At 36.5% G+C, this 71,984-nt stretch overlaps 3 protein-coding genes across 4 annotated transcripts; all 3 read right to left on the bottom strand.

Annotated features, from left to right (window-relative positions):
* Positions 1 to 11,770: 11,770 nt before the first annotated feature.
* Positions 11,771 to 12,363, bottom strand: LOC148927590 (uncharacterized). Its single transcript, XM_089070088.1, has 2 exons — positions 12,271 to 12,363; positions 11,771 to 12,154 (listed from the first exon to the last, which is right to left on the bottom strand). The coding sequence occupies exons 1-2, from the start codon at positions 12,361 to 12,363 to the stop codon at positions 11,771 to 11,773; spliced, it is 477 nt and encodes a 158-aa protein (XP_088926214.1).
* A 15,287-nt stretch (positions 12,364 to 27,650) lies between these two features.
* On the bottom strand, positions 27,651 to 32,154 carry LOC125195857 (ubiquitin domain-containing protein DSK2b-like). Of its 2 annotated transcripts, XM_048094114.2 has the most exons (8): positions 31,810 to 32,152; positions 30,456 to 31,217; positions 29,855 to 30,060; positions 29,663 to 29,776; positions 28,635 to 28,681; positions 28,368 to 28,396; positions 28,161 to 28,250; positions 27,651 to 28,076 (listed from the first exon to the last, which is right to left on the bottom strand). In XM_048094114.2, exons 1-8 carry the CDS (start codon positions 32,033 to 32,035, stop codon positions 27,928 to 27,930), a joined length of 1,623 nt encoding a protein of 540 aa, XP_047950071.1. In that variant the 5' UTR covers positions 32,036 to 32,152; the 3' UTR covers positions 27,651 to 27,927. The 2 variants fall into 2 exon arrangements, 1 of the variants encoding a protein (XP_047950071.1); XR_007171792.2 differs by lacking the exon at positions 28,635 to 28,681 and having other exon boundaries at positions 28,028 to 28,076; positions 31,810 to 32,154.
* Positions 32,155 to 60,028: 27,874 nt separating this feature from the next.
* Positions 60,029 to 62,482, bottom strand: LYM2 (lysm domain GPI-anchored protein 2 precursor). Its single transcript, XM_048089539.2, has 4 exons — positions 61,679 to 62,482; positions 60,603 to 60,723; positions 60,355 to 60,530; positions 60,029 to 60,286 (listed from the first exon to the last, which is right to left on the bottom strand). Exons 1-4 carry the CDS (start codon positions 62,349 to 62,351, stop codon positions 60,087 to 60,089), a joined length of 1,170 nt encoding a protein of 389 aa, XP_047945496.2. The 5' UTR covers positions 62,352 to 62,482; the 3' UTR covers positions 60,029 to 60,086.
* Between the last annotated feature and the right edge of the window lie 9,502 nt (positions 62,483 to 71,984).

The following is a 71,984-nucleotide window of genomic DNA, read 5'->3' as shown; positions in this document are numbered from 1 at the left end:
GATATAAGAACAATCTTTCTTAATAACACAACTGTCATTAAAAGAAATCGAATATCCATCAAAAACCAATTTAGAACCTGAAATTAAATTTCTTCTAAAAGAAGGTATCAACAAAACATTCTTCATAATAAAAAATTTATCACTACTAAAACGCAAATAAACGTCTCCCACTGCAACGGCCGCCACTTTAGTAGCGTCGCCCAGCTGGACTTCGATCTCTCCATCATATAGTCGTCTTGTCACCTGCATTAAGTCAGGATCAAAACAAATATGATCAGTAGCTCCAGTGTCAATAACCCAAGTATGAGAAGAAGTCGAAGCCAAACATGACTCAACAACTAGAGCTTGGTGCATACCTGTAGCCTTGCTCCTTTTAGGGCAATCTGGCTTCCAATGCCCCTTCTCTCCACACTTGAAACACTTTCCGGTTTGCTTCTTTCCCGACCTCCTCTTTTTCTTTCCCTTAGCATCTTTACCTGGTTTGTCACTTTCTTCTTTCCTGCGCCAGGCCTAGGGCCAGAGGAACGATGTGACGAACTAACCATCGCAGTCTTAGCTTGGTTCATGAGATCTTCCGCCGACTGAAGTTCAGTCAACAACTCAGCCAAGGTGTAATTCCTTTTGTTCATCTCAAAGTTGAGCTTGAACTGCTGGAAGCTAGGGGGCAGACTCTGAAGGATAATAGTAACTTGGGACTCGGCATCAATGACGCCTCCCAAAACCTCAATTTGATTGAGATGGCTCATCATCTCGAGGACATGATCCCTCACAGACGAGCCTTCCTTCATAGTCTTGCACATGATACTTCGAAAGGCTTGAGACTTAGCAGTTCGATTCTGAGTACCAAAGAGATTCGTGAGATTTTCCATAATCTCGGTGGCAGTTGCCATGGCGGCATGCTGATGTCTAAGCACTGTTGACATGGAGGCCAATATATAACACTTAGCCATCTCATTCGCCTTGTGCCATCGTCTATGGGCATCTCGCGCTGCCTGCGCGGCGTTAGCCGCCGGCACTGGGGGCTGAGGAGTAGTGAGCACAAACTTGTACTCATCAGCCGTGAGAACGATGTCCAAATTTTGTTTCCATTCTATGTAATTTTGGCCCTCGAGTTTGTTTTCTTTAAGAATTGCAGAAAGAGGATTAAGAGACATGTTGACGATTTAGGTTGCACTACAAAACAGAATATTTACTATTTGTCATAAACTTATGTGAAGAAATTGAGTAGATTAAACCATAAAACTTTTCAAATTCTCACAACTGTAAAAATTAAAATTTTGTACCCTCAAGCAGAGGTCAATACGCATTAAAATTTTAACATTTTTACTGGTCACAACAACGACGAATAGTCCAGAGACCGCAGCACGGCATGGCCGCCAAATGTTGCCTAAGCACGACCATCAGATTTAGCATTATAGAATCTCGTTTCTACAACACACTCCCATAACAATGCTCATGTGTTGATAACAAGACCAAGCTATCTCGTAAATTCTGTTTGAACTTCTGAAACTTGTAATTTCTTAGGATTATTGTCCCCACAGCATGGGTGGCGATAATATTGGAAACTACTTTCTAGTCCATACTATTTACAAATGAGAAGTCCACCTATATGAACTCGCTATTTCTTAGGATTATTGTCCCCACAACATGGGTGGCGATAATATTAGAAATCAGCTTCATAAGTTGTGGACCAATCGATGGAGACCATATACAAACTTAGTTCGTAATTATCGCTTAGATATTTAGGTTATGGTTTTTCATTAATTATCCTTAGCCTTAGTGCAGATTAAAGGCTTAATTAAATTCTGTTGGTATTTAATTGACTGGATAATTAAATCTTTTATAATCTTTTAAACATCTTATTAAAGGATAATATATTAAATACTAAAGTTTAATCCATATTCATCTCTTCTATAAGATTTATCTAAAATAATTAATTATTTATATCTTTTACGGACATGAATAAATAAACTTAAATTAATTCCTTATTAAGATTGGGAAGAGAATATATTTTATTATTTAATGAAATCCTACATATCTATCCTTATTAGGATTCTAGATATATAATATAATTTAGGAAACTATTTAATTATTCTCATCTATATCATCTAGGATATAAAATATTCATAGATATAGAAAATAATCAAAATATTCCTAAAATCTAGGGAAATCTTCCCAAAATATTTTATTTCAATTAAATAATAATATTTTAATGATTTCTATTAATTTATGAATTAAATAATCAATAAAATAATATTTCGTCGTTATCTCATCGAACGAGGTTCGCACGTACGATGAACGACAAAATCACACCGGGGTTGATCCGTCGGGACGGCGATTTCGCCGCCCAGCCACCGCCGGCAGCCCGCGCTACGCGCTGCTGCTCCCGCTTCTCCCACTGCGGCGCGAACGCGCCGCTACTCCCTCCGTTGTCGTCGCGCAGCGCGCGGCTGACGCCGCGCAGCACCGACGAATTGCCTCCAGCGCCGTTCGCCCTCACCCCAGCCTTCAACGCCGGAAGTGGCGTCGCAGCTCTTGGAATTGGTGACGATCAGCCGTGAGTCGACTAGGGTTAGGGTTAAAGCTAGGGTTAGGGTTCCGGGTCGGAAGAACCGCCGCTGCTCTCGGACGAGCGGCGGCTTCCGGCGGCCTCCCTCCGTCGATCGCCATTCTGTTCAGGGCGAGGGCCGCCGCGGTCTACCCGGCGGCGTGGACGATCCCACGCTCGTTTTTCACATCGCCGAGAGATCGCACGCCTACTCCCACTCGATCGGGGCGTTCTCTCGGGATCATCGGCACCGGCGGTCACAACGGCTGCGTGCACGAGTCCACCCTCGTCTACGCGTCGCTGGTCGATCGCCATTCGAACTCCCTTCGCTCGACAACCCTAATTGGATCGCGTGTCACGCGATTCGTCTCGGCGCAAGCGCCGACGAATCGCACGTCTCTAGCGTTCCAAAATTTGAGTTCTTTGTTTCGATAGTTCTTGAGTTCATCATGCATAAAAAAAATAACAACTTAAAACAAGAACATGCTTCGAAAACAAAAACTCATGCATACATGAATTTCGCGAAATTTAAATCCAAATAATCAGAGCCAAAGACTGGCTCTGATACCAATTGTAGGGGTTGGCAGCGGAAGCGCATTCATAAATCAATTACATAATAATCAGATCTATTTAGCGGATTATTTAGACAAATTCTATTCGCGTAATTATCTCACGTATCATGCTGTTCTTAGGTTTAGCCATTATACCTTGATGATTCTCAAAAGAATCGAAGATAGCTAGCGCCTTCTCCTCGTGAAGATCTTCAGTACAAAACCACGGATCTTCTGACTAGTTCCCGAACTGTGAACTGATATCAGGGTGGGCTGATCTCACCAGCGCACTAGGACTTAAATAGAGAAGACAGAAATCCTTTCCCTCGGAGGAGAGAAAATTTCGACTACTACTAGGAGTAGGGGCCGAAAATTTTGAGAAAATAATTAGCATCTTTTCTGTCTCCTTTATTCTCCTATTTATAATAAGTCACATATTGGGCTCAGACAGGGTTCTATGGAAGGCTTTGGATATGGGCTCCTCCAATTAGCTTTTTACTAATTAAATTAAACCCAATTTAATATAAGCTTAAAATTGGAATATTACGAGCAGCCACTACAGAAGTAATACTGCACTCCCCATCCAAATCCGAAATTACAAGTACTTCGGGTTTCCAATAAATTATATTTATTTCCCGCGCTTAAGATAAAAACATCCATTAATTAATTATTGTCTGCTATGGACTTAATTAATTAATATCTTATTTATTCAAAGACAGGACTCAGCAAGAAAATCTTATTTATTATTCATTGAGTAGTTAAACTCCAACTAGCTAGGTTCCGAATAATAAAACCTTATTTCAAGCTTCTCTTGAGGATGTTATCAAACGAGACTCACCTCGCGCACCATTCAACATAATAGCAATCCTAGCACCGTTAGATATTAATCACCACTACCCAATATACCAGGCTTATTGGGTTGCGAAAAACCCGCACCATTTGGTAAGTCAAAGTAGTGCATAATCAATACCGTATGCTCAATGCTAACGTACATTGATTGAGAAATAATTTACGAGACCTCGTCTTTCAGTAGATAGCATAAAGACTGTCTCGCTGTTAGATCCATTCAGTGCTATACCACACCAACGTCATCTTATTTCAGTAAGGCTTAGAAATAATCGGACTGACATTGCAACCTTTCACGATAGGTAGTCTAAGCCTATCTAGGTTGTGAAATTATTCTTTTTCTTTGTTTAGAACTGACCGTGCTACCTTAAAGTGGATGACGCCCACAACCGGTCTACTAAAACAAAGACTTAGACTTTGTTAAATTACTTATACATTTAAATATGCAATTAATATCCATTAAATGTAAAATATAACAACATTATGACAAAAATAATCTGTCTATTCATTTGGAAAATAAAATGAGAGTTTTAACAGTATTCAATCACTCGAAAGGTGATTTCTAGTATACAAACTCTAACACATATATGGTATAGCTGTACCTGAAGAAATAACTGCACATGCTTCGGATGTGGTTAGTACAAAGGGAGGTGCAAGTGACAAGAAAAACAGGATTAAGTCGAGCATAGAGAAAGCAATTGAAAAACAAAATAAACTTCATAGGCGTTGTGGAAAGTGTCATAAAGTGATTGATCATAATGCCAGAAGTTGTGGCAGAAAGTAGACATAATTGTTCATTTTTAACAATCAAGAGTTGTTTTTTAGTTGCTAACATATACTACAAGTTATTGACATTTTCTTATTAGTTGTTGATATTTGATTTTGCTCTCCATTGACATATATTGTATGATTTTATTTTTTAATTTTAAGATTTGCTGTTTGGGTTGTACACACTTTATACAAGCTGTTGACATTTGGTTATAAGTTGTTGACATTTCAATAAAAGTTGGACTCTGCCTTGCTTCCGTACTCCTTCATGTTTTTAAGGTGACATGTCAACAACTTAAAAATCATGTCAACTATATATACTAGTCATGTCAACAACTAATATAATTATGTCAACTATGGTGCACATCTTGTCAACGACACATACCAGTCATGTCAACTACGGTACATATCGTGTCAACTATACGTACAAGTCATGTCAATTATGTTACAAGCCATATCAACTACACGTTCTAGCCATGTCAACAACTAATATAATTATGTCAACTATGGTTCACTTCGTGTCAACGACACATACCAGTCATGTGAACTACTGTACATATCATGTCAACTACACGTACAAGTCATGTCAACTATGTTACAAGCCATATCAACTAGTATAAGTCATGTCAACTATGTTACAAACCATGTCAACTACACATAGAAAACATGTCAACAACAATTTTAAGTCATGTCAACAACACGTACTAGCCATGTTAACATCTAATATAATTATGTCAATTATGGTTCACATCGTATCAACGACACATACGAGTCATGTCAACTATTGTACATATCGTGTCAACTACACGTACAAGTCATGTCAACTATGTTACAAGCCATGTCAACTACACATAGAAAATATGTTAACAATAATTTTAAGTCATGTCAACTACACGTACTAGCCATATCAACAACTAATATAATTATGTCAACTATGGTGCATATCGTGTCAACGGCACATACGAGTCATGTCAACTATGTTTCACGCCATGTCAACTATACATACAAAACATGTTAACAATAATTTTAAGTCATGTCAACTACACGTACTAGGCATGTCAACAACTAATATAATTATGTCAATTTTAATTTTTTTTTTTAATTATAATATTTGTTTTCCAAGTTGTTTACATTTTGTTATAGGTTGTTGACATTTCAATCAAGTTGTTGACATTTCAATACAATTTGTTGAACTGATTAACATTTATTATAACTGCTAATTTCAAAAGTCAGAATGCATAATAATCATTTTAAAACTAATCCAAAAAATAAGTTAACATCAAACATTAAAATCAGTTTTTGTTCACTTCCTCTTTCTACAACCAAACAACTTCTTGTATTTGTTGTTTAGCTTAAGCAATTTGTCGATGTTTGTTTCCATCCAATCATGAGCCAGTTGTAACATTGGCGACCTCTGGTTATTGTAAATTGATGCAATCATCGTGCAACAATATTTTCCCCTGAATACTTGGACAATCTTCACACTACGCTCAGAGAAGCCGATATCCCAATCACTGCCCTTTTTCCCAACATAGGTCTCCATGTGCCTCATCAAATAGACACCGCAGTCCTTTATGTTTGTGGTTATCGCCCATTCTAAAGTCAGAAAGTTGAATGAAGACTTGTTTATATTTTCTGAAAGATCTAGCAATTTCTTCTCTATGAAGTATGCTTCGAACATATCTTTCTGCAAAATATATAAATAACTAAATTAAACTACACATACAAAGCATTTCAACACAATGTGGAGAATATGTCTATAACATAGATAAAAGCATACCATTAAGCCAATATCAATGTCATAATTCTTCAACGGATCCGTATCTTTAGGTGGCTTCATATTATCTATGATGTCAATGATGTTTTTCTTCATCCAATATACTACAAGGTAGTAATGGTTATCTGCACAAACTGGGAAGAAGACCTGTATGACATGAAAGATAAAATTATATCCATAGAACACTTGTTCATATATTCTAGCATAGATATCATTGTTAGATCTTATTACCAAATCAATTTTTCTCCAGTTGAAATCTGGTCTTCTTTCAACCTCATTATCTATATGAGAAATGAAATTTCTCTTTGCTGTCGAAGCATCCCAATTTTCCTGCCGATTTGTTACATTGAAGTTTTGCATTCAACATGTTAGGTTAGGGAGACATCTGACTCAAACAGTTTACATATAATTTAAGATCACTTACACATGGAGATGTACTCATAAAAAAGTGTGAAAGTGATGTTGTTGTCCTTTCATTTTCTCTGTTGTTCGGGTGTGAAGCTCACGCGTTAATTACACCCACATTAATTTCTATTTGGGCTTCAGTGATAAAAACAATTCCTTGGTCGCCCATGTAAAATCATCTTCATAAACGCATGTATTTCTGAAATGAAGTTATACAAACGACATATGAAAAATATTCATAAAGTATGTTTACTACATAGAAAACTAAAAATATTTTTTATATCAATGAAATAATTAAGTAATGCATACTCATCTGTTCCTTCTGTTTCTAGTATGTAGTAGTAGACAGTTCTTTCATAAGCTTCCAGGTATGTTTTTATATCTACAGCTCTTATGTCAACTGGAGAGCCTAGGAATGAGTTTGAATGCGTTTTATCATCAGACCTTTTGACTATGGCTTCTGGCAGTGGAATCTCAGAGAATGGAACAACAGTCTTCTGTCAGTGCAAATAAAATTCATGTTAGTTTCAATTAAAAATCATGTCAATTATATATACTAGTCATGTCAACAACTAGTATAATTAGGTCAAGTATGGTGCATATCATGTCAACGACACATACGAGTTATGTAAACTACGGTACGTACTATGTCTGCTACACACAGAACCATGTCAACAGCAAATATAATTCATGTCAACAACAATTATAGGACATGTCAACTACACGTACAAATCATGTCAATAACAATTATAACCAAATGTCAACAACACTTTCAAGCCATTTCAACAACAATTCAGTCATTTTATAAAAACAATATACTATTTAATCTTAGTTTCAGTTACTTTACTTTAACAATATTCTCTTCTTTCTCTTTTCTTTTCTCCTGTTGCTTTGCTTTGTTCATTTCAACATGTGCGTCATCCATTGGACCTGCAGCTGGTGGTGAGATAGAGAGGCTGATTCACTATTGTCATCACCCACTGTGTCCTCTTTAGTTCCTTCTTCTTCTTCTTCTTCAGCAACTTATTTAATTAGTAATTTATAATTAATATCAAATTAATTTGAATTAATTCTAAATAACAAAAGACAAGATTTGGCTCACCCCTTTAGGATCAGAAACTGGCGATGTAGGGGTATTTACTCTGTTTCTTTCTCCTGCCAACTGCTTTTAAATTAGTTTTACAATGTTAGTATCTAAACTATAGGAGTAATCTAATGTCAACTCAGAGAAACATATGTAAACAAAATGATGTACTTACTTTATTAACGAGATGTCCATACCTGAAAGTTGGAAACTCAATCAAATCTTCAAGTGCTTCCTTTTCCTTTTCAATAGTAACTATTGATTCAATGATTGTTTTCCAGTTATCAAAAGTATCAAACTAGTCTTCAAGGAATGTGGACAAATTAACAAACTTTTCGATCACAGATTCAATTGGACTTGTTTGGCTTCCAAGTGCAGATCTAGCCATATCACATATCAATCCGAAAGCAAATTTACTTTTGATGTGTGTGGGAGCTTCTGTAAAGTCGTAATTCATGTGATGAATGTTTTTCACTACTTTCTGTAGGAATTCTTTTGGGAGTAGATTCAGGGAAGACTCAACACCACTGCCATCAACATTAGAATTTTTTTCTTGAGGCACCTGCTCCTCCTCGTCCTCCTTCTCCTCTGCCTGTTCCTCCTCCTCCTGATCCTCTTCATTCTCCTCCTCTTGCTCCAGGTTATGGACATATCTCTTCTTGATAAGTCCCAAACCAAATTTTCCTGCAGCTATCTCTTCATTTTCTCTAGCCTGCAGATATTGACTTGTCCACCCTTTCATTAATGGAAGATCGCGAGGAACTGAACGTTTGTCTTTAATAACTCTATCCATGTAGCAGAGCTGCATATACAATCCATATCAATAACAATTTCAATCTATATCAACTATACAGACAAGTCATTTCAATAATTAATGTAATGCAAAATGTAATACATACCATAAGGAAGAGAAGTGGTCCAGCAAAGGCATTCTTCTCTGTGATCGACCAATTTTGCTTTGCAAACTTGAGCACAGATATTATATACGAACACCAATTGACATTCCTCACGTTATCCAGATCATCAAATATCACCCCAATCTTAGATTTTACCATTCCACATGTTGATTTCTCAATCAATGTTGATTCTAGTAAGACCAAGAACATCCTCTTGAACTGTCTTCCTCCTTGAAGATCTTCTAACATAACAGATTCAACAACATTATGCTTCACGCTTCCTGGTTTCGTACCACATTGTTTTGCTATCTCCCTTATGAAAGGTGCATTACTTTTACACATATCTCTGGAATGTCACCTCTTGGAAATCCGTATACAAGCTCCACATCCTCTTCAGTGATTGTAATACTCTTCCCATTATTGAGGTTTATCTTGCATTCTTTTTCATCAAAACTCTTCAACAAAGAGAATGCCAATATGTTGGGAATGCAATCAATTTTGAAATGGAGGACGCTCTCCAAACCCATCTCCTTCACAGAATTAATATGTACCTTATTCAGTCTGCTCATTGCATCAACAAAATACATCGGCTTCCTTTTCACTAGAAGCCGTATACTTAAGTTACTATTTCCTTCTGTCTCTTCTTTACCCTCTGTTTGCTTGTCGTTGCGTCTTTTGCTTCTTATCTCAGAAGCAATCAACTGTTCTGGGTCATTTCTTCGTTTGCTTCTTCTCTTAGAAAGCAATCAACTCAGAAGCAATTAACTGCTTCGGGTCATTTGTTCTTTTGGTTCTTGTCTCAGAGGCAATTAAATCTATCTTTCTCTTTTCTGGTTTAAAATCAAGCATAACAATAATGTCAACAGCCATATAATTCAGACATCCTAACAGCCATACATATAACAAGGGCAAGCAAACCCTGTTGACATAAATATGACTAGGTCAACAACTTGTCAATCAAGCATACGCTAAGTCAACATTTATGTTCAACCCAGAGACATCCTAACAGCCATACATATGACAAGGGCATCCATACACGATGTCAACAGTTATATGAAAAGGGCAAGTACACATATAATTCAGACATCCTAACAACCATACATATAACAAGGGCAAGCAAACTCTGTTGACATAAATATGACTATGTCAACAACTTTTCAATCAAGCATACACTAAGTCAACATTTATGTTCAGCCCAGACACATCCTAACAGCCATACATATGACAAGGGCAACCATACCCGATGTCAACAGTTATATGACAAAGGCAAGTACACATATAATTCAGACATCCTAACAGCCATACATATAACAAGGGCAAGCAAACCCTGTTGACATAAATATGACTATGTCAAGAACTATTCAATCAAGCATAAACTATGTCAACATATATGTTCAGCCCAGAGACATCCTAACAACCATACATATGACAAGGGCAACCATACACGATGTGAACAATTATATAATAAGGGCAAGTACACATATAATTTAGACATCCTAACAGCCATACATATAAAAAGGTCAAGCAAACCCTGTTTACATAAATATGACTATGTCAACAACTATTCAAACAAGCATACACTATGTCAACAGCTATGGTATAAAGTGTCAACATCACTATGTCAATAGATATCCTCTAATGTTAATAATCATAAAAATTTAAATAAATGGTACTTAACTCGAAGAAAATTCTTCTTCTATTTCTTTATTTCCCGCCTTGAGTCTCGCTTTTGATTCTTCATCGACTTCCATTGCTAATTAACCCAAAAACAGAAGTCGTACTCATCAGATAACTAAATTATGAAAACCTAAAAATAAAATTTTTGAATAATCAAACTTTGTTTTAAAAAATTAAAATTGAAGCCATACAATTAAAAAACAAATGAAATCTTTAACCTGAATTAGTCGGTTCAGTGGTTTTTTTTTATTCGGTGTTGACCTCCGAATCAGACGCCGTTTTTCCAGCGACGGTCGACGGTTCATTCGATTCCATGGTATTTTGTTGTTCGGTTGTCATTGCTTAAACTTATAATTGTTTCAGAAACCTAGAAAATTGATTTGTCTAGGAGATGAAATCGCCTTTTGATTTGTAGATGAAGGGTTAGGAAATGAAAAAGAGTTGATTTTTGAATTCTTTATAATTGAAGATTTTTTAGAGAGTAGTTGGAAGAGAAAATGATTATAACTCTGCTTTTGAGAGTGTATTTTGAAATGAATTTCTTTTCCGACAAACAATAATAAGAAGTTAAGGACTTAACTTTGCTTTTAAGGAAGGAAGTTTTATAAAAAATTTGAACTGCCATTTTTTTCCGCCATTTGATATTTTTCCTATTGATATGAGAATTATTTAGTTGTTGACATTTCTTACACTTTATTGACACTTTGTTATTTTTTTTTGACATTTGATTTGCTGGCTGTTGACATGTATTTTATGACCATAATTCATGAACATGTGTCCATTAGGCGAAAAAAAAAAATTGTTTGTTTTAATTATAAGTGTTTTTTTTGAGTTGTTGACATTTTCTATGAAGGCTATTAACGAGTTGTTAACATTTTTTTATAAGTTATTGACATTTGATAATCAGGCTATCGTCAAACTGTTGAGTTTTTTGCTATAATTTGATGAGTTTTGGTATGCAAGCTATTGACATTTATTGTATGATAATGATGCTAGAACTTGTGTCAAATTAAAAAAATAAGGAAAAACAGTTGTATATTTTTTTATTTAAAAGGATTTTTTTTAGCTGTTGACATTTAATTCAAGTTGTTGACATATTATTATAGACTGCATGGTTTAAAAATCAGTTGAGATAATTGTTTTACATATCCATCTAAAAAATATGATAACATCAAATATTCAAACCACTCTTTGTTCAAATCAGAATAAAACAGTTGTTTACTTATTGCTTCTACGGCTAAACAATTCCTTGTACTTGTTCTGTAACGCAGACAATCTTTGCTTGTTTGCATTCATCCAGACGTTAGCATCGCGTATCATATCCATACACTTCTTGTTGCTCTCTAATGTAAGCATTGCTTCGCAATATCTTCCTCTGAGTATCTGTAGAATCCTTAAGCCACGTGGAGAAAAGCCGACATTCCATTCCATTCCCTTTCTGCCAAAGTAAGTTTCCATATGTCTCATCAAATATATACCACTGTCTTCTTTATTGGTGCTTGTTGCCCAATCTAAAGGAACAACTTTGTATGAAGACTTCTTTATATTTACTGATAGCTCTGATATGTTCTTCTCTTTGAAGTATGCCTCAAACATATCTTTCTGCAAATATATAAAAAAAAACTAAATTAAACTGTGTATACAAAGCATTTCAACAAGATGCATAAATTATGTCAACAGAATGTAAACATAATGTCAATTATATTGAAAAAGCATACCAGTATTCCAACATCAAGGCTATACTTTTCCAATGGATCCTTGTCTTTAGGTGGTTTGACACTATCTGTTTTCTCAATTTTGTTGATCTTCATCCAAAATACAACAAGGTAGTAATAGCCACTTTTAAAACGTGGGAAGAAGACCTATAATACATGGGATATAAAATTAGACAAAAGAATTTGACAATACCTGTCCAAATTTATGTTGGTGACATTGTGAGATCTTTGTACAAAAATAAATATCTTACCAAATCAATTTTTCTCTAATCGAAGTCTTGTATTCTTCCAGTCTCTTGATCAATTCGTGACATAAAGTTGTTCTTGGATTGTAATGGATTCCAATGAGGCTCCCGATTTGTTATATTCAAATACTGCATTTAACATTTTTTGTTAGTGAAATCTGTCATTCAAAGTAGTTTTCTTATAAATTTAGATTACTCACGCATGGGGATGTTGTTAGAAACAGGCATGGAGGAGATGTTTCTGCCCTTTCCTTTTCTCTGGAGTTCAGGTATACTGCTCATACATCAATTACACCTATTCTGATTTCTGTATGTGGTTTCAGAGATGAAAACACTCCTTTGCTTGCCCAAACAAAGCCATTAGTGTAGACACATGTATCACTGAAATGAAAGCGTGCAGACAACATTTAAACATCATTCATAAATTATGTCAACTGCATAGAAATATAAAATTATTGTATAGATTATTAAAAGAATTAAATTATACATACTCATTTGTTCCTTCAGTTTCTACTATGTAGTAGTACATATCTCTTTCATGTTGTTTTCATATTCACAGCTCGTATTTCAAATGTTGAGCGTAGCACCGGACTAGGACGCATTTCAGCACGAGTCCGTCTCTCTCTAGCTTCAGCCAGTGGAATCTCAGTGATCGGAACAGGGTTCGGGTTCTATTGTCAGTGAATAGTGAATTTAATGTTACTTGCAATTACAAATCATGTCAACTATATTATACTAACCATGTCAATAACTAATATAATTATGTCAACTACGATACATATCGTGCACATACAAGTTATGTCAACTACTATACATGCTTTCACAACTACACATACATGCCATTTTAACAACTATTACAAGCAATGTCAACAACAATGCAGTCATTTTTTTTAAAAATAATAAGGTTAATTTTAGTTATTTTACCTGGTACACAGTCATTCTTCTCTCTGTGTTTTCAGGAGTTTTTTCTTTTTCCTCGTGCATCTTCTCTTTCCCTTTATGTCCTTGTTTTTGTATGTTCCATTCGGGAGGTGTGTCATCCAGTGTTTCAATTCGCTCTCGCATCATATACTCAACAATTGAGCATGCAGCTGCATCCTCCATGTCTTCCTGAAACTCCATAAGTACAATTTTGTAATTAATATTGAAACTCCATGCTATACCATGTCAATTATATATTTATCTATGTCAACTACGATATCCACAATGTCAATAACTTATATAAAATTATATACAAAACTTCTAGAGTTTAATATAATCATTATAAACTGTACTTGTTCATTTATGATATCAACAATGGTGTTTGTTGTCTTGATTGCTTCTTCATTGTTGCTGATTTCACAGTCACTGCATGCTTTTGATAATATGTGCAAGACATTTTGTGTTCTTAACTCTATATCAACTTCAACTTCTGCTTGAATTTCCAAATCACTTCCCCTGTTCTCAAATCCTATAAGTGATGCTTGAATATTGACATGTCCAGGAGATTCAGTTGTTGGTGATGCCCTATCAGCTTCAAATTCTGCTTGCATTTCCAACTCACTTCCTCTGTTCTCAGATCCTATAAGTGATGCTTGAGTATTGACATGTCCAGGAGATTCAGTCGTTGGTGATGCCCTGTCAGCTTCAACTTCTGCTTGAACTTCCAACTCACTTTCCTTGTTCTCAGATCCTAAAAGTGATGCTTGAGTGTTGACATGTCCAGGAGATTCAGTTGTTGGTGATGGCAGTGTGTTGTCATGCTCTGAAGCATTGACTTCTTGTTGTTGGAGAGATGGGGATGATGTCCGTGGAGATCCTAGTATGGCTGTCGAGATAGGAGAGTTTGATTCGTTATCACCATTACACATCATGTTCTCCTTACTTTGTTCGTCTTCTTCAACAGCCTTCAGGATTACCAACTGGTGAGGTAGGTAAATTTTCTGTATTTCTTTGTTCTACAGCCTGTTCAAAAATTAGTTCAACAATGTTACTTTCTAAACTGTAGGAGTAATCCATTGTCAACTAAGAGAAACATATATTAACGAAATGATGTATTAATCTCAATATAGGTTGATTATGTGCTTACTTTATCAAAGAAATCTCCCAATCTGAAAGTTGGAAATTCATTCAACTCTTCAAGTGTTTCGTTTTCTTTTTCAGCATTTCGTATTGAGTCAAACATTGCTTTCCAGTTATCAACAACAACATTGTTATCTATATGAAATGACTGGGACAAATGCAGGAAAGTGTCACTCACAGATACAACCGGAGATTTTTGGCTTCCAATTGCGCTTCTAGCAATATCACAAACAAATCCGAATAAATCATTATTCTTGATCTGTGAAGAAACTTATTTGAGGACTCTAACAAGATTGGTCCTGCCATCATTTATCTGCTTGATGTATTTTACTACATTTGTCACCATATCTGATGGGAGTAGGTTCTAAGAAGAAGACCCAACTCCACTGTCATCAACATCAACACTTTGTTCTTCATTCCCTTGCAGCTGCTCCTCATTACGAATGTATCTCTTCTTTATATGTCCTAAACCAAAAACTCCTGCACTGATCTCTCTATCTTCTCTAGCCTGAAGATGCTCACTTTTCCATCCTTTCATCAATGGAAATGTCCAAGGAACAGGACGCTTGTCTTGTGTAACTCTGTCTAAGTAGTAGAGTTGCATATGTTAAAAAATGCATGTCAATTACTAGTGTGTAGTGTCAACTCAATACACAAGCCACTTAAATAACTAATACAACTTATGTCAACTATGGTACAAGCTATATCAACTACACATACAACCTAATGTAATCATGTTAATAATATGTAATGCAAAATGTAAAACATACCATAAGGAAAGGAAGTCGTCCAGCAAAGGCATTCTTCTCTGTGATCGACCAATTTTGCTTTGCAAATTTGAGCACAGATATTATATACGAACACCAATTGACATTTCTCACGTTATCCAGATCATCAATTATCTCTCCAATCTTAGATTTTACCATTCCACATGTTGATTCTAGTAATACCAAGAACATTCTCTTGAACTGTCTTCCTCCTTGAAGATCTTTCAACATAACATTTTCAACAGCGTTATGGTTCACACTTCCTGTTTTCGTACCACATTGTTGTACTATCTTCCTCATCAAAGCTGCATTACTTTTACACTTATCTCTGGAGTAAGTAATGTCACCTCTTGGAAATCCGTATACAAGCTCCACATCCTCTTCAGTGATATGAATTTTTTTTTCCCATTATTAAGCTTTATCTTGCACTTATTTTCTTCAAAATTTTTTAATATTTAATAATGATAATGCTAATCTACTAGGAATGTAATCAACTTTGAAATGTAGGACACTCTCGAAACCCAACTCCTTCACAGAATTAATCTGTTCCTCATTCAGTTTGCTTATTGCATCAACAAAATACATCGACTTCTTTTCACTAGAAGCCTTTGAGATAAACTTTCGGCAATAACAATCTGTTTTCCATCCTTTACACTTTTCTTTTGCTTTTTCTTAATAATAATTAACTCTTTCTGAGATACTGAGGTACTCCTTTTTCGCTTGGATGTTTTTCTGTTTTCTGGTTTAAAATCAAACATAATCAATCTATATCAATTATACAAATATCATGACAATAACAAGTGTACTTTGACAGCAAGTGCATGTATATTACTAAAATTATGTCAGTAGATATACCAAGCACAATTAACAGAATTTCAGGTATTTAGTATGGTCATTAACAGGTATATCCCATAATAGTAAGAACAATTATCTTATTACTATTATGTCAATAGTTAAAGTTTATAATATTGACATACCATGTCGTATATCTTATAAAGTTTATGGCAAGCATACTCAATTTACATAAATATGACTATGTCAACAACTATTTAAACAAGCTTACAATATGTCAATAGCTATTGACATACTTCTACAACCATATATATGTTTTCTACAATCATCCTAACAGCCATTGAAACAAGCATACACTATGTCAATAGTTGTTGACATACTACTACAACCATACATTTGTATGTTTTCTACAGCCATCCTAACAGCCATTCAAACAAACATACACTATGTCAATATAATTATATCAACACCTATTCAAACAAGCATACACTATGTCAACAGTATATTATTATAGTTATGTCAATAGATATAGCAAGCACAAGTAACAGAAGTCAGGTATGAAGTATACTCTGTCAATTAACACGTATATCCCATATATAGCAACCACAATTATCTTATTATTATGTTAATAGTTAAAGTTTATAATGTTGACATACCATGTTGATTATCTTATAAAGTTTATGGTAAGCATACTCTATTTACATAAATATGACTATGTCAACAACTATTTAAACAAGCTTACAATATGTCAATAGCTATTGACATACTACTACAACCATACATATGTTTTCTACAGCCATCCTAACAACCATTGAAACAAGCATACACTATGTCAATAGTTGTTGACATACTACTACAGCCATACATTTGTATGTTTTCTACAGCCATCCTAACAGTCATTCAAACAAGCATACACTATGTCAATATAATTATGTCAACACCTATTCAAACAAGCATACACTACTATCAACAGTATATTATTATAGCTATATCAATAGCTAGTATATAAAATGTCAATAATCTTAAAAATTTAAACAAATCCTTAACTGGAAGATAATGTTTGTTCTCTTCCGATTCTACCATCGCTAATCAGCAAAAAATTTCAGCAGGAATCGAATTCATAAAAAATGAAATCTAGATGTGTTTTAATACACCAAAATCGAAGCAATATACTTAAAATTTGAACCAATTTCTTAACCTGAAGAAGTCGCTTCAACCACCGCCGATTTGGAATGCCGATTCTCTTCGATCGCTGCTTCAGCCAATTCAACTACAATCGGTGTTTCAGCCGATTCTTTTCGATTTTGCTCTTCGATCGTCATTGTAGAAAACTGTGTTTGAATGTGTACGGTTTGAATTTTGAAGATCAGCGAGATTTTGCAGATTTTGAAGGTGTTCGAATTGTAAGAATTGTATGAAGATTTGAAGATTTTTCAGTAGAGTTTTAGAGAGGGTTTTAGAAATTTGTTTGAAATACAATTTTATGTTATACGCTTTTTTATTAATAAAATTACAATTATACCCCCGTGTTGACATAATGTTGTATCTATTGACATTTTGTTAATCTTGTGGATTAGTGGCCCATATTGCATCACATTTCTCAATTTAGCTAAATAATCTCAACCTAACAAGACCCTACATATCAATTTGTAACATTTTCCATGGTAAATTTGTTGTTTTATGTAGTAGTTAATATGTACGCTAGTTACTGACATACTTGGATTTTGCTTGCTTTTATAGAGTAGACTTTGATGATTTTGATTATATTTTCTTTATTTGACATGACTATGGCTACATTTGAATATTTTGGTATTTTGCCATGTTTGTTGAAATGTGATAGAAAAAAGATAAAAAAATAAATTTATGGTGATTCTGAAGTCCAATCAGCCCCTAATGCATATCATTTTCTTCGCCTCTGAAAGAGATTCACGCGGATACCTTGAACGCCTCAATTGGAGTCCGGTAGAGGAAGTTATGGCCATTATACGAGCACTGCACTGTCAAGAAAATCCCACCCGGGCGGGTCATTTTGGCCCCGTAACATCCACCCGGACGGGTCACTTCCACAAAGCGTGAGAAAAACATAAAGGTTCATCTAGACAAGTCATTTCCAACCCCATTGTTTATCCGGAAGGGTCAAATTTGGCGGGCCTGATTTTTTATGCTAGAAACGTGATTTTTTAATCGAAAAAAAGAGAAAAACATCAAGGGTTCATTCCATTCTCCACCTAAACCCTCCTACACTTCAAACACACCCCAAGAACACTTAGAGAGAGAGAGATCGAAGATTGAAGACTTCCAATCAGAAGATTGAAGTTTTAACTCCATAGATTTGTTTCCACATGAGTATCTTGTTGCTTTCTTTATGTATTTCACTGAATACTTTGTATTAAACTTGGTTTTTATGAAGAACATGAGTAGCTAAACTTTTTTTGTGGAATTCTTGGTGATGATACACTAATTTCATAGTTTTTATTCAGACGATTTTGCTCTTACCTTGCTCGTGTAGTTGTTTGATTATTCTTGGGTGTATTCCTTTCAATTGCTTGATCACCACTTGAATGTGTATGATTAATTAGATTAATCGGGATATGAAATAATTAATATGGAAATAAGAATAATTCACACCTTAGTTCAATAGAACTCGGGAGAGTTAGGGTTATGAGTGAGGTATTTGATCTTTCATGCTTATGGGAGTTAGGTGTTAAGGGTTAGAATGAGACTTCAATCCTATCACCTAATCTACAGGTTTCTCACCTCTTGAGAGGGTTTAATCTATTATTGTGATCTACTTAATTACTCTAGGGACACTAAAAAGTAATACAAATTGATTAGATAAGAGCTTGAAATTGGGCATCAGATCCTCGAGTTCTACAATTCACCACATTATCTTTTATTATCTTATTTATTTGTTTAATTTTTCATTATTACATTAGTAGTTGAATTAGAACAAAAATTCCTTTTGATTGTCTATATATTAGTCAAACTTAGTTCGTGGTAGTTAAGTTGACACAATTAGTCTCTATGGGATACGATACTCTTGCTTGCTATTTGCTACACTGATCTCATACAATTACGGGTATAACTTGTGGTAAAATAAGTTGAGTCAGTTACTACTCGGATCGAACAAATGGAAGTCCAATAAATCCCCCATCAAGCTTTCATTGATGAAGTGTCAATTAACCTCTACATGTTTAGTTCCGTCTGGAGATGCCCACAGTTCCGGAACCGGCGGTTATGGTTCGGAACCGCTGGTTCTAGTTTTGGAAACTGTCAAACCGAAACCGTTCCGCGAGGATGTTTCGCGATCACGGTTTCGGTTCTAAAACCGTCGGTTTCGGTTTTGATCTAGCGGTTTTCTGGAAAAAATACGGTTCCGGCTCGGTTTCATGGTTTTTCGGTGGTTTTTCGCGGTTCGGTTTGGAACCGCCCAGAACAGGCGTTTCCGGCGCGGTTTTGGTTTGGGAATTCTAGAGCCTGAACCAGCCCATGGTTCAAAAAGTGACGATTTCGGTTCCGTTTAAATCTCATGGTTTCGGTTTGGAACCATAACCGCCGGTTACGGTTTCGTGGTTAACCGCTCGAATCGTAAAGCTTGGGCATCTCTAGTTTCGTCATGCTAGATTATCGAGTTCTAATAAATACTGATTGTTGTCTTATTATCACAATATAGCCAACTACTCTGTGCATGTGGGATTTAATTTCAGTGATCAACCTTTGTAGCCATAGGATCTCATTTATTCCACTCTCAGTTCCATGATACTCAGTCTCAACACTCGACAGTGCTACCACTTTCTACTTATAGCTTCTACATGTAACTAAAATTACCTCTACAAAGGTGAAGTATCTAGCTATATATTTCTGGTCGTTTGGATTGCTAGCCCAATCAACATCAATGTAACCATCAATCTCCAATTGTTCTTTCTTCTCCATAAAATATCCCATATCCTATAGTGCCTTTCAAATATCGCACAAGTCATAGGCTTGCATTCATATGGTCTTCTTGAGGTCGATGCATGAACTGAGTTACCTTTCTGACTGCAAGGTAGATCAGTTTTCCTACTAAGCATTGATACTTTTCTCAATCAGCCAACTTAGCTCCTTCACCAATCCTTAACCTAGACAAATTCACGGTTCAAAAACCGTCGGTCTCGGTTTAGAACCGGCGGTTCATGGTTCATAAAAAGAATGAACTTGAACCGGCCCGGTATGGAATTTGACAATTCCGGTTCACATCCCGAAACCGCCGATTCCGGCAATGGTTCAAATCGCCAGTCTTTTTGTTGGTTTCAGTTCGAAACCGACAATTTGTTTTTTTCCAAAAAAAAAGTTAGGAATTTGATTTTTCAAATCAATTTTTACTTATTGGTCATACTTAAAGTTAGAAGATTTTATTTTTATCAACACTTAATGTGGACATGGGTCTTTAAGTTAAAAGAGAGTTTATTGGATGACTCTCTTTTATAGCAACACATTCTTGGATGTTTTGCTCTTTCTTTCAATGTGGGATAAAAGTCATTATTTATAACTACATGATAGATCTCCATCATTCTTTGTCTATATTAGTTATCTATCTTCTATTATTATAATTTAACAACAAACGTTATTAGTTCATTATTTCTTTATCATTATTGATTCGTTCATGTGTATAAATTTATGTATATGCTAACTAATAATTACTATTATACACATTAAGAGAATAACTATTATGCAAACAATTATTTTGCTATATACAAATCATATTACTCATTATTTTTTTATTCTCATCTATCAAAATATATTCAAATAATAATTTTATTTATAGAAATTGTACTACATCTATTAAAATAATTATTATTATACAAAATCATATTGTACTAATATATTAATATATAAATTATACTACACCGTTATACAAATAATATTTTCTTTAATTGTCTAATTTTACCATTATTATACTTATTTTATAATTGTTGTTTATTTTCACATTTTAATCAATACAAGTGATGGATTTCTTTTAGACACGGGATTTAAGAAAATGATACTCTCTTCGTTCCAAAAGAGTATGAACTATTTCCTTTTTCATCCGTCCCTAAAGAGTATGAACTTTCTAATTTTGAAAAATTCAAACAATATACTCTTTCGTCCGCGAATAATTGTCTCTTATTTCCTTTTCTCATATGTTCGTGCGTAATAGTCCCATTTACTCTTTTATTTCAATAAGTGGATTTCACATTCCACTAACGCGTCTCAATCACGATTTATTATAGTAATATACAAAATTATACTACCTCCGTCCCCCAAATTTTGACACACTTTGTAACAGCCCGCCCTCCTAGGGTACAATAAATGCGGTGGCTGCTACCCAAACAGACTTCAAAGAAGTAAACATAGGCTAGGGTTTCATTTAAAGAGTATTGACCAAAAGATTTGAAAGAACTATCAGAGTATTTAAAACAATAACTTAACCTAGAAGTTTAAAAGAAGAAGGAAGGTATCATAAATAACGATCAAAACATCTGAAGAGTATGACGTAATATCCAAGACGAAATCACAAGAAAAGGCTAAGGTCTCAAACCGAAGGCAAGATGCCAATATTCCAAAAAAAAATTCTAAAGTGTATCAAAATTCAGCGGAAGACGACCAAGAGAAAGAATAGCTATGTATGAAGACACAACTATGCTTGAAGTTCATAACCACCATCTTAATTAATTAACAAGCTCAACACCCGCCACCACTCGCCATCGTTCAACCTGCACATAAGGAAAACACATGCAGGGCTGAGTATTTTGAAATACTCAGTGAGCTCATTGCCAAAACATTTTATAAGTTATCCACCCTTACCAAGTGAACTCGAGTTTTAAGCAGTTATAAGAGAAATATCACGAGTATCACAAAATATATTTTCATAGACTGGCCAGTCAAAATAACTCCCCATTTTCCTCAACAAAATAACAATCACAAACATTCTATGGTGCGACGAAAGTGTGGCCACACTTTTCGCCCACGAGACCGGCCGACTAGCAAGGACGGCTCCCGATCCCATCGTGTACACAGCCTGGTAGGGCTTGCGGCCCATACTCAGACCCGAATTCGTATAAGCATATCCAATATCACATTAAAAACAAACATAGGCATGGCATAACAGTTAAACCACCCTTATAACACCAATTCATACGTTTGACAAAATAAAAGAGAGTTTTAAGAGTAAAGCCCACCTCGACTGCTTAGTTTTCAAGTAGTTTCGCTTTTCCGTTATCCGGCTTCGCAACCAAAGGTTCACCTTTTAATCACATAGGCACATATCTCAAATTAGGTTCAATACTACTCTTACTCATGCATGTCTCATTACTTTTCCCTCTTCCCATCGATTTATCTTATCATTACTAATTAATCAAGATCATGCTTATCACACAATATTATTTAGCCATCAAACACACACTACACAACACTACACACACACACACACGTCGCACACACACACACACTAATTAATCAAGATCATGCTTATCACACAAGATTATTTAGCCATCAAACACACACTACACAACACTACACACACACACACGTCGCACACACACACACGTCGCGCACACACACACGCCACACACACACACATGAACATATTCCCACATCCCTTTTATCCCACTTTCACTCAACCAAGATGCATGAGGGTTCAAGAAGACCGATTAATCGGTTAGAAAGAAGAAAAAGAAGAAGTAGAAGAAGAATAAGAAGAACTCATAAACAAAATACCTTTTTAGAGAAAAACAATCGGTAGAAACAAAGTAGAGACTTGGTTCTTCAAGAATCTTGGCGTTCAAACTCTAAATTCTTCTCAAAGGATGACAAAATATTGGTGTGTGGAAGAAGAAAATTTGAGAGAGTGAGGAATGGTGGGGGACGAAAATTTGGGGTCCAGGGTTGGGGTCTTCTCTTATTTATAGTGCTCAACAAGATCTTTAGGTAATTAGAATAGAATATTTGGTAAGATTTTATTCTACGCAATAAATAAAATAATATTGTGAAGTAGGGAAGAAGAATTAACAAAAATAGATCCTAGGGCAAAATCTCATGACTTTCGAAAATTAGGCTCCCAGAATAGCCAAGGCTTTGTTTTGGTATATTTTACGGAGTAGAATAAAATATCACGGAACAAAATAAAAATAAGAATTCTCCCAATCTTGGAGTATAAAGTGGCGTCCCTATGCCTATTCAAATAAGGCATGGATTTTTAAATATTGCCTAGAGTAAGGTAAGGCAAGATCTCTTGAAGTATGGAAAGATTTGGTAGAATAATTAAATTCTAGGTATGGAAGGAAATCAAGTAAGGAGTCAAACAAAATAAAATAATTCTTTCCTTCCCAAATATAGTGATTTTCGAAAATCACTAATAAATAAAGGGGGGGGGGGGGTTCGATTTTCTCTAGAGATAAGGAATAATTGGGTCTTGGATTTAATTTGGATAAATATCCCAAGAATTAAATTAAATCCGGAAAAATAGAATTTCTTCTTCAAAAATTCAAGGGGTCGAAAATCTCAAGAATTAGGGTGACAAGTATTTATGGAATTTTCTCTAATATTCTCACCCACCCTTAAACAATTAATTTACCACATAAATCTCATAATTTAATAAATCACATGCCACATCATAAAATCAATAAGTTTGACTTTTCAAACTTTCAACGCAAAACCTAGACTCAACTCGGCCATAGCATCACATGCAATAAATGCATTCTCGATTCCACGTCATCACTAATAAATTCTAGGGCTCTAAAATTAGGGTTCTAAATTCCGAGATGTTACACACTTTGACCCGGCATGAGTTTTAAGAAATGTAATGGAAAGTGAGTTAAAAAAGTTGTGGGATGTGGGTCCTACTTTAAAAGTATTAATTTTATAATAAAATGTGAGTAGGAATGAGTTAGTGGAATATGGGGTCCACTACCAAAAATGGTAAAAAGTGAAGTTTGTCAAAATTTGGGGGACGGACCGAAATAGTAAACTATGTCAAAATTTGGGGGACGGAGGTAGTAACTCATATTCCACTAATTTTTTTATTCATATTTTAATATAGTCCTTAAAACTCGAATTAAGTCAAAATAAGACAATTAATAACGGACAACCGTATAGTAGTATTCTTTTAGTAATAAATATGAAAAACTATATAAAACAAAATATTAATAACTTAAAATGTTGTCCTAAGTAGTTGTAAAAGAATGAATATTACCTTAGAAAACCTCAAATTATTCAATGTGAGCACCTTAAAGTCTAATTCTAGGATAAAATTCTAAACCAACATGTTTGTAACAAATAAAAATTAGTCATTTGTAGAATCCTATATGAATTAAACTAAACGTTCAATTCATGAAATGTTTTTCATATTTTCGTTCTTAATTTTTACAATAAAATAAATATTAAAAGTTATAAAAAATAAATATAAGTATAATAGAATTGTAAAGAAATAAAAGGAGAAGAAAAGTAAAGAAAATAAAAAGAGTAAAAATTTATATTTACAATATTAAACCTGCAGAAACCTTTATACACGTATGAATTATACTCCCTCCGTTCCATAGGAGTAATTTAGTGGGTCATCTTCTTCCTAAGAATACCTGTAACAGCAATTAATTTCCCAATTCACGTCTGCAAATTTGAATTCATAGATTCAACTCAGCGACTTCAGCCCATTCTCAACATTAATTTCACGCAATTTAGTCTTCAATAACTTTGATTTAGGAAAGGCTAAAGACTGTTTTTTTTAAATTTCAAAAGATTTTAGCAATAGGATGACAGGGGAAAAAAAATTTGGGAAGGGCTTGAGCCCCTCCCTGGGCCTTACTGTGTCCGCCCCTGAGAATGGGTACCACTTCATTAGAGAGAAAAGAATTTTCAAAATTAGAAAATGCATACTCTTGTGGGACAAACTAAAATGGAAATAGTACATACTCTTATAGAACGAAGGAAGTACTACCAACAAATGAACCAGAATACTCATATATTTTATGGCACAAATTGGACGGACTTATCTTGTTAATCATGCAAATGTTGCAGGTTACACATAGAGCAGCGAGAACTCCCGAATCGCAATGGAAAAAGTGGACATGGATATCAGAAGGAGACCTATTCCTTAGAGGGGCATATTTTATCGAGTCAGGTGATAAGGATTGGGTGAAGAAGCATCCTCAATATTACGACAAGATCATGGCAGTTCATGGAACAAACGTAGCAGACTTGACTAAATTTTCTGGTGCCCTAGGTTGCAAGATAAGACTACCATGTTAGGAAACGGTCTCTTGTCATGTAAAAAACTAAACTAGCTCTAGATGTGTAGATGTGTAGATGTATAGATAGTAGTATTATTTATAAGATATATATATATATAGACTTTCACGATTAATAACAAAATAAGATAATTTGAATTAATAATTTGTAGCCCAAATAGCCCGTTGGACTAACCCCAAACTCGATATAAATTCTTGGTTGCATCCTTAGTCTATAAAGCACTGTTTCGTTATTTCATCTTTTTTACTCCAAGTTGAAATATCCATAAAAAAGGCCATCATTGTTATTATTTTCATATACATCAAAATTGTGTAATCGCATTTGCATCTCTACTAGGCCTGGCCGAACCGACTAGTCGATTAACCGACACCAGCTTTTTTTCAAAATTCAGAATTGAAATCACACCCTAAGTTGGTTCAGTTCCTTAAGGAACCAATCGATCAATTGCAAGACATTAAAAATATAAGTATGGAGAAAAAAAATGAAAGCTTACCTATGTACTGCTTTTGATAAAAAAAAAATGGTACTTATTATACAGATCATATATCTTTGTCTTCCGGTAGAGATGAAACAAATACTCCCTCTGTTCCAATCTAAGTGGAGCATTTCTAATTCATAACAAAATTTTATGTAGTGTTGTTTTTTGAGTAAAATGAAAGGAATAAAGTAAGAGAGAGAGAGAATAGAGAAAGTGATGTTTCTATATTTAGAAATACGTTAATTAAAATGGAACACCCCAAAAAGAAAAATGTATCACTTAAAGTGTGAAGAAGGGAGTAAAAATGATTCAATGGTCTATAGTAAAATTCAAATAGCTACTTGACAGGACTACGAAACTCAAGTTCCAACTACAAATAAATTTTAATTCGCTCATATATTTGCAATGTATATAATTCATAATGGTTAGTTCTTGGTTTACATAAAAATCATATCAAACAATGAAACTTATGATTTATCTGTTATTGTAGACAAATTAAAATTATTTAGATCCTTTTTTCGTTTCGATAATCTATGTAATTATTATCCCTGTAGATAAAGGACAAAAGTTACTAAAATCTACCAAGACGAAAGGTTGAAATACTAGGCAAAAGAAAAAGAAAATAAATATGAAGAGTTCCATAGCATATACTCCGTTTACAAATGTGTACTAAGTTGACTCAATATGAATTTTTAGAATGTAACGAAAAGGGGATTGAAAAAATTAGTGGAGTGTAGGTATAATAAAATGTGAGTGAAGTGAATTAGTTGAATGTGAGGTTTATTATCAAAAGTAGTATTCCCTCCGTCCCGTAAAAGATGTCTCATTTTCCTTTCGAGTATACCGCTAAAGATGTCATATTTCCATTTTTAGGAAACGTTCTCTCTCACAATAATATAAATATTGTATTTTCTTTTTCCATCTAACCCACGAAACAAAACATCCTAAAATCTTGTGCCGTCCCACAAGTGTGACATCCTTTGTGGGACTGGGGGAGTACTAAAAAGTAAATAAGTCACTTAATCGTGGAAGGACAAAACAGGAAACTTGAGACACTTAATCGTGGATGGAAGGAGTAATATGTTTCTTCAGTTAAAATGAATACCCACATGTGTGACATCTTTTGTGGGACTGGAGGAGTACTAAAAAGTAAATAAGTCACTTAATCGTGGAAGGACAAAACAGAAAACTTGAGACACTTAATCGTGGATGGAAGGAGTAATATGTTTCTTCAGTTAAAATGAATACAATAAATATTAAAATTAATCCCTAAACAAACTATTCTACTGTTCTAACCCATCAGTTTTCGATTAGAACCGAGAACTGCCTAAACCCTAAACCCACTAACCAAAATAGAACCTTGAGTTGACCGAGAACCGACCCCTACGCGTATCTACCACTTCCGAATCATTTGTAAAGATCAAAATGATATCATTTGGACCCTCGTGCTCCAAAGCCACGCAATACTTGTACAAACATGAACTGCAATATTGTAAATAAAAGAAACATGAAAAGGAAGTACCTCTCCATTCCAAGATAGTTGAGTAGTATTCTTTTTCGTGTTGCCACAAGATAACTGAGTCATTTATTTTATTGGTAAATACTTTATCATCTCTTATAATTCACTCTCTATTTATTTCCTCTCTTATTTTACTCTCTACATAATCCATTAACATATCAATTTCTTAAATCTCGTACCCAAATGAAATGCCCAACTATCTGGGTGATTGTACAATGCTAGGGAAGAGTTAAGGGAAAGAAACACTAACGCAAACAAAATGTCAGGACGAATATAATTCTTTTAAAATATGTATGTACACAGGCACAAATCAATATATACTATGATGGGAGATTTATATACTATGATGGATTTATATACTATGATGGTAGAAATCTCCCATCCCATTCCCATGGCCAGAGGCTTAAAAGCCCCAACACAAAAGTGAGTTGTATTTTATTCTTACACTCCATTGCTCATCTAAATATGCCTGTAACCAAACTCTAGTATTTTCTTCACTTTCCTTTGCGTCCAAAAAGTTGTACACAATCTGTCCAACTATTGCCCCAGGCTTCCTAGAAGTCGTTCAACAGCTGCATGCACATTTCCTGAAGTGGCACGGAGTGCTTGGATGTTTTCTTCTGTGTTGAAGAAACCCATCTCTTGTAGTTGTGATAGCTGAGTTGCATACACTTCTTCTGGGGGCCCTGAGGAAAAAAAAAAAAAAATTCCGCATTATCACAGGACAGGGTAATATATGGTGTATCAGATCAAGGTTCAGAGAGCTCAACCATCAGGGGCATTAGGAACAGCAAAGCCACCAGCTCCAAGTCCACCGAACATATTCATCAGCATGTCCAAACCCATATTATTTTGTGTTCCTGCATCAAGGTTGTGGCATTGGAATACTTAATTGCACCACAAGGAGATATATAGATGTGATCACATAATTGTTTTGCAGTACTGCATAAATAAAGAGACACATGGTTGCTTTGTACCTCTATTTTGATTAGTCTGGTCTCCATCCCTGCAAAAGGGGATTCCATAGGTTATAACACTGCCTTATATATGAATGAATGAAGCTTAGAATGAAACACATTAGGGATGGCATGTTCAGCAGTTGGCTGTGACAACTTTAATCAGTTGATTAAGTTTTCTTCACTTTCAGGAACAAGAAATGTTAACAATTTACAAGGACAAGACATGAAATGCGATCACATCTCAAATAAAACCAATCTATGCATCAACTTTTATAACTGACTCACGGGGTTGACCGCAGCCGAGTAAGTTGTTGCTGCAAAGCCATCATTTGCTGAAAATAAGGAAAAAGAGCATAGAGTGTCATCACAGTTAAAAGAAGGAAATACTACTAAGCAGATTATATTCAAAACTTATAGTACAACAAATCCAAAGTTGTAATTTTCCAAAAGCAAAGAATAGGGATTGGAATTGAACAATGAACTAGCACTTTAGCAACCATAAACAGTAAACATCAAGGAGAAATAGAGGTTAGCTATCAGCTTAAATTGAGTAAAACTTATAGGTGAAACAATCAGGTATATTGCTTAGAAAATTGTGACAACACTACAAAATAATTAGTTTTTTATTAGTAATATACACACAGCCAGAGTAGTTAATAGCATTTTCATGTAATTGGGTCATCTAAGAGTATACATCAACCACATGACAAGTGTATAATTGACTCACCATGCAACCAGTATGATTTGAGCAAATATTTTACATACTCCCTACGTCCCATTCAAGATGACCACCTTTCCTTTTTTGTTTGTCCCAATCAAGATGACCACGTTCCAATTTTGGAAATAACATCCTCTCCTCTCTCCTCATTAAAATATTCAACTACTTTTTTCCTCTCTACTTAATTCCACCTAACAACTCTTCCTAAAATACCGTGCCACTCAAGAATGTGGCCATCTTGAGTGGGATGGAGGGAGTAATATATTAGTGACAGATAATTAAAAATTAAGCATATTTCACTTTAATAATTTGACTATCAGATACCAAAATTTGTGAGCATATGCCAGCATACATATGTCTTAATACAAGAATTTATATCCAAAGTCACAAACCAGTCAACTGTAATTGGCTCACTATGCAAGTGCAACCAGTATGGGCCAAAAAAAATTTAAGCATATATTTTACATAATATAACCAACTGGCTTATCAGAGAGATATGGTTCAATGATATGCATTAGTGAAAAATAAATAAAACAGTGAACATATTTGATTTTAATAATCAGAAAAATTGAGTGCAAAAATAATGTGGATATACCTGCAACATATCAGATGAGGTCAACTGTCGAATAAGTTCTGGGTTTTGCATCATTTCTCTTAATTGAGGGTTCGTGTCAAGCATGCTTCGCAGTTGAGGATTCAAACCCATGAGCTGCAATAAAATTGTAATTCCAGTAAAAAATATACCCAGAATAAGATAACAATCAATGCGATGCAACTGTTGTAGTACTTGTTCCATGTTTTGAGGGTTTGAAAGCAAGTTCTGCATCATCTGAGACACAGCCGGATTTTGCAACAGCTGACCAAATGCAGCAGGATCACTCATGCCTGTGCGCTCTAAATCAGGAAGACCAAGTCCTCCCAGTCCAGTAATTGGGGGTGGCCTCGTATCACCAGTTAGATTAGGTCTGTTAGCATTGGTTGTTTGAGAACCTCCTAAACCAACAGTTCAGAAACTCACATATTAATATATGCAGATACTTACTAGTACTAGTACAAGAATATGAGGATTCAGGATTCATAGGCAAAAGAAGGACTTGGTAACAAAATATGATAAGTTAAATCAATCAAATGCAAATGTGGCTTTTTTCTGTGAGGATGTGTATAGAATAGAGTAATAAGAAAACTAAGAACCAGAGAAGTCAAAAAGTCAAGGATTCAGATAAAATGCATAAATAAATTACTCCCTCTGATTCTTATAAAGTGCCATCTTGTAGAGTTGAAGCTTCAATCCTTTTGCAAATAAAATGAAGTTTTTACACATATCTTACAACACTACATTCAAATAATCAACCAAGGCCTTTAACAAATTAAAATAAGTCCTATCTTACCAGTATTGCTCCATGGATTGGGAAGTGGATTGACATTTGGAACAGCTGTTCCTGTTTCAGTTGCACTTGTTGAATTAGCTCCATCTCTAGTTTGTAACCCCCCTTGGTTCCCCAGGAGTGCTGCAAATGGATTAGATCCAGTATCAGATCCAGCATTACCACCTATGGTTGTTGCATTCAGGAAGGGTTCTTGCACATTTTCGTACATGCGCCTGAGCATATTGAATCCCTCAGGAGACGATTCAATGTTGCTCATCGCTCTGTCAGTGTTTCGCATCATTTCACGCATTAGCTCAGGGTTCCTTGCTGCTTCTAATGTTTGTCGAAGGACACTAGGATCATTCAATATGTGAGCAAGTTCAGGGTTCTGATCAATTATCTCACGCATTTGAGGGTTACTCATAATTAGGCTGCGCATAATCTCAGGGTTGTTCATCAAACTCTGAATGGCAGGCATGTTCATTATGTCCCTCATCATGTTAGGATTTTGAGTTAGTTGTTGCTGCACCTGTTCAAATTCTGGAAGTCCGGCTCCAAATAATCCAGATGCCCCCCCAGTACCACCTAGTCCACCTAAGCCAAGCCCTGGAAACAAGGATGCACCCGTACCAGCCACCCCAGTACCCCCGGGATTCACACCACCACCCTGAGTTGCAGCATTAGTGTTGGTGTTCCCAGCACCAGTAGGAACGGGAGCAGGAGAAGATGCAGCAGCTGGTGCAGAACCACGAACCATGTGAATAGTGTGATCTGCCTGCAAACCTATTCGAGAGTGAAACAAACCCATACTTAGAAGGCAGTGAAAAATAAAAGACTACAGGTTCTGGCTGCAAATATGGATGTAAGCGACAGAGCATATCCATATGCTATAATTAATAAAAAGTTTAGGTATGATAGAGCTCCTCATGCCAATACAGTATTCCAGTTGTTTATGTTTAAGTTCAGCTAACAGAACAGTATCCCATATCTAAATGCCTCTGATCAGGCTTCACCACAAAACACGTAACATAAAGAGTTAGTTATCCGCAATTCACTTTCGAACTTCCACATGCAAATTAATACTGTCAACTAAGTCCGAAATAGGAGTACCAGATTAGTTTCCATTGATTATATTGCCCAATATACGAATTTTCCTTTAAGCACATAATTCTCTCAATAACTGTGGTTTGTCATCCCTTAATTACTCTACCAGAAAAACAATTTCCTTTTTACCAACAGACGATGCCAGCATTCAATTTATGAATTCACTCAGAAACTGAATCATCCAAACACTTGTTTAATCTACCAAAAAATATATCAGAGCGAGCAAAATAAGAATACTGAAGCTAAGAGAATTCAAAGTGGATTAGTATACCATAACTAGCTAGGGTTTGGTCATCTTTCAAGATCCGGCCCTTGTAGATCAAGCGCTGTTGTTCAGCAGGAACATCGCAATTGTGCGCCAAAACATGTTTGAATTCTGCGACCGTCGAATCGAGGGTGGTTTTCACCGAAAATTTAGAGCCGTTTGAGCATCGGATGTATACGTTCACGTCCTGAATCGCCGCAACCCCCGCAGTGGAGTCCGCATCGGCAGCCATTATGCGCGGTTAACTTTATGAATGAATGCGAAACCCTAAACACTAAATCGAAAGGAAAGGGAGCCTAGACTGGTTTCATTTCATCTGTTAGAAATGGAGACGAGCAACTAACACCGATTAAGAAGTAAACTGGATTTGGAGAATAAAATAAAATAATATAAAGATATTACTGCTGGTTAAATGAATCAATTTTTCTTTTTTATGATTTCACCTGTATCATACTTGTACCACTACGTTTTTTACTATTTTTTGAAGTAATTTTATTTTATTCACGTATTATTATAAAATTAATACTTTTTTATTATTATAATACAGAGAAGACATTTTTTTATACTCTCCCGTCCATAAAAAATAGATCACAATCATTTATGGAAAGATTCACTCTTACTTTTTCTCCGGCTCTCTTACTTTTTTCCTCCTTCTCTCTTACCCCAAAAAATTAATCACAAAAAATAGATCACAATCATTTATGGAAAGATTCACTCTTACTTTTTCTCTGGCTCTCTTACTTTTTTCCTCCTTCTCTCTTACCCCACATTCCACTAACACTACTTCTCTCTTATTTTTTTTCCATTCTCTCTTACTTTATCAATTCTACATTAAAACTCGTGTCATGCACAAAGTGATCTATTGTTTGTGCACAGAGGGAGTATTATTTATTATATATATTTTTTTAATTTTAACTATTACTCCTTCTGTTCTATAAAAAATGTCACACTTGTAGGATAGAACGGGATTTTAAGAGGTAAATAGAAGAGAAGAAATATAATTTTTATATTCATACGAGAGAGAACTTTTTTCAAAAATAGAAATGGATAACTTTTGTGAGACAAACTAGAGAGAAAAGTTATTATGGGACGGGGGGAGTTCTTCCTCCATCCTACAAAAATATAGACATTTGTTAGACATTTGGAACAGTATAGGAATTAATGCACAATTGATAAAGTAAAAGAGAGATAAAAAGAAAAAAAAATTATTATTGTATTATTAGTGGAGAATATGCCCACTTATTATAGAAAAAGAAGTTATCAAAAATAGAAGGAGATATTTTTATTGGACATCCCAAAATGAAAAATATTCTTATTTTATGGAATGCGGGGAATATTATTTTTCCAAAACACATGCGAAAATGAAACATCTCGCTTAGGCTACGACGAACGTAAATGTATATATATTTAATCTTAGAGTACTCCTTCCATCCCTGAAAATTTGTCATTTATTTCCATTTTCGTCCGTCCCTAAAAATTTGTCACATTTCACTTTTACCATTTTTGGTAGTGAACCTCTCACATTCCACTAACTCATTCGCACTCACATTTTATTACAAAACTAATATATAAAAGCAGGATCCACATACCACTAACTTTTTCAACTCACTTTTTATTATATTTATTAAGATCTGTGTCGGATCAAATGATGACAAATTATAAAGGACGGAAAGAGTAGTAATTATCTGTTTATTAAAAAATCAAATTTAAAAAGAAAAGAAATTAGCAACGGACCGTTGTATACTAGTAATTAGTACTCCCTCTGTCCACGAATAGGAGTTCCGTTTTTTCATTTTAGTCCATCTGTGAATAGGAGTCCCAGTTCATTATTACTATAAATGGTAAAGAGATCTCACCTTTCGCCAACTCATTCCACTCACATATCATTTAAAACTAATAGATATAAGTGGGCCTTATATTCCACAAACTTTCTTCCACCCACTTTTTTTAACATTCCTTAAAATTCATGCCGGAATAAAATGGGGCTCCTATTCGCGGACGGAGGAAGTAGTGGTGGATTCTCCTAGAAACATATTTCTAAAATAAATAAAAAAACTAATAAGTCTTACGGAGTTCAACCATATCAAGGTTTTTGGCAGACCATAGCTTACGAGTTAGGTTTCCAAACTTTTGGACTTAATTATATCAATCAAAGTTGGAGGAAACATGAGCTCCAAAGCTGGAATGAAGAAACGAACAGTCGCAATGTCGATGTGCAATGAAGTGGTTAATTCCTTGAGAGCTATTCTCTTGAGAATTGTGTTTATCGTTTGTCATTTGACAAGCAAGACCAATTTTGACTTGGTAGTAATAATTGGGATGCATGTGGTGTTGAATATACCAATGCACATATGGTTCAATATAATTATGTACTTATTGATGAAGACAATATTGTGCAAATTATTTGAACGTGTTGTTATAAACAACAAAGATCACGAGGTGGTCGCAATGGTCTCCGATGTGGACCATGGTATTAATCCAAATGAATGGTTTGTTGATACGGGTGCCATATGTCATATGTGCTTCGAGAGAAACGTTTTTTCTACTTACAAATCTGTTGGAGGTAGAAAAGTACGCATGGGAAACCAAGCCTCTTCTGAGGTAGTTGCTGTGGGCAATGTGTTCCTAAAACTAGGATCTGGAAAAGTTCTTACCATTAAGGATGTGCTGCATGTCCCAGATATCAGAAATAATTTGGTGTTAGTCTCACTTCTAGTAAATCATGGATTTTCACTAGAATTTGAGTGTGAAAAGGTTATATTGATCAAGAATGGAAAATTCATAGGTGAAGGCCACCTAGTGAATGTGCTTTTTGAGCTGAATATTACGGTCATTCACCGTGGAAAAGGAATATGCAATAAGGAAGATGACGCATCCTCTTATTTGCTTGAGAACTCTGATTTATGGCATAATAGATTGGGACATGTGACATCCCCAACCCGAAACATGCATTATTTTGCATATTAGCATATTTTCTTGTCATTTATACTACAGAGATATAAGTGTATCATAAAGAATATATTTATGGTTATGATCGACTCACTATAATCGAATATATAGATAATTTTAATTTATGAAAATTACTAAGTAGATGTATATATATTGTATTATAGTATAAATTAGTACATATATATACACAATAATTATGTAAATATGTGTGCATGTGAACCATATTGTACTACTAATTATATATAGGGGTGCATTAAGGTCATTACACCCCCTTAGTTTTAAACATAACACTAATATAAGCCCTTGGATTACTGATTTTAATGGTTGTGATTGAAAACATCCGTCCTACATTAATACATTTTTTAGCTACATTACATGGGTAAAATGGGAAGCACACAAATTCAAGCATCAGTTTTAAACTACAAGTCCATAATTTTCGCCATCTAATTAAAATTGCCGATTCATATCTCTCTCTCTCTCACCATCATATCACCTTTGCATCCCCCAATTCTCTCTCGTCAAAAACCCTTCCAACCCCATTCTTCTACCCCAAAATCTCATAAAAACCCTAATCTTCAACATTTGAAACCGCCGCCGAACCAGTTGCTGCAAATCGAAGCCGTGTAGTGTAATTGGTCGAGTTGGTGAGTCGATTGAACCATACGGTTTACTGTTTAACGATCTAAAGAGGAACGCGAACAAGGTTAGTCGATCCGACGGAGTTTCGATCATTGTTTCGCGAAATCAGCCATAGACTTTAGGTTTCCGTTGTGATGGAAGTTTATGGTTGTTTGGTTTTCAATTTGGGTTATGTAAATCAGTGAATTTCAGTATTTTTTAGTCGTTGTATGGTTTTTTTTCTTGGTTTGGTTGTTTTTCGAAATGTATTTGATTATTTTGTCGTATTTGTTTGCATCACTGGTTATTTTGTCTGGAATGTGTATTGTGTTCACCGGCAATGGTTTCTAGCAACATATCTCTACAACTGCTACATCATTGAACTATTCGTACATTATCTCATTCATGTTTACATCATTTCACTGGTAAACCACATCATTTGGGTTTACAATATTCCATTGATTAGGTACATTATTTGTAAAATCGACATTTGAAATGGTTGATTACAAACAACTTGGCTTCTGACTTGTCTCTGTATCGGCTACATTATTTAACTGTTTTTGTTACATTATTCATGTAGACCTCTTAACACGAATTTTTTTTAAGACAATGGTGAACATTGCACGAAAAGAATTGTTACATTATTTAACTGTTTTTGTACATTGCACATTAATGATGCTGTGTTACATTATTTCTAAATCAGTTAGTGAACAATGTTCTATATTACTGTTGTTTTAGCAATGAATGCTATGCTACATTAATGCTATGATTTGTTACATTTGCGATGCTTACATTAATTTACCAAAATATTACATTATTCAGATTTTAAGAGTGAAAATTTATATTATTAAATGATGTACTTGCTTTGGTTGTGCTTGTACATTTTTTCCACTTATATTTTACATTATCTGGTTACATTTTCCACTTATATTCTACATTATCTGGTTTTATTTTGCCGTTCACATTTTTTCCACTTATATTCTACATTAGCAGGCAGCGGCGGACTTCAATAAAGACATTCTCTTTCATTTATACACCAATCTAGGGAGGAAATGACTGCAGATGGGGAGACTGAGCATGTTGCCGCGTCAAAGTGTTTACATTGTTTATAATATTTATGTTTTAATGTACAATTTGACTTTTGTACATTAATGATAACATTGTGTGCATTATACAATTATACATTATTTATTGTATGAATAGTACATTAATTTTATACAAACGCGTACATTATTTATTAAGTATGTTGGTAATGCACATATAGGGAACAATAATGTAATGCATTATGACATAGTAATGTGCCATTGTAATAGAACAATTGGAAGAAGTGCATACAAGTCATAAATAATGTAGTTTCACTTAGAAAGAATGTATGAAAACTCATAAATAATATAGTTATTCACTGCCTAAACGAATGATGTACATAAAATACATATCTAATGTAGTGATTCACTAGTGAATAATGATCGAAAAATCATTAATAATGTAATCATTCAGTAGTAAACAATGTAGATGTCAAAGCAGCTATTAGAAACAATATGTTTGGAAAACAAACTAAAAAAATATCAAGATTTCTTCTTGTCATGATTATCTATGTTATGAAATCCAAAACACAAAAAAAAAACGAAATTCAATGGATGTGGTGGTACTATACCCTAACCCCATGGGTTGCTAAACCCAAGGGGAATGATTCAAACTTCCTACCCTTGGTGATGGTTTTGTTTGTGAGTGGGTACTACAACCTAACCCCATGGGTTGCTAAACCCAAGGAGAATGATTCAAACTTCTTACCCTTAACTCCCGGTCTTTATCAAAGTTGTGTCACTGAATCCGTACTACAACTTAGCCCCTTGGACTACTAAACCCTAGGGGGAAGGTATTAACTTCCGGCACAAACATAACTACACGGAAAACTATTACCTCATTACAGGAGGTATTCCTACATTACATAACCAAAACCGTACATTATATTTTGGAAAATAAAGAATGCCACCCACTACTATAAAAAAAAACGCAAATTATACAAAGTTTTGATAAAAAAAAATGCAAAACCCAATTTCTACATCAACTAACTAAAATAGTACATTAACTTATCGAAAATTACAAGTGGCCCCAGAAAACCCTTTAAAAACGACTCCACGTTAACTAACCAAATTAGTACATTAACTTAACAAAAATTTGGAAGTGGCCTCGGAAAACTCTTAAAAAATTACTATACATTAACTAACCACAATAGTACATTGTTTCACTGGAAATCTCTTAAAAAATGCAATACATAACATGAAAATCGCAACTTCTACATCAAATCACAAAATGTTTTAAGCCCAAAATGTTCAAAAATTATACAAAAATCAAACAATACACATAGATCTAGAATTCATCTAAATTGAGTATTTGTAAATTACAAATCTACATTGCCTTCTTCCATCATTGATCGAGTTGGTCGAGTTTCTGTACGTGTAAGAAAATAAAAAATAACAATTCGTCGTATGAACTTTGCTGAGTTTGTGTAGCGGAATCGATGTATATATCTACTTCTGCTGAGTTTCTGTAGGTAGGCAATTAAGAAAGGAAATAATATCAAATAAAATCAATAATAAAACACACGTCCATATGGAAAATGAGATAATCAAGGGAGTGCATAACCGTTGCATTTGGCATCTCCCTAAACTAACCTTTTCAAATATTTTTAATAATTATTTTAATTACACATGGCATGAAAATCGGCCATTAGATGGCAAAAATTAATGGCTTGAGATTTGTTTTATGTTTTACAAATATTTGTTGTAAGGACCTGAATACATCCCTATATATATATATATAATATATATATATATATATAATATATATATATATATATATATATGTGATTGTGATCAATTGAGATTTTTATTAAATGAGTGGTCCAGATTTTTTCACAAGGAAAATATCTTTAGATTAATTAATTATAAAAGGGCAGAATGGTAATATCATATAAATTTTATTCAATAAATATTTTTTTTAATTTTTAATTTTAATTTTTTATTAATTTTTTTAAAAAAAATTTAAATTATTTTTTATTTTTTTAAAAATTTTTTTTTTCATTTTTTTTATTTTTTTATTTTTTAAAATTTTTATTTTTCAATTACATATACAATTCATGTCAACTACACACATATAATGTCAACTATGTGTACAATCCATGTCAACCACACACACAATTCATGTCAACTACACACATATAGTGTCAACTATGTGTACAATCCATGTCAACTACATGTACAATTCATGTTAACTACATAATATAATGTCAACTACATGTACAATTCATGTCAAATAGTATTTATTGAATAAAGTTGTTGACATTTGATGTGTAGTTGACATGAATTGTACATATAGTTGAAAAAAAAAAATTTTAAAAATAATAATAAAAAAAACGAAAAAAAAAAATTAAACAAAAAATTAAAAAAACTAAAAAAAAATTAAAAAAAAATTAAAAAAAAATAAAAAATTAAAAAAATTAAAAAATTAAAAGAATTACAATTATGCCCCTCTATTGACATAAACTACATGTTGTTGACATTTCACATATATTCTAGATGAGTGGCCCATATCGCATCTCATTTCTCAATTTAGCTAAATAATCTCAACCTAACAAGACCATATATATATATATATATATATATATATTACTACATAGGAAATGATAGTAATCTTAAATCAATATAATATAAATAATGGTAGTAACATAGTTTGAAATATAAATGTGTTAGTATGTACGTGGTAGTAGTTAGTAGTGCCACTAATCTTGTTGGACAAGTGTAATAAAAGTATACTATATAGCATGCATGTTGCTTTAATATTTATAATTAATATGAGTAGCTTTAAGTTATTGTTTTTCAATAACCGCCTTGCATGCTTATATATATGCCTAGAGTCTGTGAGCTTGAGAAAGGAAAAAAAAAGAAAAAGAAAAAGAAAACAGAAGAAAAATAGAGATGGAGACGTAGATTGAAAAATAAAATTTTATGTAGTTATGCACTAAAATCAAATAGAACTGCAACTCTCGGATTCAAGGATCGAGAAACTGACTAGGAGACAGATTCAGAATGGGTTTTTGGCTTTATAAACCAAAACCTTTCCCCGAATTCCGGTTTTTCTCATGAACTATGAGATTTGTTTTTAAAACCACGAACTTTCATTTCGTTAGGATTTTTCCAACCCGACCCGAATAACACATTTTCGACCCGAATAGCATAATTCAAAATGTTAAAGTTGTGTTTTGTTTATTCAAAAGTTGTCATTTGTTATGTAATAATGGTGAGTGTATGTATTATTGTGCCAAATAGTATCCAAGTAATCAATTTAGTGACAAATAGGATTAAAATTGACATGTAGATAACCCGGGTTTTGTCGTTGACCCACCAGGGGAAAATCCTAACGAAATGAAAGTTCGTGGTTTTAAAAACAAATCTCATAGTTCATGGGAAAACCGGAATTCAGGGAAAGGTTTTGGTTTAAAAGTCCAAAAACCCATTCAGAATTTGGGTTATCTATCATGATCAGGTGTGTATAAATCACACTTTTAATTTTACATATTTTATATGATTGATTGCTATGCGTTAAATTGGAGTAAATATTTGAAGTATATTATGTGAGACTAAATTGGTTATGTATTATTTGATATTGATGGTGGAATATGATATGGATATGTTAGTGGTGCAATTGATATGTTTATACATGTCATTCGAATTACATGAATCATTGGATCAAAGAGGATATGTGACAATCTTGCCCTGGGTCTGATATCAATGGAAATGAAAATAGACCTACGGGTCATATACAATGATAATAGACCTTCGTGGAAAGTCAAATCAAAGAGGGGCCTTCGTGGAAAGGTCAAATCAAAGAGGGACCTTCGTGGAAAGGTCAAATAAATATAAGGGACCTACGGGTCGTGTACAATGAAAATCGCGGGCAGATACCAGGCTTGATCTATCACAAAATAATGAAAAGAACGGAGAGGCATATGCATATGGATATTAAATTGTTTATGATATCTATTACTTCCAGTGATATATGTTGGTGAATGATTGTGTTTGATATTTGTATGTGGAATTAAAGGTAAGGTTTATATACACTGAGTTGTGGCTCATATAAACCACTAATATTTTTCAGGAATAAGATATCAGTGAAATTATTCGTTGACGTGAGTCATAGGAACTCCACACGTTATCAGGGTCGGCGGCTGACTCGTTTTGGCAACCTTCTCCTCCTCATCATTTTTGCATGTAGATAAATATATAGTATATATAGTGGTGAGAGAGTCCCACTACTTTTCAGAATATTTTGAAATGTGTACTTGAAAATGTTGGTTTTTGAAATTATATAATATGTGTGTTTTATTTACTTGACGTGTGGAGTATTTATTATTTTAAATTTTAAAATTATTTAGTATAAGTAGTTACGTTAGATAGGGATGGGTGTGACAGGACATGTAAACCTAAATGCTATAAAAAGATTAATAAATCTTAATTTACTAAAAGTTGATAAGTTTAACTCACAAGAAAGATGTGAAGTGTGTGTTGAAGCCAAAATGGCTAAGCTGCCGTTCCATTCGGTAGAGCGGAGCACAAAACCTCTTGAGTTGATCCATACAGACGTATGTGATTTGAAATTTGTGCAAACAAGAGGTGGTAAAAAGTATTTCATCACATTTATAGATGATTGCACAAGGTATTGTTACCTTTACTTATTAAGAAGTAAAGATAGGGCATTGAAGCGTTTAAAGACTTCAAAAATGAAGCCGAAAATCAACTTAATTGTTGAATTAAGTTTGTTCGAAGTGATAGAGGTGGTGAATATGTGGCGCCGTTTGCAGAATTATGTCATGCAAGTGGTCTAATTCACCAAACCACGGCTCCATATTCTCCTCAATCGAATGGTGTTGTTGAACGCAAAAATCGAACACTGAAATAGATGATGAATGCTCTGTTGATTAATTCAGGTTTACCCCAGAACATGTGGGGGGAGGCTGTGTTAACGGCAAATTATATCCTGAATAAGATTCCACTAAAAAGTAGGGATGTGACTCCCTATGAGTTGTGGAAAGGCAAGAAACCTTCGTACTCATACCTCAAAGTGTGGGGGCGCTTAGCGAAGGTAGAAGTGCCACCTCCGAAGCAAGTTGCAATAGGCCCTAAAACAGTTGATTGCATCTTTATTGGCTATGCACTTAATAGTAGTGCCTATCGTTTCCTAGTCCATAAGTCAGATGTGTCTGGCGTGGCTGAAGGAACAACGATTGAGTCAAGGAATGCTATATTATTTGAGAATGTTTACCCTTGCAAGAGGCAGGAGGATCGTTCTAGTGAAAGAATGATGGATGAATCCACTAGTTCCAATCCTCCAAAAGGACGAGGTCAAGTCCTGAGGATGTAGAACCAAGACGTGGTGAAAGAGTTAAAATTGCTAAGACTTTTGGTCCCGACTTCATAACTTTTATGTTGGATGATGAACCAAAGTCGTTGGCGAAAGCGCTGTCTGGCCCAGATGCGCCATTCTGGCAAGAAGCAATCAATAGTGAAATTGAATCAATTATGAGAAATAACACATGGGTGTTAGTAGAGTTGCCAGAAGGTTGTAAGACCTTAGGGTGAAAGTGGATCCTGAGAAGGAAATATAAAACTGATGGTACTATTGAAAAGTACAAAGCTCGCCTAGTTGTAAAAGGCTTTAAGCAGCAAGAAGGATATGACTTCTTCGACACGTATTCACCCGTTACGAGAATCACTTCCATTCGGGTGCTTATTGCGATTGCTGCTTTGCACAATCTTGAAATTCACCAAATGGAAAACTGCATTTCTGAATGGTCAATTGGAGGAAGAAATTTATATGGAGCAACCTGAAGGGTTTGTAGTACCTGGCCAAGAAAGGAAGGTATGCAAACTAGTGAGGTCTCTATATGGATTAAAACAAGCGCCTTTGCAATGGCACTTGAAGTTTGACAATGTGATGTTGTCAAATGGGTTCACTATCAACGAGTGTGATAAGTGTGTTTACATTAAGAACACAAATAATGAGTTCGTTATTGTGTGTCTTTATGTGGATGATATGTTGATTATGGGCAGCAATAGTGTCATTATCAATGAGACCAAAAATATGTTGAATAGAAATTTCGACATGAAAGACATGGGTCTAGCTGATGTGATTCTCGGAATCAAGATTAAAAGGAATCATGAGGGAATTGCACTGTCACAATCTCATTACATTGAGATAGTGCTTAAAAAGTTTCACTCCTTTAATTGTGAGCCAGCTAAGACTCCATTGGAACCCAATGTGCATTTGAGTAAGCACACGGGAGAGCCTGTAGCTCAAGAAGAATATGCAAGGATCATATGGAGTTTGATGTTTATCACAAACTGCACCCGACCAGATCTTGCGTGTACGGTGAATAAGCTGAGCCGATATGCGTGCAACCCAAGCAAGGAACATTGGAAAGCTCTGCGTAGGGTTTTGAGATACATGAAGTATACTCTTAACTTTGAGCTGCAATACACAAGATATCCCCAAGTACTTGAAGGGTACTGTGATGCAAATTGGATCTCTGATTCAAAAGACTCGTTCTCGACGAGTGGGTATGTGTTCACCGTGGGGGGTGGAGCTGTTTCGTGGAAGTCAACGAAACAGATATGTATAGCTAGATCCACCATGGAATCTGAGTTTATCGCTTTAGACAAAGCAGGGGAAGAAGCCGAGTGGCTTAGAAACTTCCTAGAAGATATTCCATGTTGGAAGAAGCCAGTGCCGACAGTAGTGATACACTGTGATAGCCAAGCGGTTATAGGGAGAGCACATAGTAGCTTATACAATGGTAAGTCCCGACACATTTTTCGGCGACATAATACCGTGTGGCAGTTGATCACAAGTGGAGTTATCACAGTTGACTATGTGAGGTCAGTGGATAACTTAGCTGTAACGCCCCGCTTTTTCGAACCCTAATTTTTGTGACGTGAAAATTTTTGCATTAAATGCTTTTAATGCTATGATATATGTGGAATTAAATGATGAGTAATTAATTGCAATATTCTCTGTGACCTAATTGCGATATGAAGTTGAGTTTGAGTTGAATAGTCAAACTTGTTGAATATGTGACGTGGCTATTGAATAATCAATATTGTGGAAAATATGACGTGGCCGTGGAATGGTCAAAGTCGGTGGAAAATGTGAAGTGGAGGTGAAATTCGGATGTGTGAATATTTTGATGTGGGGTGAAATAATATTGTGGCGAATTATTTTTTCCTAAGGGATGCGTGAGAATTAAATAGGAGCATTATTTAATTAAGTGGAATTTTCGACCCCTCCTATTTAATGGAGAAGAAATCATGTTTTTCTTGGATTTAATTATTGCTTGGGATAATTATCCGAATTAAATCCAAAGTCCAATATTCCTTATTTAATTGATGAAATTTTCAGCCCCTATGTTTGTCTCAAGGGTGATTTTCGAAAATCCCCTACTTTATGGGAGAAAGGATTTTATTGTTATATTATTTGATCCTTTGTTTATTCTCTTCCATAAATAAATTCAAATATTCTAGCATATCTTGTCAAATCTAAGAAGATCTTGGCATATCCTATTTAAATTAGGATTTAATTTAATTCCTTGGAGTAGGAATTGAAAATCACGCCTATTCCTATTTAATTGGGGAGAATTATTATTTTTATTCTTGCTCAGTGATATTTTATTCTGCTCCATAAAATATCGAAATAAAATTATATGCTAATTAAATAGCATGAAATTCGAATTCCCCCTTATTTCTCACTAGAAATAACGCCAATCACCCACCTAATCTCCTCCAAATCTTGATTTATTTAATTATTGGATTATATCTTGCACTCTATAAATATAAGAGGGAGAGTCAAAACCCTAGCATCACAAAAATCGCCCCCTCTCTCCCTCTCTCTCGCCGATCTCTCTCTCTCAAATTTTTCTTCTACTTTCTCCATTATTTCTTCATCTTGTGTGAAGAATTGAAGCTGAAATTCGAGAATTTGTTGAAGAATCAAGATCTTACTTGTTTCCTACCGATTGTTCTGTTAAAAAGGTATTTTTTATTTTGATCTTCTCTTCTTCTACCGATCAATCGGTTTGAAGGGGAAATTAATCGATGAATTTGGATGCATGTGTGTGTGTGTGCATGCCTTGGGATGTGTGCACATGCGTGTCACGATTTGATGATAAATCTGGAGTTGTTGTGTGAATAAAAACGATATGATAATCGTACTTTGATTTTGAATGAGAATATTAAACCTAATCGATGGGAAGAAGGGAAACGTGGGAACATGCATGATTTTGATCCATGATTGAGACTTACTTGTGATATACATAAATTAAAGGTGAGAGCTCGCGTTCTCGGTGTGATAACAAGAAGAAGAACGTTCTTTAAATCTAGGAATCGAGGTGGGCTTTACTCTTAAACTCTTCTATGTTGCAAATTTATGATATTGGAGAAATAAGGGTGGATTAAACTGTTATGCCATGCCTGTGATTGCTTTGAATATTGTGTGTGCCTGATGCCTAGTTTGCGAGTGCACTCCATTAGGCTATAGGGCTATATAAACGAATTCGGGTCTGAGTAGGGCCGCAAACCCTATCAGGCTAGTGTACACGGGAGATCGGGAGCCGTCCTTGCTAGTCGGCCGATCTCGTGGGCGAAAGTGTGGCCACACTTCGTCGCACCATGATATTGTTGATTGATGAGAAAATGGGAGGTATTATTTGACTGACCAGTCCATGAAATATTTTGTGATACTCGATGCTATCTTTTAAATTAAATACTAAACCTCGAGTTCACTATGGTAAGGGTGGCATAACTATAAAATGTTTTGGCATGAGTCCACTGAATATGTTTAAAATACTCAGCCCTGCATGTGTTTTCGCTATGTGCAGGTTGAGTGGCGACAGGCGGTCGGTGGTGTTGAGACAGTCGAATCGAATAAAATGGATGTTTGAAACGTTAAGTGTAGTCGTGTCTTCATACATGGCTCCGCTTTCTCTTGGATTTGCTTCCGCTGAATATTTTGAAACTTACTATCTTTGGTTGACTTGAACTTATTGGAATATTGGGAAATATTGCGTTTTGTTGGAGCTACAATAAACCTTTGACTTTTGAGCTTAGCCTATATTATCTATTAAATCTTGTTTTTCGTATTTAAAGCCGTTTACTTATTGCCTTGATCTTCATTAAACACTTGGTCAAATCTCTTTAATTGAAACCCTAGTCTATGTTCTTGTTGCATTTAAGTTCGCCTAGGTAGCAGTCGCTGTATTTATTATACCCTAGAAATCCGGGCTGTTACAGTTGGTATCAGAGCCTCAGTTCTTTCCGCTCTGGACCCAAGAGTCTTGTTGTCTTAAAATCTGAAATTTAGGGAAATTGATTAAATAATAATCGTCGAAAGCTCAACATCACGACTCGTCTCCGCTCAACCACGAAGAATGAGGTAACCCGTATCTTTAAATATTAATTTGAATTATGAAATGTTGGAAGTTGAAGCGAATGGGAGATGTTGTGATATTTGGAAATTTGTGTTGGAGTATAAAATGATGATTATGCATGCATGCGAAATTGCAAAGTGTGATTATGCAAAACAAAAGATGAATGCTGTTATGCAAGTGATTATATGCTAAGACCGTTATGAGTTGAACGAATAAAACTCTATGGGAATTATATATGATATGTGATTGCGTGATTGTTCGATGAATAACGTTATGAGTTGAACTTGAGCATGCTATGTTTAGTTGTAAATCGTGTTGTGATTGGAAAATTTGTATGACGATACCGAACTTGGAGGCATAAAAATGCCGAATGCGAGGCGAACGACTTGCGAGAACGAAATTGCGAACTACCGAAATGTGAAAAATATATATATACGAACCATTTGCCTCGGAAATGAAATTCCGTTCATTCTTGATATGATATTATCTTCACACCTCCATCGTTCGACCCATATATATATATATATATATCCATCGTACTCTCAGCATCATTTGAAACTTCATACACTATTGATATGTTCTTCGATCCTTGTTCTGATGCTGAGATTTCTTTTGTAGATGCTTAACCGGTATTACGCACCGATGCGCGACCGTTACGCGAAGAACAAAGTTTTTCCCGTCGAGACCTACCAAGATTTTGAGTGGGATGGAAAGTCCTTTCTCCTAACCTACGTCATTGAATTCTACGATCGCTGGATGGATGCACACGCATATGGAAGTTTCCCATCACGCGGGGATCTCGAAATTGATTCACAGCCTGCCTTCTCGATGGAGTGAATGGACTGCTCAAGCTGCGGTACCGTTTACGTGGTTTAGTCCGCCCGAGTACAAGCCTCGAGGCGATATGATTGGCTTGATAGGAGTGCTACTCCCAGCCATGGCAGCTGCAAGGGACGGACCGCCGCTTAGTCCCCCAGCGCACAAGTATCCGCCGAGTCAAGCCCGTCGATGGAGATATCGTCGTGACAAGGAGCCGCATGTTGATCGTGTCCCTACCAAACCCAGACTTAAGACCCGTACGTCTAACCCGTTGGTCATAAATGGGAATGTGGAGGACATGCGTGCGATAACCCCTCCGCCCTCAGATGTTGGTGGATCAAGCGAGGATGAGGAACCTTACGAGGAAGGACACGATTTGGACATGGGAAATGTTGATGAGGATGAGGACCCTGAGGAGGATATGAACGATATTGACTAGGAGTGTTGGTTGTGGAAAACGTTGTTTTGCTTCCCCCATATTTTGATGATTTTTGCCGTACCTTTCTATTTTTGCTCTTTCGAAATTCCGTTGATACTAAGACATCATTGAGGCAATGTTTTTGATTGATATGATATAGGGAGAATTTTTTTTACTCACTACCTTATGATGCAATGGATTTCCATATTGTTTTTCCCATGCTATTGTGAAAATTATCTATCACTATGTTATCATGCCATCATATCATCACACCACTATCTTTGAATACCTTATTGTGCCCTATACTTGCCACTTAAATTGCATAATTGCCTCTTGATTACAATTACCTTGTTGATAAGGACCAATGATTCTTTTGATACCCTATGGCGCAACCAATTTTGTGATGATAATGCTTTGACACTACTTGTGAAAACCCATCTATGTGACGAACTTTTTGCTTGGCCATATATACCAACACAATTGTCCCATGCACCTTGTTATACCACGCAACTGTTGCTAGAATTTTGAGAATAATCCGTGTTTTGACAAATCAGAATGCCGCCGAGATGCCATAACCGTCAACCGACACCTCAGCCTTCGAGCGAGGACAGTGTGACGCAGTCAATGCCGACACTGCCGCCTTCCCCACCCCCGGTTGATCGGGAAGTAGAGAAGCTGTTCTTGGAGCAGAAACCACCTGTGTTTGATGGACTCGGAGAACCGGCCAAGGCCGAATCATGGATTTGCGCGATAGAGCGTATCTTCGCAATTCTGGGAAGAAATGATAGGGAACGAATGAGTTGTGTTACTCACCAACTAACCGAAGTAGCTGACTTTTGGTGGGATACTAGAACGAAGACCCTGACGCGAGACCAAGTGGAAGCGATGACATGGGAAGATTTCAAGACCGAATTATACAACAAGTATGTGCCGAAGAGCTACCGGAAAGAGAAGGCATCCGAGTTCCACAATCTGACACAGGGACGTATGACTGTGACCGAATACGATCGAGCGCTCAATAGCATGACCTGATACGCCCCTGATCAAGTCGATACTGACGAGAAGCTGTCCGACAAGTTCCGTGAGGGACTAAGGTCCGAGATAAAGATGTCATTGGCCAGTCGAGGGAGACTCTCCTACGCTAAGGCATTGGCACTCGCGTTGGATATTGAAGCCGCAATGCCTAGAGAGAGAGCCAAGGAGAACTCTACACCGTCCCTGCCCCCATCGCATCACTCCCGGGAGAAGAGGAAGTGGGAGGATTCTAGGACTCCTTACGACGGGAAACGGTACCAAGGAAATCAACATCGATCCCAACACGGAGGATGACAACATGCATCTAGCCAGAGAGGAGACTACCGGACTAGGGCACCACAGTGCAACGTGTGCTCTAAGTACCATTTCGGAGAATGCCGGCAACAGAATGTTATCAAGTGCTACACCTGCGGAGGGAACGGTCACTATTCGAGGGAGTGCCCAAGTAAGATGGGAGGATCGGGATCGAGGCGGAATCACCAGGGATTCCGTCAGCATTCAAGGGGATCGCAAAGTGAACCACGAGGAAATCGTGACCCACCGTCGCGATAGCAACAACCTCGCCGCCCAAAGCTTCCTCCACAAGCGAGACCATACGCGTTGGATCAAAAGAAACCGAAGACTGAACAAGACGAACGCGAGAAGGGAAATCTGACAGGTATGGGCGAAATTCTCAACACCCCTATTGTTGTGTTGTTTGATACGGGCGCGTCGCATTCGTTTATATCTGAATTATGTGTGCACACTTTGAGCTTGCCTGTTAGAAAATCTGAACGTAAGATGATAGTGTCTTCACCAGTGGGTGGGACAGTAGAAATATCTCGAACGTGCTCGAACATAGAAATTGTGTTAGGAGAACTTAAGTTAGTCGCTCACGACTTGCAAATTATGGCGATGAGAGATACCGACGTAATCCTAGGAATGGACTGGTTGGCCGCGAATTTCGCGACGATTCGTTGTAAGGAGCGGCAAATATCTCTACAAGCTCCGGGAAGGGAACCCAGCGTGTATCATGGCATCTCGATGAATCGGCGAACCACGATAATCTCTGCACGCAAGCTACCGCGATGATGAGAAAGGGGCGACCTGCCTATCTCGTCTATCTTCACGGCAATGAGAATGAGGAAAGAAAAGTGGAAGATGTCGCTGTTGTGCGGGAATTTCCAGACGTTTTTCCCGAAATGCTACTTGGACCGCCGCTAGATCGACAATTGGAGTTCACCATCGATCTCGAGCCGGGAGCCGCACCTGTATCCAAAGCACCGTATCGAATAGCGCCTAAGGAGTTGGAGGAACTCAAGATACAACTCCAGGAGCTCATGGACCTAGGTTTTGTTAGGCCTAGTGTCTCGCCATGGGGCGCACCAGTACTTTTCGTGAAGAAGAAGGATGGGTCGATGAGGATGTGCATCGACTATAGGGAGTTGAATAAATTGACCCTTAAGAACAAGTATCCACTGCTGAGGATCGATGACTTGTTTGATCAACTTCGAGGAGCCGGAGTCTTTTCAAAGATGGACTTGAGGTCCGGATATCACCAGCTGCGAGTACGGAGGGAGGATATACCCAAGACTGCGTTTCGCAAAAGATATGGACACTGCGAGTTTGTTGTGGTGCCGTTCGGATTAACGAATGCCCCAGCGGTATTCATGGATTTGATGAATCGAATATTCCATCCGTACTTGGATAAATTCATCTGGGTATTTATCGATGATGTTTTAGTCTACTCGAAGAATGAGAAGGAGCACGGGGAGCATCTACGAATCGCTTTGGAGACTTTGAGAACCGAGAAGCTATACGCCAAATTCAGCAAGTGTGAATTTTGGCTGAAAGAAGTGAATTTTCTTGGACACATTGTGTCGGCAGAAGGAATCAGAGTAGACCCCGCCAAAGTTGAAGCCGTGCAGCAATGGAAGTCACTATCAACACCAAACGAGATTCGGAGTTTCCTGGGCTTGGCAGGATACTACCGAAGGTTTATAGAAGGGTTCTCCAAGATAGCGAGACCAATGACCCAACAACTTAAGAAGGGAGTCAAGGTGAATTGGACCCCGGAGTGTGAAGCAAGCTTTCAGCTCCTAAAGGAGAAGTTGACAACCGCGCTAGTGTTAGCTGTGCCAGAGTCTGGAGTAAACTACGTAGTCTACACCGATACTTCGAAGGTTGGACTAGGATGCGTGTTGATGCAAAACAACAAGGTGATCGCCTACGCGTCACGACAGTTGAGACCACACGAGTTGAACTACCCAACACACGATTTGGAGTTAGCAGCAGTAGTTCATGCCCTAAAGATTTGGAGGCATCATCTCTACGGAGTTCGATGCGAAATCTTTACGGACCACAAGAGCTTGAAATACTTTTTCGAGCAAAAGGACTTAAAGATGAGACAACGAAGATGACTCGAACTAGTGAAGGACTACGATTGTGGTATCAATTACCACCCCGGCAAAGCAAATGTGGTGGCAGATGCTTTGAGCCGAAAAGACCATTCGCAACTAGCTTCCCTGACGGAAGAAGAAAGTTTGATACGAGAGTTTAGTAAATTGCGATTAGAAGTGATAAGGGCACCTGAAACAGTGGAAGGACGAATCGCCACCTTAGTGGTGGAACCAGATTTGAAAACAAGAATCGTTGCAGCGCAACGAATGGATGCGAAACTCGAAGAGATTCGAGTGGAAGTGAGAACGGGCAAATCGGGAAATTTTAGTGAGGAGTCCGATAATGCCCTCATGTTTGAAGGAAGACTATGCGTGACTGACAACGAGGAACTCAAGAACGAGATCATGAGTGAAGCTCATGAGACTCCATACACTGCTCACCCTGGAAGCACGAAGATGTACCAAGACTTGAAGAAGTCAATTTGGTGGAATGGCATGAAGAGGGATATCGTGGCATTTGTGGAGCATTGCTTAGCCTGCCAACAGGTGAAGGCCTTACATCAACGACCGTACAGAAAATTACAACCGTTGGAAGTACCAGAGTGGAAGTGGGATCACATCACCATGGATTTCGTGACGGCCTTGCCAAAGACTCTCAAAGGAAACATCGCCATTTGGGTGATTGTAGACCGACTCACCAAATGTGCGCATTTCCTACTGATTCCGATAACTCATGGATCGGACAGGCTAGCGCGTATCTACATGAAAGAAATCGTATGATTGCATGGAGTCCTAGTGACGATTACGTCTGATCGTGACCCGAAGTTCACTTCAAAATTTTGGATAACACTCATGCGTGCACATGCGTTGTGTGTGTGTGCGTTTGTTGAGTGTGGAAAACACTCATGCGTGTCACGATTTGATGATAAATCTGGAGTTGTTGTGTGAATAAAAATGATATAATAATCGTACTTTGATTTTGAATGGGAATATTAAACCTAATCGATGGGAAGAAGGGAAACGTGGGAACATGCATGATTTTGATCCATGATTGAGACTTACTTGTGATATACATAAATTAAAGTTGAGAGCTCGCGTTCTCGGTGTGATAACAAGAAGAAGAACGTGCTTGAAATCTAGGAATCGAGGTGGGCTGTACTCTTAAACTCTTCTATGTTGAAAATTTATGATATTGGAGAAATAAGGGTGGATTAAACTGTTATGCCATGCCTGTGATTGCTTTGAATATTGTGTGTGTCTGATGCCTAGTTTGCGAGTGCACTCCATTAGGCTATGGGGCTATATAAACGAATTCGGGTCTGAGTAGGGCCGCAAACCCTATCAGGCTAGTGTACATGGGAGATCGGGAGCCGTCCTTGCTAGTCGGCCGATCTCGTGGGCGAAAGTGTGGCCACACTTCGTCGCACCATGATATCGTTGATTGATGAGAAAATGGGAGGTATTATTTGACTGGCCAGTCCATGAAATATTTTGTGATACTCGATGCTATCTTTTAAATTAAATACTAAACCTCGAGTTTACTATGGTAAGGGTGGCATAAATATAAAATGTTTTGGCATGAGTCCACTGAATATGTTTAAAATACTCAGCCCTGCATGTGTTTTTCCTATGTGCAGGTTGAGTGGCGACGGGCGGTCGGTGGTGTTGAGACAGTTGAATCGAATAAAATGGATGTTTGAAACGTTAAGTGTAGTCGTGTCTTCATACATGGCTCCGCTTTCTCTTGGATTTGCTTCCGTTGAATATTTTGAAACTTACTATCTTTGGTTGACTTGAACTTATTGGAATATTGGGAAATATTGCGTTTTGTTGGAGCTACAATAAACCTTTGACTTTTGAGCTTAGCCTATATTATCTATTAAATCTTGTTTTTCGTATTTAAAGCCGTTTACTTATTGCCTTGATCTTCATTAAACACTTGGTCAAATCTCTTTAATTGAAATCCTAGTCTATGTTCTTGTTGCATTTAAGTTCGCCTAGGTAGCAGTCGCCGTATTTATTATACCCTAGAAATCCGGGCTGTTACATTAGCGGATTCGGTAACGAAAAGTTTAAACCGTGATCAAATGCATAAATTGCTAAAAGGTATGGGACTGAAAACCACATTTAAAAGATGATTATAGTTGTAACCCAACCATACGATTGGAGTCCCATGGGCTTGGTTCAATGGGAAAACAAAGCTATATGACTCTAGTTGTAACACTCGGAAGATATTTTATCTTCGCCCATTCTTTTGAAAGCATTGAGTGTTGTAACCTGCATGTGGTAAGAGACTAAGTTTTGACTTTTAATGATTCTTAGAAACCTCGAGGAGGTGGGTATTGCAGGATACCTGGAAAAGAATCACCTATGTAAGTGAAGAAGTGTGGGCCGCTTCAATATGTGAATCACTTATGAATCCAAAGTGGTGTTCCATTGCCAGTAAAGGATACAAACGTGGGAACTGATGAGTTTGTAAATAGTATTGTGTCAATATTATTGTCTCGGTATACACCAAGGAGGAATGGTTCAAGGCATCACGTCCACCAGGCCGCCGGTATGCCCGATAGTGTTGACTATGGAAAGTTCAAAGCCCCAAGCTACTATTCCAAATGCAATATTGTTGCTCGAGGATTGAGCGAAGAGTCTGCATGCATGCAAACACGTCTTGTGTTGGTTTGAGCTTGCAGTGCTCTAACCAATGTGGGGGATTGTGGAAAAAACATGTGAAAAATGTGGGAGACCTTTGAGGTGGCCAAGACCTATGGCCTTTCATCTTAGGTAACCCCAAAATGCATTAAGAGATAATCTTTATTGCAAGGCCTTTCAAGTGCTTTCTCTAGACTATAAATAGGATTGATCTTGGAGTGGAGAATACAACAATAAAAAGCATTCTCTCTTCTCTCTAGTTCTCTACATCATAGTAGCATTGCATAGCTCGATTCTCGGAACTCCATCAAGTTCGCTGGTGCCTAGCGGGTTTGAGGTGCTTCTACACGCTAGGAGGAAGTCGTTTTATCTTTGGGGACAATACGCCATTCCGTGAGCACTAGCCGGGGCGTAATTTGTCTTGCGGAAAGAGGGCTACCCTCGACTCGACTTATAGTTCGGTTTGTTTTATTATTTCCATTGTAATTTTCATTCCATTTATTGTTATTATCTTCCTTCGATTGTAATAGTTAGAGTACCGCCTGTAACGGCTTGGGAATTTTATCCCTTTATTTCTAATAGTTTCACGGTGTAAGGATATCGCTGCCATACTCATATATACGTTGGGTTCTTGAATTAAATATCCAATAAGCTCTTCGTCATATTCATATCCATTTTGCCCAAGCCTATCTCAGGCTTGTCAACTTGAGGCCTAGCTTCACCCAGATTCATGACTGAAATGGTAGAATGATTTTAGAATTACATAAAATAATATATTACGACATATTTTGATGTATGAACATTTGGTTTGACGTATAATTGGTAAAGTAAACTAGAGAGATAAATGATAGTGTAAGTCGTGTTAGTGGAGAGTGAACTTCACATTATTAGTAGTGTAGTGTAATGATACTAACCTTCCTAGGTGATACGCTCGGATTTTATACGGTTTTAAGGCCATTATTTGGTCCGTTTTTTATGTCAAAGTCACTCAACACGTCCATTATTTGCATATTTTGTCTATTTTGGTATTTTGACGTGTTTTGTGAGAAATGTGCATAATTGAGCCGAAAAATGGAGCCAAAACGCAAAGTCTGGAAATCTGGAGTCAAACGGCGACCGGTGACCGCCGCGAAGTTGTACGGGGACCGCCGGCGCCTGGCAGGCAGAGTAGTGCAGCGGCCCGCCTCGAAAAATTACACTTGGAAGAGACGTCTCGCTCGGCGACCGCCGGAAGTTGTGCGGCGGTCCGCCGCCGAAGGATCAGAGTCTCTGGACTCCAACGCGACGACCGCCGGCCAGGGTGCAGCGGCCCGCCGGAGAAAGGCGGCGAATCCGAGATGCCCTAGATTTGCTCCAAGATTTACCATATTTTGAAGATCTTTTCCTTCTACAACAGGAATTGGCTTTCCCCTATAAATAAGACCTCAAGCTTCACCAAATTAGAGAGCTTCTACTTGCAAAATAATTCACAGAGATCAAAAGCTAGAGTACTTCAATTGTGCAAGGAGTTGGAGAAGGATTTCAAGAACATCAAGAACGACAAGGATCCAACCTACGGGTTTTATTTGCTTTAGTTTTATGTTCAAATTGTTTTCCCTTCAATCTATATGTTTATCTTATTTCATTATGTGTAACTAAACTCATAGGATTCTAGGGATGTGTTGGTAACGACTTTGGTTATACAATTCCAATTTTCAATTTAATATCCGTTTTGTTTTTACTTTGTTTCTTCCCTAAGTAGTTTTGATGCTGCATGATTGAGTGATACAATCTTGCATGATTTAATATAGCTTGCTTCATAACTGTGAGAGAGTTCTAGCGAGTTAGATTCACTTAGTAGACGCTACAGTTAGCTTCCCTTAAAACGACACTGTTAATTGCGAGTGAGGACTTTTCAAGGGTCTTAGGAGCTTTATGGAGTTACGTGTTAGAATTGACAACCCTAATTTTGTAATCAACGTTTGCATGGAGCATAAGATAAGCGACTCGTCCTATCAAAGTAATAACTGTGTTAGGGTATTGTAGTTTGGAATTTGTATAACCATAACTGTGAACGCACATCCCTGGGATTCCCTTATCTCTATCGATTGTCTCCGTGTTTTATTCGCATCTAGTTGTTAATTGCTTTTAATTGTTTTCTGTTTTCAAAAGTTTTCCAAAAAAATTCTCGTTTCTCTAGATAGTAATTGAGTTCTAGTAGAGGATAGACACATTGTGTTTGCCTTCCTCGTGTTCGATATCCCGGTACTGACTTTAGCTATACTATATATACTCTGTCTACTTGCAGGTCTATTTAGTGCTAATAAAAAGTGCATCACTAAGATATCTTCTCTGGCTTCATCTGATCCTTAGACTCTGGGTTTGCTCCCTCATAGAACAGATAGAAGATTTCGGTCTCAGTCATCCTGTGATTAGGGCAGGCATCGAGCAACCCCTTGAAACGTGACCAATACTGGCTCATGGACTCATCATAATCTTGCTTACATTCTAGAATTTCCTTCTTGAGGGCATTGGTTTTGTTTGAAGGGAAAAAGTAGTCTAAGAAGACCAACTTGAAATCCCCCCAGGTACGGATAGAGTCCTGTGGTAACCTCAATAACCAGGTGTTTGCCTCTCCTTTCAATGCAAATGGAATCGCGCGTAGGCGGTAATCCTCCTCCGTCGCTTCGTTGGGCCTCTTCTGAATACTACACAACTTACTAAACTCGTTGAGGAACTCATACGGACACTCGTTCCTCCGCCCAGAGAAAGTTGGTAGAACACCTAGCACGTTCGTCTTTATGTCGATTTCCTTTTGGCGCAGAGTAGTAACAATAGCCTGGGCGGGCTCTCCATCTAGATGGGCAGTGAGTGAGCCAATTTCCGAATCATCGTCGACCACGTTGGCCATATCTCCAATACTGTCTTCCTCTGTTTCTGAAGTTGACTCGGATTCCTCCTTAACTGTCGAGGTCGATTCCTCATCACTATCTGAACTCAAGTGAGTTGGATGTTAGCCCTGATCTGGTGGTGACAGGGGTGAGAGTTTCCTTCGGCTTCCAAATGAGTCGTGATTCTCTCCACTCGGGCTCTTGATTCCAGCTTCCGAACCTTGAGCCTCTGCTCATAAACTAAAAAGAAAAAGGAAAACAACAAATCAAAACTATGTACCCCAAATTACTCAAAATTCAAATGAAAAATACGCCATCCCTCCCCGGCAACGGCGCCGTTTGATGGTCAGGCTGAGAGCACAGTATATATCAAGTATTTCACAATCTTCAGGTCAAGAGAGTTCACTAGATTACAGGGCCTAGGAGCTCTTAACCAACAAGACTCTGGTCGTTGGACTCACTCTCAGATAACTCTCAAAAACCTCATCCCGCTACACTATGGCTAGTATAGGTAAGCAAAGGATCGATCCTACAGAGAAGGATAGGACGCGAGTCTGAATCTAGAGGACTTGGAAAAGGGGTTGGCTGCTGCCAAGCAACTGTGGGTTGAGAAACTAAACTACTAGACTCGGGAACAACAATTTTTACCTATTCTAACAGCTAGACCTAGGAAACGGAAAAGACAACATACGCATTCATCATAAAGTAAAGATCAAGCAAAATTTAAAACTTAGCAACTAAAACTTACTAGACCTGGTAAACGGACTTCGTAAAACAACTAAACAAAACGAAGCATGCAGTGGGGACCATTTCCTAAAGTAGAAAAGTACGAATGAAAAGCTGCATCAACGAAATTCTGACTCTAACTAACAACGATCTTCATCTCCCTCAACGAAATAAGCTTAAACATGTAGAAAACAGAGTAACAAAACAGATCAGAATAGAGCATACCTAGGGCTGGCACGGTACGGTATACCGTACCGAGAATGCCATACCACATACCGTACCGCAAATTGCGGTATAAGAAAATGTCATACCTATACCTTACAGAATTTTCAGTATACCGCATTGCGGTATACCGAAAATTCGGTATGTCAATCTTTGAAAACCTTAACCTTACCGACATTTCGGTATACCGTACCGTGTTGCGGTATACTGCGGTATACCGCATATCATACATGTTTGATAAGATATTGAAAATAACATTTTATCTATCTAGAAAAGGTCCAAAATATAAAATTCCATCACAATCAAACATAATTCATGTCATTCAAAAATCAAAACATAGTTCATGACATTCAAAAATGAAAACATAGTTCATGACATTCAAAACATAGTTCATCAATATTCATACAACTTCCAAAAGGTTAAATAACATGGTTTTGGTAGAGAAAGTGATGCTAGAGCTTCGAGGTAGAGAAAGTGATGCTAGAGCTTCAAAGAAGATGTCATTCCATTATGCATCAATCATCAATTCATCAACAAACATCCCTATGAATTAGAAAAAATTGCCAAAAGAGATAAAAATTAAATTCACTACCAATTATGTATAATACTTACCAATATTATATGAGAAAGAGAGAGATTCTGTGAATCTGCTACGGCGGACGGCGGTGGTGGAGTGGTGGCGAACGGCGGTGGTGGAGAGAATCAGCTGTGAGTCCGCCGGTGGTGGGGTGAATCAACTGCGGCGGATGGCGGTGGTGGAGTGAATCAGCTGTGAGTCCGGCGGTGGTGGAGTGAATCACCTGCGGCGGACGGCGGTGGTGGAGTGGTGGTGGAGTGCAGCAGCGGAGTGGTGGTGGAGACGTGGAGTACTGTTGCGGCGGAGTGGAGGATTGGGATTTAAAATTAGGGTTAAGCTGCGCTTTACTCTTTAGTTTTGACTTTTAAAAATATATGTTAATTAAATTTTACGCCTAAACCCATAAAATATCAGTATAATTTTATAAATATTAAATATGTTAAATATATATATAATTATTAACGGTGTATACCGCAAAATTATGGTATATACCGCAATTTTGCGGTATATATGGTAATTGCGGTATGATGCGGTATACCGCGGTATATGCAAAATTCATACATTTGACGTACCTTAATCTATCGGTAAGGTATCATACCGTACCGAAAAGTGCGGTGTACCGAAAATGCGATATTTTTGGTATTTTTTCGGTACGGTAAGTGTGGTATTTCGGTATGTTTTGTCAGCCCTAAGCATACCTAATCGGACGTCGGAAATTACGATTAACCGAAAAAATAAGCAGATCTACACTACTAGGTCAAGTAAACAAAAAGAACAAAAATAATCATCCATAATCATGTAGAATTTCACCACCCTGTTTCAGATCCACACGTCGAACGCTTAATCCACTCTGAATCCAAGCAATCCGAACTCAACAACAACAAAACCCATCTCCATCTACTCAGATCCGAACAATTCAACTCCAATTCTCAACAATTAACCACGATCAACTCCGATTTAACAAGTCAAATGCGAAAAGCATCCAAAACAAGTAAAAAACATAGATCAACATAAATTGGAAACCAAAACGAAATATAAACTTCCATAGCAACAATAGTTGGATGTTCAACAAAGAAATCAATAGATGCCGAGCTTCAAACGATGAAGTCTCGGCACAAAACCACTAAAATAGAAATTAAAGTAGTAATTGTATCTTCGCTCTCCTTGAGGACGGTGTTACACAACAATGAAATGATAAACCTCCGATGAAACCCCCCTAAATTACCCCATTCTAGTGCAGTGTGTAGAGAAATGTGTGTGAAAGATTGTGAGCTAAGAGCTGAAGTGTGATGATGTTGTATTCTGATGTGCACTCCACTATTTATAGACGGGGACTTGATCTTCTAGACTCTTCTTTGAATTCTCCATTTTGCCCCTTTCCTAGAAGTCTCATCTGTCTGGTAAAATGATGCTCTTTCACTCTCTTTTCTGCTCGATTCCTCCGCCTGGCAGATGTCTTTCTTCATTTCCTAGCCCTGGCGGATTCTCTACACACCTGAACTTAAAACATGTGTTAGACCTTTGAAATCACTGAATTTACCCTCATAACAGATGCATTAAATTGTCCTTATCACAATGTGAGACCCATTTTTTTTATATATAATAATATGTGAGTGAAATGGGTTAATGGAAACTGAGGTGTATGAATCGAGACTCTTAATAGAGGACGGACTAAAATAGTAAACCGGGATTTCTAATGATGAACGGATGGAGTAAAAATTACAATAGTTGGGGTGATGGAGTAAAAATTACAATAATTGGGGTAAGTATAATTAAAATTAGAATAGAAACGATCAAAATATAAAGTTAGTCCCTCCGTCCCACTTTAATAGTCTTATTTGAGTTTGGCACATATTTTAAGAATTGTAAAGGAAAGTTGGTGAATAAAGAGAGTGAAATATGAGTCCTATTTTTATATACTAGTTTTATAATAAAATGTGAATGGAAAATGTTAGTGGAATGTTAGGTCTATTATTATTTATGGTATATTTCAACCAGGACATCTAAAATGGGATATCTAAAAATGATAAATCGAGATTCATAAAGTTGGATGGAGGGGGAGCAGCAGTTAGCCAGTCTGGGCTGGATTTCTAAATTTTTTGGTCTTAGACTATGTTTGGATTTAAAAAACAGTCTAAATGGAGCACGCTTTCATTTAATGGGTTTAGTCCAAATCCATGTCTTTTTACTGGTGGGAGGGCCCGGACTGGCCCATATCAGGCTTTTCCCAAGCTAGCTTGGTTAGTCTAGCCCCGTTAACAAGTCCGCCTTAACACGACACCGACAACTATCTTCTTCTTCTTCTTATTGCAAGACACCGGACTGGCAATTATTGTTGATACGTCCAGCTTTTGTTTTCGAAAAAATAAAATCCGTTTTTATTTTTCTGATTTTTAAGCCTGAAATCATCTTTACAATTGACTAATTGAGAAAAGAAAGTTTAAGAGTGTTTTAATTAGTTCCACATTTATGAAGAAAAGAGAGGCATATAAAAGATTGGTATTCATATATCAAAATGTAATTGAAGTAACTTCACATTACAAAATTACATATTCCAATTTCCCAAATAAAATTTGGATAAATTTAGCAATATCCAAACTGAAAAATTGTTAAAAAACTCTCCTGCCACCTCAGCAATTTGCAACAACTTAGACAAAAAGCAAAAAAGCAAGCCAGCATTGATGAAAATCCCAAGTCTCCAAGCATCATTCAAAGTCGTTGCAGACGAACCAGGGCCAGGAGGAGCTGTAACCAAAGACGACGTTGCTTAGCAAACCAAGGATAGAAATTGCTAAAAGAAACTCAAGACCTACCGGGGCAAGTTGAGAACGAATCCACCATAGTTTGTACTGTTGTGTTGTAACCGGAGTAGGAACAGGTGGTGGCATTGCAACCGGAAGACGTTGTGTTTCCAAGCAACAAATTTGGTGAGTCATCACATCGGATTAGGGGGCATGATGCATTTATCCCAGCAGGTTCACATTGTAGCCTGAGCAAATCAGCCCCAATTAGGAACTAGGTCAATAACAATCAGTTATGCAAACAAATCTTCTCCACTTACCTCAAGTTCAGTGCAGTGTTACACTTGCACTTCACACAAGTATTGGCAGTGACAACGTAGGCATTGCTTGGGACGAGTAGAGGGTAGTCCAACGAGTTATTGCTTACCATTGAAGAACAAGCTGTGGGATAGGGAGAAGACAGATCAAATCAATAATATCGTCTCAAAATGCAATCATATGTTCCAATTCTTTAAATCACTATCTATCATGCCAACAAAATCCAGACAAAATTGGCCTTTTCTAATGGGTGTGTGGATACACAAAAATGAGAGACAAGAAGAAAGAATAAACAAGAGAGAAAACTCGGAAACATCATTGGCCAACGACTAATAAATAAGTACTCCATTTCATATTCTCCTTAAAATTTGTCACTTATTTTCATTTTTATCCATCCCTAAAAGTTTATCACCTTTCACTTTTACCATTTTTAGTAGTAGATCTCACATTCCACTAACACATTTTTAGTCACATTTTATTATTCTCTCCCAACTAAGATGACACATTTTCTTTTTAAGTTTGTCCCAACTAACTAAGATAACACATTTCTAATTTTGGTAATTTTCTCTTTCCAATTAATACACTTAACATTTTTTTTTCTCCCCAATAAAATATTCAACTATGCATCTGTCTCCATTTAATACTTATACCTGCCATTTCATTTCCCAATTAACCACTTTAAAAACTCCTCTTAAAATCTCGTCCCGAAAATGTGACACTTTAGCCAGGACTGAGGGAGTATAAACTAATATATAAAAATATGACTCATAGGATACTGACTTTTTCAACTCATTTTCTATTATATCTTTGTAAATCTATGTCGGATTGAACGGTGACAAGTAAATAAAAATGAAATCATTTGGAATTCCCAGCAATCCCTTCTTTTGAACAGGTAAATAAAATTGAGATCATTTCTCATTCCCATCAATCATGAATCCCAAATCCAAAAAAGTAGTTCTTCCACATCCTGTGCTCGGAAAGTTTAGATTTTTTATAAATCAAAAGCCATAAAGAATTTTCAATTCATTCATTAAAAAAAGTGCAGAATTTGGGGAAATAAAAGGAAAGCATCAGTTACCTTTCAAAGGAACATCAATAATATCTTGAGCCTTAAGATCTTGAGGTCCAGTGAAACTATTGTGCTGCATCAGCGTCTCCTGAGACACATTATACTGCTTAGCAATCCCTTCAATTGAGCTCCCGGCCACCACCTCATGGCCGTAGTGGACCACCGCCTCCCCGTCCACCTCATCGCAGCTGCACGGCAGCGGAATGGTCAGATTCTGGCCCACCTGGATCAAATCGGGGTTCTGTATCCCGTTGGCCAACTGAATTTCGGTTGAGTTGACGATGTTGGAGAAGACCTCGGCGGCGATGTGCCAGAGGCCGTCGCCGGGGACCACGGTGTAGACGGGGCGGCCGTTGGAGACACCGGTGCCGTTGCAGCAGATGCAGGGGAAGGGGATTCTGAGCTTCTGCTGGGCTGGGACGACGTCGTTTGCGGTGGTGTTGAGGGGGAGGTTGTTGGCGCCGAGGATGGAGTGGAGGTCGGGGACGGAGAAGAGGGATTGGATGGCGCGGAGGGTGGTGCGGTTGCGGGGGAGGTAGTCGACCACGGATTGGCAGGTGGCGCCGCTGGTGCTGCAGCGGAATGTTTTTGCGGAGGTGGAAGTGATGGTGATGGTGATGGTGATGAGGAAGAGGAAGAGGAGGGGGATTGAGAGTGGGGTTGGCTTCTTGGGAGAGGCCATGTTTAGGTGGGATTGATTGATCTCTTTTGATGGGGGATTTAAAATGTGGAGATGCCGTGGACGGCGGGAGTTGACGGCTGAAGAGGTGGGAAACGGAGGAAATTTGATAGAGATGGAAGTGGGGAGGTGGAGCCGCCGAAATTGTGTGGGAAACTTCTCCCAATACTTTCATTTTATGGTCAACGATATTGCAAAAATAATTACTCTCTCCATCGGTAGGAATAAATGGATGTCACACGGTTAGGGGTATGCATTCGGGTTTTGGTTCAGTTTTTCCCAAACCAAATTTGAAAATCGAATTTCCTTGAAGATCAACATCGAATCGAAAAACTGAAACCGAACTAAACCGAAATTGTTTGGAATTTCAATCAAAAACCGAAAAACCGAAAAAAAAACCCCATAAAACCCTAACATGATTAACATCCATCAACCAACAAAACATACATATTTAAGCCACAACATCAATGTCAACCAAAATACAATTTAATACTATCTAATAAGTGTTTATTCTTCATTTTCCAAAACTTCAAATACCATGCTCTATCTTGCCAAGTTCCTCTCTAGATGGAATCTTAAAACGAGGACATATCTTAGAAACAAAGTGTTGAAAACCGTTCCCTTCAACAAACTCAAAAGGCAACTCATCAACAATCAACATAAAAGCTTAGCCTTCTCAATCTTTTCTTGATCAAAGTTCCAAGTGTCAATAGAAGAACTTTGGCCAAATTTTTTGTCCATAATTTTTCTCATTTTTTCATCTCGTTTGTCATCCACCCGGGAAGTAACTTCAATTACAATGCTATCTCCAATAATTTCACTTTCATTATTCAACATCTACAAGAAAAAGATTTATAAAATTATATAACATTACATTGTAAATTGGAGAAAATTATAACATCAATATTATCTCCCAATCCGCTTCACTCAATTATTAAAAATGAACACTTAATTTCACCATCTAACAAAGCATATATTACAACACTCAACTCAATTATTAAAAATTAACACTTAATTTCACAATCTAACAAAGCACATATTACAACAATTAGAATATAAATTTTTAACTCAATTATAGAATATAAATTTTTAACACTCAATTCAACATATGAAATTACACACTGTATCAAAACATAAAACAATCAATTTCACAACATTAGAAAATTAAACACTCAACTTTAGGTATAATACATAAATTAAATAGGAATCAAATATGTGAATGAGTAGGAGATTTACCTTCTTCGGTGTGGATGGCTGAGGCCTGAGGGAGGAGGCGACTGCTGGATGGCTGGAGGGTGACGAGTCGTCGGGTGGAGGGCGCCGGCGTGGAGACTGGGATGGAGGACAACGTCGGCGTCGGCGTCGCGCTGGACTCTGGAGCACCGCTGGAGTAGAGGGGATTTTGGTGGAGGGGCGCCAGCGTTAGGTTGAACTCTGTAGCACGGCTGGAGGGTGGAGGCACAGGTGGAAAAGAGATGGCGACGGATGGAGGTGGAGAGGATTTGAATTTTGGAGAAAAGAGGCGGAAGTGAAGAAGAGAATTAGGGTTAGGTTTTAAGTGATATATATATATATATATATCATATCATAACCCATATTTATGGTGATAACCTAATAACCCTCATTTTATGGACGAAAAATATCATTTTATGGAACAGAATATCATTTTATGGAATAAAAGTATCATTTTATGCATGTTGAAAAAATATCATTTTATCGTGTACAAATATCATTTTTAGTAAAAATGATAGGGTTATTAGGTTATCACATAAATATGAGTTATGATATGATCGCACCCCTATATATATATATATATATATATATATATATATATATATATATATAGGGAGATGATCAAAATAAGTATGTGTTTAAATCCAAAAATGCAGCCCAAATCTTGGCCCTAGGATTAGATGATCTAATGGTCAATAATTAACCAAAAATACGGAAGGTCATAATTAAGCAGTTGTAGGTCATATTATAAGATTTGGGTTTATGTCATGTTAAGATCATTTTAGGTCATGCTTTGTTAGCATGACCTAAAAATAAACTAACTATGACCTAAAAATGCCCTACGTATGACCGCGTTCTGCGTTTCTGTATTTAAATCTGGTCTTCATAGATCAAAACCCTATATATATATATATATGGGCATGTTAGGGTGCCACCACCCCTTAAAATAACACCATACCACCATTCCTAGCCAATCATTTGTACACGTGGATGAATAATAAGTTGCCACGTAGCAAAAAAAAAAAAATCTAAAAAAGACGGCCAACAATTTGTTGCTCTTTATACAACAATTTTTCTTGTCCAGCAATATCCGACACACTATACAACAATATATAGATTGCTATGTAGTATTTGTAATATTGTTGTGTAGCGTTTATAATATTGCTGTATAAGTGGTTTCACGTTGTCACTTTAAGAGGGGTTGTATATATATATAGGGGTGCGTTAAAATGACAACACTCTTAAAATGACACTGTGACACAACGCTATACTACAATATTATATATGCTAGACTGCAATAGTATAAACGCTAGACAACAATCTACAACAATCTATAGATTGCAGTCTAGCGTATTGGATATTGCAGTCTAGCGTATTGGATATTGCAGGCCTCGTCACCTTGCAATCTAGAGTATTGGATATTGCAGTCCAGAGTATTGGATGTTGCAGTCCGCGTAAATTTACCCTTGCGAATTTTTTATGATTGCCACATGACAGCTGATTATTCGTCCACGTGTACAAATGATTGGCTAGGAATGGTGGTATGGTGTTATTTTAAGAAGGGTTGTCATTTTAACACATCCCTATATATATATATATATATATATATATATACTCCCTCCGTCCCACTTAAAATGAAACATTTAGAAATCGGCACGAGATTTTATGTAGTGTTGTTTTGTGAGTTAATGAAGAGAGAGTAAAGTAAGAGAGATGAAAAAGTAGAGATAGAGTTGTTTCCATTTTAGGAAATGTTTCATTTTTAATGGGACAACCAAAAAAGGGAAACGTTTCATATTTAATGGGACAGAGGGAGTATATGACAACACCTCTTAAAGTGACACTGTGACACCACGCTAGACTGCAATATTATAAACGCAAGACTGCAATAGTATAAACGCTACACTGCAATCTATAGATTGCAGTCTAGCATATTGGATATTGCAGACGGAAAAAATTGCAGTCTAGCGTATTGGATATTGCAGTCCGCGAAAATTTACTCTTGATCAATTTTATGCTTGCCACATGGCAGCTAATTATTCGTCCACATGCACAAATGTGGCTAGGAATGGTGGTATGGTGTTACTTTAAGAGGTGTTGTCATTTTAACACAAATCTATATATATATATATATATATATATATAGGGGTGCACTATGGTGCCATCATAGATAGGATAACACCATACCACCAATATAATCCGTTAGATCTCATTTATGGACGTCTAGGATTAAGTTTCGTGAAAAAACACGGGTTTGCAGTCTACTGTATTAGATATTGCAGTCGTGGTGAACTACAATATTGTTGTGGTTAGACTGCAATATTCAATGAACAACACTGCAATCTGGTAACGTCAAATTAGAAATTTCCTATTTTACCCCTCCTTGTTTTTACACGTGACAGCATGACAAGCACACGATTTTCAGATCCAATGGCCTAAAATGGTGGTATGGTGTTACAATAAAGAGGGTTGTCATCTTAATACATCCCTATATATATATAGAGGTGTGATCAAATACAAACTCCTATTTATAATACAAACTACAAACTTTAATTATACACCATCATTGTAACTAATCTACGGCTGTTAAGAGGTTACAAATTCGATGTCACCGGGTAGTACAATTTATGTCAGCGGGGGTGTATATGGAAATATTTTTTTGTTGTCAGTTACATACATCCTCATTTCACTCCAATCTGGTATAATCATAACCATAATTTTTTGTAACCGATTCTAGGCATGATTAGTCAATAATGAGGCCCTAATTTATCTCCACTCTCCAGTTGACGTAAATATCATTTTTTTGTTAAGAGATTACATTACTCATTCAGCCATAAAAAATAACACATCTTAATTATTCAACATTGCGATATCAAGTTCAATCTCTTGTTGAAATTCATATCCCAAATCTCTCCGGCGTTCTTCTCCGGCGTAAGGTCAACATACACATTTGTGTTGAAATGGAAATGGCTTACGAAGCTTAAGGTATTTTTCTTGCTTATTAGAATAATAGGTGTAACATAATGTTGAAACCAATGACGATTATGTTCGATGTTTTTACGTTCGTTGATGGATGAGGTTGAGTAGTAGGTTATATTTCGAAATGGTTGATGTCCCTGTGATGAGTTTGCTGTCGTTTTTTTTGTGAAAAAATTGTTGAATTTAGTGTAGAAGTTGCTGTGCTTGACCGGAGAAGATATAGTAGGTAGAGTTGAAGGCATGAACATTAGGTTATATTTCAAAATGGTTGATGGATCTGTTTTCGAAATGTAGATTTTGTTCAATTATATCTAATTTATTATGCTTGTTCTAATGCTCTGTAAATTATATCTAATTTATTATGCTTGTTCTGATGCTCTGTAATTAAATCTGCCAGCAATGTGTTTTATCTGATATAGTTTGCGATGATATTCTGCCAATTCGGCCGCTGACATTCCGTCATGACATTCTTCGATGACATTCCGTCTTTTGGAGTAGGTAGAGTTGAAGACATGAGCATTAGGTTATATTTCGAAATGGTTGATGAATCTGTTTTCGAAATGTAGAATTTGTTCAATATTATCTAATTTTTATGCTTGTTCTGATGCTCTGTAATTAATCTGCCAGCAATGTTGTTTATGATGATATTTTTGTTAGGTTTGGTATACTGAAAAGCATGTTTCGAACATGTTTCGCTCGAATAGAATCTTGCTTGTATACGTAAAACTCTATAATCCACTTTTAACCCGATTCATTATTATTCGAGCAGTTTCGCACGAATAGAATCAGTATATTATTACATTGTGTTTGCTTGTGCATTTAGAAGATGTTTTATAAACATTTGAATGTATAAGAAGCAAACAAAGTCTAAGTCTTTTGCTTAGTAGACTGGTTGTGGGCGTCGTCCATTTTAAGGTAACACAGTCGGTTCTATGCAATGCTTTGCAAAAGACAAAAAAGAATTTTCACAACCCAGATAGGCTTAGACTAACTATCGTGAAAGGTTGCAATGTCAGTCCGATTATTTCTAAGCCTTTCTGAAATAAGGTGACGTTGGTGTGGTATAGCACAGCAAGACGTGTCTTTATGCTATCTACTGAAAGACTAGGTCTTGATAAATAACTATTTCTTAATCTACATACGTTAGCATTGAGCATACGGTATTGATTATGCACTACTTTGACTTATCAAATGGTGCGGGTTTTTCGCAACCCAATAATCCTGATATATTGGGTAGTGGTGATTAATATCTAGCGGTGCTAGGATTGCTATTATGTTGAATCGTGCGCGAGGTGAGTCTCGTTTGATAATGTCTTCAAGAGGAGCTCGAACAAGGTTTTATTATTCGGGAAACTGGCCAGTTGGAGTTTTATTACTCTATGAATAATAAATAAGTGTTTCTTGCTAAGTCCACTCTTGGAATTAATAAGATATTAATTAATTAAGTCCATAGAAGACATTAATTAATTAATGGACATTTATATCTTAAGCGCGGGAAATAAATAATAAACAACGGAAACTCGGATTACTTGTAATTTCGGATTTGGATAGGGAGAGTTCAATATTACTTCTGTAGTGGCTGCTCGTAATATTCCAATATAAGCTTGTACTAAATTGTGGGTTCAATTTAATTAGTAAAAAGTTAATTGGGCGAGCCCATATCCAAAACCTTCCATAGATCCCTGTCTGGGCCCATAAGGAACTTAATATAAATAGGAGAATAAAGGAGACAAAATAATCACAATTTTCATATTTGTAATTTTCGAAAATTTTAGCTTCCCCAGCTGTAGGAATTTTCGAATTCCACTCCTTTTCCCAAAAGGATTTCTTCTGTCTTCTTTATTCGAGTACTAGTATTTTGATAAGATCAGCCCACCCTGATATCGAGATACAGTTCGGGAACCAGTCAGAAGATCCGTGGTCTAGTATTGAAGATCATCACGTGGAGAAGGCGCGAGCAATTGACGATTCTTTGGAGAATCAAATCGGTAACTCTAAACCGTAGAATTCATGTTTTAGGATTTACTTTCTATAAGCATGAATTATTTGCGTTCTAGCATGCAATTATCTGTTTAACATGTGAATTGATTAATCGCATAATCGGTCAAATAGATCCGTATCTGATTTATTTGTTTTGTACAAGTCTTCCGCTGTGCAAGGGGCTCCAAACCCCAGCAATTTTCATTTCGGCTGCTGACATTCCGTGATGACATTACGTGTTTCAGTGTAGGTAGAGTAGAAGACATGAGCATTAGGTTATATTATCTAATTTTTTATGCTTGTTCTGATGCTCTGTACATAATCTGCCAACAATGTGCTTTATCTGATATAGTTTGAGATGATATTTTACCCATTCGGCAGATGACATTTGGTGATGACATTCTTCGATGACATTTGTGTGTACAGCTGCAGTTGTTCCAGATTGCAGACCCGAGCTGAAACCGTACGTTGGTCAGGTGTTTGAAACATTAGACGAAGGAATTTCCTTTTATGAAGCATATGCCAACGACTGCCGTTTTGATACTCGAAGATTTGGACACAAATACGCAAATGGTATCAAAACCTGGCAGACCATTGTGTGCAGCAGGCAAGGTGAAAAGTGGGATGTCGACGAAGTGGGTAATTCTACCAAACGTAGACGCCATTCTAGCAGATGTCATTGTAATGCCATTACTATCAAAATGTCAATAATCAATGTCAATAAAACGAACAACAACAGCAAACGTCAGCAAATGTAGACCAAGTTAAGCAAGTTAAGCAAATGTAGACCAAGTTAAACAAAGATTTACAGAACGGTGTGGATTTCTCAATAAGCAATGTCAATAAGCACCAACTAATAGAATGGTGTGGAATTCTCAATAAAACGAACAAAACAAAGATTTACACAAACAAAATAATCCACTACCAACTAAATAAGGTCGTGTGCTACAATAATTCACAAACATAAGCAAAAAAAAAAAAAACAATTCATAACAGAGTTCCTTGCTTGTTAATGTCAGCAAAAGCTCATAGACAATTCATAATGTCAGCATCACAAAATCAACCTTTAATACCCAAATGTCAGCAACTCAAAATCACCGAGAAGGTCTACAATTCATAATGTCAGCAACATAAAATCAACCGAGAATCATAATGTCAGCAACACAAAATCAACCATTACTATCAAAATGTCAGCAACACAAAAAACACCGTAAATGTCTACAATTCATAATGTCAGAAAAATAAGCAATTGAATGTCAACAAAGACTGAAAGAATAGTTTTTGTCAGGGAAAACACAAAACAAAACACGAATTAAAATGTCAAACGATTGAAAACTAGGGTTTTTTCAACGAAAATCTCACCTTCAGTTGACGGCGCCGAAACTTGCCCTCGTTGTCGGTCAGAACTCATGATGCAGCCGCAGATGATAAGCTTCACGGCGAAGAGAATGTCATCGTCGATTGATTTCAGAGAGAAGAGAAGAGTTATCGTGATTAGTGAGAAGAGAGAGATGAGAATGGGTGAAAGAAGAGAGACGAGAATTGAATAGAGGAGTGAGAAGTCAAACAGTAGAATTAACGAGAACTCATAATCCTACCGAATTTAGTGATTTCAGCGTTTTAAATCAGTCTCCAAATTACCCTTTGTTTAGTGATTTATAGGATATATTGACATTTCATGAGCCCAATGATATTTAACTGTAGATTAAATATAAGTAGTATATATATATATAATATATGGGATGTATTCATATCCTTTTTCTATCTTTTGTTCTATTGTTCTTTTCAATCTTAACCCCATGATTTTGTGATCTAATGGCCTAGATTCATGCTCCTATTATTAATAAAATTATTATTTTAATTCAAAAAAGGGCAGATTTGGTATGGGAAATTAAGTCAGTTTCTTCCATTATTGACGTTATATATTGTTCCTAAATTCAAGGCTCCCATGATTTGATTTCCTTAGTTAATTATCTTAATCTAAACTATATCTTTCTACAATTAAATTTTTATAGCATATTATAATTAAATAGCACGCAAATCGCTGAAATTGAAATCGTAGCAAATATTAATTTTTGAAATGTACTACATACTTTGTTTAATTTAGCAATCCATCATCAAAATTCTTTTTGAATTTTTATAATTATGTTTGCTGGTGAACAATTTAAGAAAGATTTTATTATTATTATTATTAAAATTATTATTTTGATTAATAATAATTATTAAAATAATAATAATTATTATAATAATTTTAGCAACCCATGGGGCTAGGTTATAACACCACCACTTGAATTACATTTCATTTTTTAATGCGTATAAGATTTGGTATAATAAATAATGTACCAATAGTATCTAAGAATGGACACGGATCAGTGAATAATGTACAAATTGAAGAGAATAATGTTGAAAGGAAATTGAATTCACGCCCTTTGAGTTTAGCAATCTATGTGGCTAGGTTGTAGTACCCACTCACAAACGGAACAATCACAAAGGACAGAGAGTTGGAATCATTCCTCTTGGGTTTACCAACCCATGGGGCTAGGTTATAGCACCACCACATGAATTAAATTTCATTTTTTAATGCGTTTAAGATTTGGTACAGTAAATAATGTACCAATAATATCTAATAATGTGCACGGATCATTGAATAATGTACAGACTGAATAGTAATGTTGAAAGGAAATTGAATTCATGCCCTTTGGGTTTACCAATCCATGAGGCTAAGTTGTAGTACCCACTCACAAATGGAACCATCACAAAGGGCAGAGAGTTTGAATCATTCCCCTAGGGTTTAGCAACCAATGGGGCTAGGTTATAGCACCACAAAATGAATTAAATTTCATTTTTTTTATGCGTTTAAGATTTGGTACAGTAAATAATGTATTAATAGTATCTAATAATGTGCACGGATCAGTGAATAATGTACAGATTGAAGAAAATAATTATGAAAGGAAATTTAATTCAAACCATACCAAGTGCTTTACATCGTCATAAATCTAGACAAAATACCCTACAAATCTATTTCAAATCAGTTAGACACCTTCTGAAGTACATGTTGTCTTTCTTGTTTCGATTAGATGCTGCAAAATCCTCTCTCATCGAGACCGCCACAGAGTCGTCGCTGACGCCACAACGCACAAGGAATGAGGTTGATCCATGGGCATGAGCATTTCCGAACAAGCCTACTTGGTTCATCTTTCTCCAACAACTCCTGGTTGGGTGAATTGCGATCGTCATTGCTGCCAAGTTCCTCCAACACCTCCTGGTTTAGCAAAAGTAAATTATATGTATCAGTGATGTAACAGATAGATAATGTACAAAAAAAAAATGTATAATGCATGTGTAATAGCAACAAAAGTAATGGTTAATATATCAGGTCAGTAATGTACGATAAATAACACATAATGTAAGACAACATATCAACAATGTACCAAAAGATATTTA

The sequence above is a fragment of the Salvia hispanica genome, chromosome 4, assembly GCF_029641045.1.
Source record: "Salvia hispanica isolate PSC_SH4W2 chromosome 4, Shi_PSC_v1, whole genome shotgun sequence".
Lineage (NCBI taxonomy): Eukaryota > Viridiplantae > Streptophyta > Magnoliopsida > Lamiales > Lamiaceae > Salvia > Salvia hispanica.
The sequence above is the reverse complement of the archived record's forward strand: the minus strand, read 5'-3'. Positions and strand labels throughout refer to the sequence as shown.

Bases quoted from the DNA above. Each gene is read 5' to 3' on its own strand.
- LOC148927590 (XM_089070088.1), bottom strand. From the start codon at position 12,363: ATGAAGATCAACAAAATTGAGAAAACAGATAGTGTCAAACCACCTAAA. The intron at 12,155-12,270 runs GTATGCTTTTTC...ATATATTTGCAG, and splicing joins GCCTTGATGTTGGAATACTG to AAAGATATGTTTGAGGCATA.
- LOC125195857 (XM_048094114.2), bottom strand. From the start codon at position 32,035: ATGGCTGCCGATGCGGACTCCACTGCGGGGGTTGCGGCGATTCAGGAC. The intron at 30,061-30,455 runs GTAAGATAGGAC...CTGTTGGTTTAG, and splicing joins CAATCCATGGAGCAATACTG to GAGGTTCTCAAACAACCAAT. The intron at 28,397-28,634 runs GTGAGTCAGTTA...CCCCTTTTGCAG, and splicing joins ACTCGGCTGCGGTCAACCCC to GGATGGAGACCAGACTAATC.
- LYM2 (XM_048089539.2), bottom strand. From the start codon at position 62,351: ATGGCCTCTCCCAAGAAGCCAACCCCACTCTCAATCCCCCTCCTCTTC. The intron at 60,724-61,678 runs GTAACTGATGCT...CCTATCCCACAG, and splicing joins TATTGATGTTCCTTTGAAAG to CTTGTTCTTCAATGGTAAGC. The intron at 60,531-60,602 runs GTAAGTGGAGAA...TGATTTGCTCAG, and splicing joins AACACTGCACTGAACTTGAG to GCTACAATGTGAACCTGCTG.